Raw genomic sequence first — 61,686 nt, 5'->3', positions numbered from 1 at the left:
TGCTGGTGTCAACACCCGGATTTTTAAGTCCGAATGCCTATTATGTCATTCATCGCAATCCCAGGATAATGTTGTTGCGAGGCATAATAGTCGAATATCATAGTCATCATTTATTACAAACCATATTGTCTTACAACTTGAATCACATGATCCATATTACACAAATAGTTGATCTATTGATCAACGAACAAACACAAGTTCATAGCGGAAGCGTAAAGATAAAGGGACTCTCTAGTCCACAGGCCAACGCTTGACGTCGGAAGACTCCTAGTTGTCGTAGGCGTCCTGCTGGTCATCTCCTTGGTAGTTATGTTCATGTTCATACTCTGGCCATTTGAATAGCCAGGGACAAAGCCGTAAGTACTTTAAGTACTTGCAAACTAACACTAATGTAAGTGATACAATTTTTGTAAGGGGTGCTAAGCTCTAGTTTAATTTGCATAAAGCAAATTTTAGTTCACAAGTATTTGAGCAAAGACTTATTCATGAGCTAACTAACTCAAGTGGGAACATTAGTGTCATTCCCTCAACATTGGTTGTATTTCAACAAGTCACAAAGTCATCCTTCACTTCAACCATGTTTTCAAAAATCCGACACCGGAAACTGTATGGCCTTTCCAACCGTCCGTAACCGTGGACACGGCTATTCGAATAGATTCACACTCTGCAGAGGTTGCACACTTGTGCCACAACATTTGATTTCATCCGTCGGGATAACCCCGAATCATCGTAACACAAGTACGCGGATCATCAACCATAACCTTTCACTTACAAACCCTAGTATGAGCACCTCTCCCCATGAGCTTGGCCTCCCAGATGAAGACCAACTCGTCAACCCGGGAACCGCACATGGCTTGGCCTTACAATTCACCTCAATTCACATCTTTTCTCAACAACGGAGGCAGCCTCGGCATAACCCCTATGATGTGTGTTCAGAGGGAACCCATACTAAGATGCATAAACTTCCAGTTAAGCCCTACCCATAATCAGGTATTGTGGGGGTACTCAATATTGGAAAGGTATCGCATTCAAACCAATATCAGTTTTGTATCAAAAATCACCATCTTCTCTTGGTCATTTTCACCTTCAAATATCATTCAATGGAATGACTTATCATTCCAAGGTTTCAAATTCCTTTCGAAGTCACAAGTTCCCATCTAGAGTAGTCAAGTTTTAGTATTTTAGCACTAGCACTAATCATGAGGGGTGCTATCTTGCTTGGCTAGCTTGAGACTAACTTTGCTACACTAGTAATCTTAATCACTTAGACCAAGTTAACTTATCCAGGTAAAACTTTGGAATCAACAAGTAAAACTTGTATAGTAAAAACTTGGGGTAGGCTTGTGTTAAGAAAGATAAGAATCATGGTGACTTGCTCCAAAGGAGCTTTGCACTTTGCAAGAGTATTAGCTTGCCTTGGTAGTTCTCAAGGTTCTCTTCTTCCTCCTCTTGGTAGTATCCTTCCTCTTCCTGGTATTCTCCGGTGCTAGCATCTAAATTTGAATACGAGTATATATACTCACTAATTCAATGGCTATTCCAAACATCATATACATTCACACAAACTATTCTAAGCACACAATTAATTCAATTAAGGTGCATTGGTTGGGTGACTTGAGGAAAATAATTTATTCTCATTCATATGTGAAAGATAAATTCCATAGGGTTCTTGAGGAATAATTTCCTCTCATTGAAATCTTCTTAAGATTTAATTTCTCAAGCAACAATACAAGAACTTATGTTGACCTAAGTCAATCATTCATTATCATTATTTGAGAAAATGATTTAAATGAGGTAGACCACCTCATACTATTTCATAAATCTATAAATGATTTAAATCTCCAAGTATTTCATATAAGAGTGTTTGACCAGGGGTTCAAACATCACATGAATTCACTTGAGACAAGATTTAAATGAAGTAAAATACTTCATATGAGTTCTATAATAGTTTTGGACAATATCTCCTAAGTAACATAGCCATATTGTCCTTTATTTAAACTAGGGCATGATCATTGATACGTCTCCGACGTATCGATAATTTCTTATGTTCTATGCCATATTATTGATGATACCTACATGTTTTATGCACACTTTATGTCATATTCGTGCATTTTCTGGAACTAACCTATTAACAAGATGCCGAAGTGCCAGTTCTCGTTTTCTGCTGTTTTTGGTTTCGAAATCCTAGTAACGAAATATTCTCGGAATTGGACGAAACGAAGACCCAGGGGCCTATTTTGCCACGAACCTTCCGGAAGACCGAAGAGCATACGAAGTGGGGCCACGAGGTGGCGACACCACATGGCGGCGCGGCCAAGGGGAGCCCGCGCCGCCCTATGGTGTGGGCCCCTCGTCGGGCCCCCGACTCGCCCTTCCGCCTACTTAAAGCCTCCGTCGCGAAACCCCTGAGGCGAAAAACCACGATACGGAAACCTTACTGAGACGCCGCCGCCGCCGATCCCATCTCGGGGGATTCTGGAGATCTCCTCCGGCACCCTGCCGGAGAGGGGATTCATCTCCCCGAGGACTCTACACCGCCATGGTCGCCTCCGGAGTGATGAGTGAGTAGTTCACCCCCGGACTATGGGTCCATAGCAGTAGCTAGATGGTTGTCTTCTCCTCATTGTGCTTCATTGTTGGATCTTGTGAGCTGCCTAACATGATCAAGATCATCTATCCGTAATACTCTATGTTGTGTTTGTCGGGATCCGATGGATAGAGAATACCATGTTATGTTAATTATCAAGTTATTTCATATGTGTTGTTTATGATCTTGCATGCTCTCCGTTATTAGTAGAGGCTCTGCCAAGTTGATGCTAGTAACTCCAAGAGGGAGTATTTATGCTCGATAGTGGGTTCATGCCCGCATTGACACCTGGGGAGTGACGAAACCCCTAAGGTTGTGTTGTGCTCGTTGCCACTAGGGATAAAACATTGATGCTATGTCCGAGGATGTAGTTATTGATTACATTACGCACCATACTTAATGCAATTGTATGTTGCTTTGCAACTTAATACCGGAAGGGGTTCGGACGATAACCTCGAAGGTGGACTTTTTAGGCATAGATGCAGTTGGATGGCGGTCTATGTACTTTGTCGTAATGCCCAATTAAATCTCACTATACTTATCATGACATGTATGTGCATTGTTATGCCCTCTCTATTTGCCAATTGCCCGACTGTAATTTGTTCACCCAACATGCTTTTATCTTATGGGAGAGACACCTCTAGTGAACCGTGGACCCCGGTCCATTCTTTTAATACTGAAATACAAATCTGCTGCAATACTTGTTTTACTGTTTTCTCTGCAAACAATCATCTTCCACGCAATACGGTTAATCCTTTGTTACAGCAAGCCGGTGAGATTGACAACCTCACTGTTTCGTTGGGGCAAAGTACTTTGGTTGTGTTGTGCAGGTTCCACGTTGGCGCCGGAATCTCTCGGTGTTGCGCCGCACTACATCCCGCCGCCATCAACCTTCAACGTGCTTCTTGACTCCTACTGGTTCGATTAAACCTTGGTTTCTTACTGAGGGAAACTTGCCGCTGTGCGCATCACACCTTCCTCTTGGGGTTCCCAACGGACGTGTCAACTACACGCATCAATCATGCAAAGTGACCACACCATTTTCTTGCAGAAACAATTAGTGTAAGTCAAACGTGAGCTATTGGAGTTGGAATTAACTTAATATCTATTTTGGTTGATTTTTAAGATTTAACTGAATGTGCAAAAGTCTCTGGCTTGTTCTTTTTGTCACATTATTTGTACAACAGATCTCAAGGTGAGACCAGTGGCAAGTTGTAGAACTTTTCAATAGCTTTCTAACAATATGAAATTTGTCAAATTTGGCCAAGCCAAACAGGTTCTATGAATTTCCAAAGTTGGGTCCAGTATTGAATTTGAACTAAATTATTTAAACTCGATTTGAATTAAAAATGCCGGCGGGAAACACAAGCTTGGGCCTAATTGGATTAAAACGGCCCAAGGCCAGCCCACTACGCGTCCACGCACGCGCGGGCTGCCCGACAGGGGCTCCACCCGTCGGCCGACTCGTAACGACCGAAGCGGTATGGATTAAAGGGGAGCGTTGGATTAGAACGAGATCTAACGGTTCATGCGCGTCGTCGTCGACGGCGAGAGAGGGGCTCGCCGGCGGCTCAGGTAGGGGGTTGGAGGGCTTACGGTGGCTCCAGCTAGGGTTGGCAGTGTGCTCGGTGAAGTTGTGGACGACGGCGAAGCTCCTGGTACCGGCGGCAGCTCCAGGGGCGGCTTCCTTCTCCGGCGATCGTCGGCTACTGTGGGCGGCGGCGATCTAGCAATTGGGAGCTTCTGGTGGCTAATCGAGCATGGCGAAGTGGCGAGGAAGTCAAGGAAGGGGAGGGGAGTGTTGCGGTGTGAAGGAATCGTCGAGGCGATGCCTCCTTTTATAGGCTCGAGGTTGGCCGTGGGTGCTGCGGCAAGGTCGACAAGGGCGCGGCTTCTCCGGCGGCCTAGAGGGCTAGGCGAGGGCGCGGTCGTGTTCACGACGTCATGGCGGTGCTGAGAGCGTGAACGGCGCGGCAAGGGGGTGCGTGTGATGGTCGGGTCCTTGCATGTACTGGCGCGACCGTGGCGGGTGCGCTCGTCCTCTACGGCGACCTTGGGCACTAAGGCATGACGCCAGCTTGTCCGGCGAACTCCGCGTGGCGAGAGAGGTACCAGGGCGCGCGGATATGGTCGGGGTACGGCGAGATTCGGCGAACGCCGCGTGGCCGTGTCGCGCGCGTCCGTGCACGGTGACGTCGCCCATGCCGCTCGCGTCGTACCTGGAGTGTACTGGGCGCGTCCATGGCGGGTCGTGGCGGCGTCCTCTCGGTCAATGGCGAGTACGGGCGATCTTCTGGGATCCAGGGCTACGTGTTTGGCAAGGTGGTGAGGCCTGTCGTGGAGAGAAGAGAGGGGAGGGTGTCGAGGTGGAACGTGGCCGGCATGGCCATGGCCACGCCATGTCTGGCCCTCTCCTGGTGTTTCCTTTGCATGGGCTAGGTGTGGTGGTGTCCAGGGGTCAGTGCTAGGGCAGGTGGTGGTCAAGACTTGGCATGGTTTGATCACATTTTGAAAATTGGGAATCTTGCATTTGATTCAAAGTCTCCTCTCTGCTTGCTTCTAACTTTTGATCCAAGAAGAATTTGGTGTGATGGTCTTTACAGAAGTTGTTCACCTTGTTGAGTACTTGGATGACATGCAAAGAATAAGATTTGTTTGGTTTAGAAAACTTGAAAACTAGAGGCTCAAAGTGGTGACCAGACTATAAAAGTCAAAAATGACCATTATTCTATGTGAGCCAAATTTGAATTTGAAATTGGTTCAAAACGTAATTCTTTGATTCCCCAAAGTTCTAATAACCATCTAATAGCATATTACAAGTAATGGTGAAGTCAAATGGGTCTAGGGTCAAAATTTGCAAAAATGGCATAAGCCATATGTTAGGGTTTTTAGGGTTTTCCTCTTATTTGATTTCTTTCTCTTTTTGATTTATTTGGTTGGTGATCTTCACTTGACCACTTTAGGGTTTTAGAGTTCATCACATAAGCAATAAAACAATCATCATGGCATATCACTCAAAATGCACAAGTCCTATGCAGGGTACTATATGCAATTAAAAAGTTTTTGTTTGTTCTGAATTTTGGATCTCTGAAACTTTGCTTCTCTCTTTTATTGAAATTTGGGATGTTACAGCTGGACTATGATGTTTCTATACACATTGTTGTAGAGCTCGTTGTTGTGATTTCAACGAGCCCAAGATCATCGAAATCGGAGTCCGGATGCAAAAGTTATTAAGGTTTTCGTATCGGGTGTTTGGGCAAAAATTGGGGGCCGGAACCTTGGTTTCTTTCTGAGCGAAAACTTGCTACTGTACGCATCACACCTTCCTCTTGGGGTTCCCAACGGACGTGTCAACTGCATGCATCAGAACCCTAGACGGATTCTAGACCTTTGTGGTGATTTGTTGGGAGCCTCCAATTAAGTTGTGGATGTGTGCCCCAACCTTTGTGTAAGGCCCGGTTTCCGCCTCGAAGGAAATCCCTTAGTGGAACCGTGACCTAGGCCTTTGTGGCGAGGGTCACCGGAGATTTAGGTGAGGCGCCTTCGTGGCGTTCGGTGTGTGGTGTGAGTACCGCATCTTGGGGTGAGGCCTTGTGGCGTTGGTGTGCATCGAGCAACCACACCTCAAGGTGAGCCTCTTGTGGCGTTCGGGAGCACTAAGGAACCGCACCTCTCCACCGGAGATTAGCACTCGCAAGAGTGTGAACTCCGGGATAAATCATCGTCTCCCGCGTGCCTCGATTATCTCTATACCCGAGCTCTTTACTTATGCACTTTACCTTGTGATAGCCATCGTGCTTGAAGTTATATATATCTTGATATCACATACTTGCTTGTATTGCTTAGCATAAGTTGTTGGTGCACATAGGTGAACCATTGCTTAGAATAAGTTGTTGGTGCACATAGGTGAACAAAAGTATATAGGCTTTGGGCTTGACAAAGTAAACGCTAGTTTTATTCCGCATTTGTTAAGCCCATCTCGTAAAAGTTTTAAATTGCCTATTCACCCCCCCCCCCCCTCTAGGCGACATCCGTGTCCTTTCAGAGGGGATGCCTTGGGAATCCCCAAGCTTTGACGCTTGTACCTCTTGAATATGTCTTGGGGTGCAGGGGCATCCCCAAGCTTGAGTTTTTGTCCATTTTTCATCACATCACATCATTCTTCTTTTCCTACACTTGAAAACTTCCTTCATACAAAAACTTCGCACAATTCCTCATTAGCAGCATTAATACAATCAAAATAAACAAATCTACTTGCGTTCAGTACTAACATATATCAAACATCTATTAAAGCATAAGCTACTGTAGCAACATTTCAAATAGTTCTCTGATCAAAAGAACTCAAAAAGAAAGATTTAAGAGGCGAATGCAAATAGTGCAGAAATTTATCAAAACATAACAACAGGTAAAGATCGAAATTTCCGAATATATGTTGCTTATTTCAGAAAGTGGTCAACTAACGAAAGCTATATAATAACCTGGGGCATATGCATAAAAAATGACAGATCAAAATTCCGCTCTGGCTATTTTTACGAATTTTTATGGTAACAGGGCAAAATCTGTTTTCAGGGCAGCAACTTCCCCAAACATTACTTTCTTCCTATTAGAGGCTATTTTTGGCACAAAACGAAATAAAAATAATAAGGAGTGGTTATTACAGTAGTAATAACTTCCAAGACTTAAAAAAAGAAAAATTACTTTAAATAAAACATGTGTTGTCTCCCATAAGCGCTTTTCTTTAACGCCTTTCAGCTAGGCGCGGTAAAAATGCGAGCATCAAGTATTATCAAGTGAAGAAGCATCAACATCATAATTTGTTCCAATTATAGAGTCATAAGATGACTTATTTCTCTTTCTAGGGAAGTGTTCCATACCTTTCTTGAGTGGGAATTGATATTTAATAATCCCATCTCTCATATAAATAGCAGCACCAATTGTTGAAAAAAACGGTCTTCCCAATATAATCGGAAAATAAGAAGCATTGCATTCAATATCCAAAACAAAAAAATCAACGGGGATCAGGTTATTGTTAACCATAATAAACGCATTATCAACTTTCCCCAAAGGTTTCTTTGCAGCAATATCAACAAGATGAACATCCAAATAACATTTTTCCAACGGTGGCAATTCAAACGCATCATAGATTTTTTTATGCATAACAGAAATACTTGCACCAAGATCACATAAAGCATTGCAATTAAAAACATCTATTTTCCTCTTAATGATGGGCTCCCAACTATCTTCTAACTTTTTAGAAATAGAGGCTTCACGTTTTAATTTGTCCTCTCTCATTTGCATAAGAGCATTTGTAATGTGCTTTGTAAAAACCATATTTGTAGCACTGGCATTAGGACTTCTAGCAAGATTTTGTAAGAACTTAATTACTTCAGAGATATTGCAATCATCAAAATCTAAATATTTTTTATCAAAGGTAAAAGGAAACTTGTCTCCCATACTCCAAAAAATTTCAGCACACTTATCAGGGGCGGTTCCAGTGGTTCTAGGCAATTTTGTAGAGGGAGCGGGGACTTTTCCTACACCATTTGCTTTATTATTAATAGTAGGAGAGTGGCTAGCATTTAAAACTTCATTACTACTGGTGGTGGTGATGGTATAAACTTTAGTCAAATTATTGTTTCTAGCAATTTCATCTTCTCTTTCCCACCTAGCATGCAATTCCGCCGACATCCTAACATTTTCATCAATTCTAATTTGAATGGCATTCAAAGTTTTAATTTGTTTAACATCTTGAGGCAACACTTTTAGTTTAAGAAAATCAACATCATGAGCAAGGCTATCAACTTTAGAAGCAAGAATATCAATTTTGTCAAGCTTTTCCTCAACAGTTTTATTGAAAGCAGTTTGTTTACTAATAAAATCCTTAAGCAAGACTTCAAGATCAGAGGGTGCACTTTCATTGTTGCTATAGGAATTACCATAAGAATTTCCATAAGCATTACCATTATTAGAAAGATATGGCCTATAACTGTTGCTACCAAAATTATTCTTATAAGCATTGTTGTTGAAATTATTATTTTTAATGAAATTCACATCAACATGCTCTTCTTGAGCAACCAAATAAGCTAACGGAATATTATTTGAATCAACATGTGCTTTACCATTAACAAGCATAGACATAATAGTATCAATCTTATCACTCAAGGAGGAGGATTCTTTGACACAATTTACCTTCTTACCTTGTGGAGCTCTCTCGGTGTGCCATTCAAAATAATTTATCATCATATCATCAAGTAATTTAGTTGCAGCCCCCAAAGTAATGGACATAAAGGTACCTCCATCAGCTGAATCTAGGAGATTTCTTGAAGAAAAATTTAGTCCTGCATAAAATATTTGGATGATCATCCAAGTAGTCAGTCCATGAGTGGGACAATTCTTTACCAAAGATTTCATTCTCTCCCAAGCTTGAGCAATATGTTCATTAAAAAAAATTCTAAATTTCATTATGTCACTTCTCAAAGATATAATCTTAGCAGGAGGATAATATTTTCCAATAAAAACATATTTGCATTTAACCTAAGAATCAACACTATTTCTAGGAAAAGATAGGAACCAATCCTTAGCTCTTCCTCTCAAAGAGAAATGAAATAATTTCAGTTTAATAATGTCACCATCTATATCCTTATATTTTTGCATCTCACAAAGTTCAACACAATTATTAAGATGAGAAGCGGCATCTTCAGTACTAACACCAGAAAATTGCTCTTTCATGACAAGATTTAATAAAGCAGGTTTAATTTCATAGAAGGCTGGTTCGGGAGCAGGTGGAGCAATAGGTGTACAAATAAAATCATTATTGTTGCTGCTAGTAAAATCACATAATTTAGTATTTTTAGCGGAACTCATTTTAGCAAAATTAAAACTAAGCAACAGAAATAACAGCTATAATGGAAACTAATTTTTTTGTGTTTTTGATATAAAGACAACTATAAAAGTAAACTAATTTTTTTTGTGTTTTTGATATAATGAAAGCAACAAAACAAAGTAAAGTAAACTAAGCAAACTATAACAAATTAAAGAGATTGGAGATGATACACTCCCCTTTCAAAAATCCTCTTTCTCCCCGGCAATGGCGCAAGAAAAAGTCTTGCTGGCGTGCACTCGTAGTATGCAGACACGCTGTTGGGGAACCCGAAGAGGAAGGTGTGAAGAGCACATCAGCAAGTTTTCCCTCAGTACGAAACCAAAGTTTAATCGACCAATAGGAGAAAGGCGTGACTTCTCATGGTGTTGCTGGCTGACTAGTGGCAGGGCGCACTACCGGTGTCAGCAACAATGTGGAACCTGCACACAACACAACCCAAATACTTTGCCCCAACTTACAGTGAGGTTGTCAATCTCACTGGTTTGCTGAACACAAAGGATTAGACGTATCGAATGGAAGGAGATATTTGTAGAAAGTAAACAGAACAGGATTGCAGTTGAATTTATCAGTAAAGGAAATATGACCGGGGTCCACAGTTCACTAGAGGTGTCTCTCCATAAAGAAATAGCATGTTGGGTAAATAAATTACAGCTGGGCAATTGACAGAATATCGATCGATACATGACAAGATGATTACTATGATAATTTGGTATTGGGTATTACAACATAATACATAGACCGTAATCCAACTGCGTCTATGACTAATAATCCACCTTCAGGTAAGCGTCCGCACCCCTTCTAGTATAAAGTTGCAAGCAATAGACTATCGTATTAAGCAATGTGTGTAAAGTAAACAATAGAGTTACCCTCGGATAAAACATTGTTGGGTTATCCCTAGTAGCAACAGTACATCTATAACCTTAGAAGTTATAAAGTCACTCTCCCGGAAACTAGAGGCATGAACCTACTATCGAGCATAAATACCTCCTCTTGGAGTCACAAATATCCACTTGGCCAGAGTTTCTACTAGCAACGAAGAGCATGCAAGATCTCAAATAACATATGACATGAATATATAATCAATCTTAACGTAGTATTCAACATTCATCAGATCCCAACAAACCAAACATAGAGGATTACATAAAGATGACCTTGATCATGTAGGGCAGCTCACAGGATCGATACATGAAGCACAAAGTGGAGAAGACAACCATCTAGCTACTGCTATGGACCCATAGTCTAGGGATGAACTACTCACGCATCACTTCGGAGGCGGGCATCGCGATATAGATGCCTCCGGCGATGATTTACCCCTCCGGGTGGGTGCCTGGAAGAGCTTCAGATTCCTCCCCCCCCCCCCCAAGATGGGTTCAGCGATGGCGGCCACGACGGAACTTTTAGTGGATGGAGGCTCGGGTATCCGGTTTTCCTGAGAAGATGTATAAATAGGCGGAAGATTGAGGTCGGTTGGGCGCCTGGTGGCACCACACCTGCCCTAGGCGCGGGCCAGGCCTAGGCCGCGCCTAGGGGTGGTGTGGGCGCCCTGGTGCGCCTCTCCGTCCCTCCTCCGGACTTCGTCTTCGTTTCGGTAAAATATTGACTTCGGCTTTTGTTTCTTCCAATTCCGAGAATATTTCTTGTACCAACTTTTCTGAAATACAAAAACAGCAGCAAACAAGGAACTCGCACTGTGGCATCTTGTTAATAGGTTAGTGCCATAAATCATGTCAACGAAGTGTAAACAAAACACATATGAATTAGTGTAAAACAAGCATGTAGCATCAAAAATTATTGATACGTTTGAGACATATCATCGTGACCTCCATGGTATTGCCCTCAGGTGACCTGACCGCGAGGTGGACTTGGCTGGTTGGTACTTGTACATAAGTTAGTTGTCTCGATGATACCGTCCCGTAGCGCTTCGTTGGGTTGGGGATGCTTCCTTGAAAACTGATGTTAGCGATGTAGGGTGACACCCGCACCGCATGGTAGAACCTAGGAAGCTCTTTTTTTAACTGAAACATTGGAAGTCCTGGTTGCGCTCTCTAGGGAGGGACAACCCTATTTTGCATGGAGCCCTTGGTTAGGGGGCATCACCGAGCTCCTCCCTTATCCGATCAGTTGTTGTTTCTATCCATTATAGATGCAAGTAGGGCAACATTAGGGTACCCTTTACCCTCTTTTGTGCAAAAGTTGAAGTAAAGTGATGATGTCATCCAAAATTATTAGTTCATTTTTTAACCAAATAGGGGAGAGGGTACGCTAATCTTGGCCCACTTGCATCTCTACTATCCATAGGTTATTCACCGCATAGGTCGTTGGGAAGGACAATTGAAGGGTGGAAGACCTAGTCACTAGACTTCTGATATGGTTCCTCTTTCACGAGACTTCAGGATCCTTGGACCTCATTGAGTGATAGGTATGGGGAGCCTTGGGCGGCGTATGTGCGTTCGATATGCAACACCAGGGATGCAAGACACCCCCTTTTGAGGTTCGGTGGTGGGCTCGAAAACGGCCCAAAATCTTCATCAAAGATACAATGATTTTACCCAGGTTTAGACTTCTCGGAAGCGTAATACCCTACATGCTGGTAGATTGTATATATGATAGGGTGTATCTAGCATTACAAGGATGAACTCTCCTTGCCCAAGTTGCGCCTCGCCCAAATGAAGCCACTTTGGCTGAAGATAAGGAGCGTACGACCACATCAGTTCCGCTCCAGATACATATGTAGTAGCACCCTGGACTGAACTGCGGAAATCTCCGAGTGGATGAACGGAACTCGTCGGTGGCCATATCGAGGAGGCCGGCATGAAGCAGGTCGACGCCTTGGTGCTCAAAGAACAAAGGGCGAGACAATCTGTATTCTTCGATGCACACAAGCAGCCCCCCATGCCGCCATCTGCCACCCAATGGGCCCGACCGCCCCGGCGAAGGAGGAGGCCACCAGCACCATGGACTGGAATGATGTCCTAGACGTCCTCGTGTCGCGGCACTAGCCCAGGAGTTCCTCCACAATGGTCATGGGCCATCCATGCCCTCGCCCAAATCGAGACCCTGCCCACCACCAACCACTACCGAAGATGCTCGTTGAAATCTGCCGGTCCCGCTCCATCATCAAAGCCTAGACCGATGCGGGCGTTGTCGTTGCGAGATCTGTGACACCGGGCCAAGAAGGCCCGCCGCGGCCGCGAGATCCACGCCACCGCGCCAAGACGCTGATTGAGGAAGGAGGGGCGAGAATGGGGGAGGCTAGACGGAGGGGCGGCCCGGCGCGGCCGCAGGGGAGCGGTCTCATAAATTGATACACCGGGTGGGGGTTATCCACTATATCAAAAGAAAAACTTGTGCAAGTTATCACAAAACCATTTAGTGTCATATCAATCGCTTAGTTATTATGCGTAAGATATCTCACAAAATTGTAACTATTTTGTGCGATGTTTTTGTGTGATCCTATAGGAATCCAAGTTTCTCTCCTTCTCAAGAAGCAAAAAAATAAATCATGCATCATCACAAAATAATGGTGTGCACTGAAAAACAAGCATGTGTATGCTGAGCACCACTTGGCAAGCAACATGCAATGGCATACTAGTGCATTTAACTCATCTATGTAACAAAATAGTAGGGGATTTGGATCTGATCTATTATCCATCAATTTGATCCCAGATCTAAGAGGTTGGCATGTTCTTGCTGGCAGCTGAGACACAACAGGGGACAAGAAACATTTTTTTTTTCGAAATGGGGGACAAGAAACATGTTTTTTTTTACTGCGAGCATCCAAGGTCGTCTTTTTGAACTTCAGACCTAGTTCCTTTTCCTTAGAAAAAAAAAGAAGACTAAGCATGTTCTTGTGAATTAGGTTTCCATCTTTCTCCCATTTCCTCGAACAAAATTATAAAGTATGACCACTCTTCCTAAATATAAGACATTTTAACTGAACTTCCAAAACATATTACTATTTAGAAATGAAGAGAGTAGTTACTATACTCTTCCGTATTATATTTTTAAAGAAAAATATTCTCCTTCTTGTTACGTAAGGATTTTTTTTTCAACTCTTCTTGGAAATAAACAAGAGGAAATAATCAAAAGTGACTTTCGAAACCTGAGGATGAAGGATGCACCTAAAGTTGCATGCTCACAAGGTATGCATGAGAACCTGAAAATGAACAAAAAGAGAAGCAGAAAGGTACTGCCTAAACTCAACTCCCAAACACCTGAACATGTTCCCCTCAAAAACGGAAACAAAAATGAGAACACTTGAACCTGGTGGAAAAGTAAGCTGGTTGCAGTTTCTCCCAGCTGCACACACAACCTTTACAGATAACTGACAGCAGGAGATGCAGTGGCACTATGTGAAGGAACTGCATAGATGATTTTAGCAAAGCATGTGTATGAAAGTCATGCCAGGAATCTTCTCTCTATCATACTTCATGCATATCCAGGAAGAGAAGTGGAAAAGTTACACAATGATGGAAAAGACAGGGAGGTTTCATTTGTTATACTTCAACCTGAACAAACATGTGATAAGCAATGCGTAGAGTATCTCCACCGGCGCACTCCATAGCGCCCCCATAGCCCTATTGGAGCCGACGCGTGCTTTTGGCTCACAACAGCGCATCCAAAAATAGCGGACGAGTTTTTGAGCCCAATAAAATTGTCGGTAACTTGTTGCCGGTCCCTATGGATTGGGTGTGAAACAGGCGCACCGGCGCCTCGCGTCACATCGGATTTCAGGGGCAGAGCCAGCATGGCAGTGACTCCACTCACGACTTCTTCTTTAATGTGGCGCCTCGGATGCTTGGAGGTGGGTTGCCGTCTTTAATGAACGTATTGATTCCCCACGCGGAGACGCCTCGGATACCGCCGCTATAATTAAATGCTCACACCGACCATGTGTCCTCCTATTTAGCCCCCTCTCCGCTTATCTCTGCCGCACTTGCCTCCCCACCACTACCGCACTCCCCTCCACACTATAAACAATGTCGCGCCGGCTCACCACCACCTACTCGATGCTGGGCCAGAACGATGGCACACCGCTGGCGGCGCCGCAGCCACCGCCGCAGCCCGAGCCCATGGCCTCGCCGCAACCCGTGGCCCCGTTGCAGCCCGATGACGAGTTTGAGCTGTCGGACTTCAACTTGAACGAGTTTTCCGACGACTTCGAGTTCAACGAGTGTGGAATGGCACGTTCATAACAGGCGGGGATGCTGAGCTTGCGGAGGAGAAGGCAGAGTGGGGCGTTGAGGAGCAGTTCGGGGGCGACCCGGAGCAGGAGGCGATACTGGCCTCCTTCAACGTGCAGCGTGGGGATCCGGGAGCAAGTCCGTGAGGAAACCAACGCCGCCATCTTCAAGCGCATCGTCGAGATCTTGTGTGAGATGGTCGCCTCCTCATGCCGGTTGAGCGGCAGAGGCTGCTTGAGCTCAACGCTCAACGCCAGGCTAGGTGGCCGCCTACGAGGAAGCGAGGCTCGCCTAGAGCGAGGAATATCTCCAGTGGCGGGCAGCACTAAACACCCAGTGTGACCGACAAGCTCTGGCGATGCCTGCGGTAATGCTGCACCGCCAGCTGCATGAAGCAAGGGTGGAGAGGCGAACGCGGGAGTAAGCGGCGGCAAAGGGGAAGAACGATGACGAGGGTTTATTTTAAATTTCATTCAATCTTTTGTAAATAAACCTAAATTTGTGTAATTTTTTTTAATTTCACTAAATTTATTTCTTTAAAATAATTTAAGGATTTTCTTATTTGATCGCCGTTGTGGAGCCCCTCTCTAAATGGAGCAGGTGATGGTGTGGCAGTCCCTCTCCAAATAAAGGGAGCAGGTGCCCACACCATGGGCCGACGCAGAGGGTGGACCTTGGTGGGCCGTGGCCCACCCTAAATTCTGGGAAGCAGGAGCATACTGAAGGTATGCTTCTCAGTGTTAAGCAAAAACTGAGCCTTTTCCTATTTGTTTGTGTCCATTATTTTTGTTATAGTCCGGTATCAATTGCTCTAAAAACTAGAAATTTAACAAAGCAAAACATAAGGTACTGGCATGCACACAGTAGCATGAGACAGGGCAAATATTTTGATTAACGGCAGAGATCACTAGTTCATATGAGCTAATGGCCAAATGGTTTATTTTTAACACACGAATTTGGTATGATAGAATTGATAATACTAATCTGAAAATACCGAAGATTAGCTACATACAGCGGGGCGTTTGTGCGGCGGTGGCGGCGACCTCTGGTCCGGTTGAAACAACAGCCGCCGGTCGAGGGGGTAGCGGCAGTGTCCATGGACGGCGTTTCCTGGACATGCGGCCGTGTCTATTACAAGCAGGGGGCCCGACGGTGACGCTTGCGATGGCGATCTAGAGGGGTGGGAGTTGGCTCGGGTGTGAGTGGGAGGTGAGGAAAGTGGTGCGTCTGGCTGCCAGGCGGAGCCCACGCACGGTTTCTGACATGTCGCGAGGCGCCGACGCGCCTGATCCGCGCCCTTCGCGAAGGGATTGGCACGGGGTTGCTGGGCTTCTATTGGGCTAGAAAACGCGCCGATACTTTTTGAGACGCGCCGTGTGAGTTCATTTTAACCGCCGACCCCTAAAAAACAATCGGGATCGCTATGGGACACCTCGGTGGAAATGCTGTAAGAGCATCTCCACTGGCCACCTCGCCGGCAGGCAGTGTCCTGGACGCAGGAAAATGCTGAAGGACGGGCGCATCAAATTTCTTTTGCACTAATCCTTATGCAATCAAAATTTGCTAAAGGTGACGTTTTTCGAGGTATCTCTCTGAACATTATCTTGATCATTTCGTCGTGTTAAAATAGGAATCCTTTCCGATGACGCGACTCATGCACCGAAGTAATTTCGGCGCCGGTTTAGGATGAATAAGGATCTGTTCATGAAGATTATCTTCGGCGTTAGGGAGTACGACGACTATTTCATGATCAAACAAGATTCTACAAGTTTGTGGGGCTTCACCTCAATCCAGAAGTGCACTGCTGCAATGCGATGTCTTGCATACGGAGCTCCTCCAGCAGCCAATGACTACCTGCGGATGGCGGACTCAACATGTTTACAGACTCTCTACAGGTTTTGCCGAGTCATCATAGAGGTGTTTGGTAAAGACTATTTGAGAGCAGCAAGGTCAGATGATATAGGTTGGATCCTGGAACAAATGCAGCACGAGGGTTTCCTATGATGCTCGGAATCATTAATTGTATGCATTGGAGATGAAAAAATTGCCCTTTTTTTAGCAAGGGATCTACAAGGGGCATACTGGTGAGTGCAGTGTCATTCTCGAGGTGGTGGCAGGCCATAACCTCTGGATTTGGTATGCTTTTTTTGGCATGGCAGGAACAAACAGTGATATCAACATGCTGCAGCGCTCTCCGGTGTTTTCCAGGCTAGCTGAGGGACAAGCTCCTGCCGTGAACTTTGAGGTAAACGGTTACACATACAACAAAGGGTACTATCTAGCTGATGGTATCTACCCGAGGTATGCTACATTTGTGAAGACTATCACGGTTTGATGGACGCTTATTTTGCAACATGCCAGGAAGAAGTTCTCGTAAGGATTTTGAGCCTGCTTTTGGGGTACTTCAGCAACGTTTGCTCTCACTTGGTCTGAGTCTCAGATGTGTGATCATGCATAACATGATCATTTGAGAGCGAGCAAGACGAACATGTGCATGATGATCAACCATTTGATTGTCTAGGGCTTCTTGGTGTGAGGTAAAGCATGTACCCAACAATTTATCACTTTCCTTCACATGCATCTGGAAATCCAAGATGCAAGTGTTCATGCTCAACTTTAGACCTGGCTGCGCATTTGTGGGCGAGGAGAGGAGCTGGCAACAAAGCATGATTTAATTTAAGTTATTGTATAAATAATTTAATTTCTAGTTGTGTTAAACTATATCAAAATATTGTACGTATGAATAATTTCATTTCTATTTTGTTGTAAACTGTATCAAAATATTGTATGAATAATTTATGTAATTGATATGGTGTTTTAAAATATTGTAAAAAAGAAAAGAAAAGTTTTTGGGGCCACCGTATGAGAGGCACCGATGTGGGAAGAAATAGAGGATGCAGTGCTGACGCTTCCATACGGCTACGTCGGCGACTGACTATTTGGGACGCTTCCATACGGCTACGTCGGCGACTGACTATTTGGGACGCTTCCATACGGCTACGTCGGCGACTGACTATTTGGGACGCTTCCATACGGCTATGTCGGCGACTGACTATTTGGGGGCGCCGTTTTATATGCAGTATGTTAGCATTAGTCAGTGTTAGCCATGGGGCTCCTTCAGCGTCACTTGACCCCGCTTTTTTTTTAAAAAAATACACATCCTGCTCTATAGATAGTCAGAAATTTTTCTTTCTTGAGACTGCTGCAGAATTGCTCTTCTGATATTTTTTTATTTTTTTTTGCATCAGTGCATCATAGCGATATGTACAGAGCGGGAAACTCTCATTTGCAACTAGTTGCGCCTGCACCCCATTTTTTGTTGTGACACTTCTAAGTTTCCAAAAAATGCAAACTAAAATTCTAGACATATATTGTGTTGTGTCTTGTGCATCTGTGAAGTTTCATCCAAAAATATGTCAAAATGTGACCTGTGTAAAAAAGAGAAGACGTACGTAAATAGTGTCACAACACAAATGGGGTGCTGTTGTGGGTATACTTCATGGGTGTACCATCGACAGTGCCTAGATCCGGCAAGCCCGGGTGGCCCACAGATGGTGATGAGGCATGTGGCCCATCGGGCGGCCCAGTTGCTGTTGATCATGAAGGAAGAAGTCCAGCCCAGGATCAGTAAGCCGGATCCGTACCGACATTAGGAGTAACCCGGATCCATGGAGGCCCATGAGTAACCCGGATCCAAGTACGACGTATATGGAAGGCGGATCCGTGACGTGCACGGCAAGATATTGTACCGTAGTTAGGCTATCCGTAATCCGGCTAGGACTCTCCATGTAAACCCTAGATCCGTGCGCCTTTATAAGCCGGATCCTCGGGAGCCCTAGAGGCACAACCACAACTCATTGTAACAACGCGAAAGCGCCCGGATAATTCCGGACAAGCAGCGAGTAGGCCCCGTCATCGTGCGGGTGTTCCGAAGCTGGGTAACTCGCGTACCACCGTCCCGTGTGCACTCCGCCCTATGGCCCCTACTTCTTCTCCCCTCGTGAGGATCCCTCCTCCGAGGTACCGTCGATTAGGCAACGACGGTTGGCGCCCACCGTGGGGCCTGCGGCGTCCGGAGGCCGGAACCGGGAGGGTTCCGCCATGGGAAGCTACGACGACACCATCGCTGTGGGGCGTGTCCTTTACGCCGGAAATCTGCCGATCGTCCCTCCGGATGAGTGTTGGATTCCGGCTAAAACCGACCCCGTCAAGCTCTCCATCGTCCCGGGTTGGCGGCATACACATCTTCATCGGGGAAACCGTCGATTCCGACGGAAACCCGCTGGTAAGTAGCGCTGACGCGACCGCCGCTGAGCAGGACGCAGTCGCGAAGATCCGATCTGAGACGCAGGAACTTCCTAGCGAAGATTCCGCCTTAGATCTGAAAAAATCAAAACCCACCCAATCCGCCCCTGAGCAGGAAATAACGGTGGAAGACCAATGCGGATCCGCCCGGGTCTCCCGGGTGTTAGAGAAGCAAAGGTGTCACTTCGTACACTTCTTGGCCCATACCGCCGGAACCGCCCCTCATGAAGTCGGAGCCTGGTCCCGAGCAGGTCGAGGCCCCGGAAAACAACGCTGCTCCGGATCGGCAAGAGGCTGTCGGAGAAAGCGAAACTCCGGCCGAAGAGTCGATTTTGGGAAATCTAAGCCCAATCTCCGGAGACACCCAGTCCATGGACACCGAAGAGTTCGATCGTAAGGTGAAGGAATATGGATACGGCGGCCAGCCTCGAAGTTGATTCCGCCCAGCCAAAGCAGGGTACTTGCAACTGTAGCGGCGCTCGGAGAAAACGGATCGGAAGAGGCAGGCACCCAATCCGACCCCCAGCCATCTCACCACGGATCTCCGATGTCGCGGGAGCGGCCCCGTAGGGATTCTTCCTCGGAGAGCCTCCTGTCGCCTGAAGAGATGGTCGCACAAGCAGGCATGGATGCGGTTTATCGCTCGGATATTCTTAATAAACCCATCACTCCCGAAGACATGGAAGCTTTAGAAGCTAAAAGAGTGGAACTGCTGGCCACCGCCAAGAAGTTTAAGGACACCGCAGCCGCCATGCTGGAGGAGAGGAAGCATGCCGCAGTTTTTGTGGAAGACTTCATCCAGCGTGAGCAGGAGGTGGACGAAGGACTGGCGAAGGTCAAGGAACTCCGAAAGCACTCGGGAGGACAAGATCGTTGAAGCTGATCGGGAGGTAGAAAAGGTCCGTCGGGAGTTGATAGCTCCCCGCAGGATCACCTTCGCAACTCCAACGGAGCAGCAGCCGTGCGCAACCCCAAAGGACAATATGACGAAAGCTGCAGAAATCCTGAAGAAAAGTGACGAGGAGATTGACATCAACTACTTACGCACGCTCGTCGCTTCAGCGGTTAAACAGCAGAGCAAGGCAGACACTTCGCGCAAACTGGATCTAACCCGGAGCATTGCGTCTCCACTGCGCAGAAGGACGCCCACGACAATCGCCATCGAGATGATGAATCGCGAACCGGATCCTCGAACGCGGAAGGAAAGCCAGGGAACACCCAAATCCGATCCCCGTACCATCAAAGACGCCACCGTCAGATCCGAGAAAGGGAAAGGACGCAATGTACTCTGGACGAGACAAGTACCGCAACGCCTCTCCTCCGCCTAATGGTTACCCGCGTCCCCCTCGCCGCCGTAGTCCAGCCGGAAACACCAGGCCTCAGGGGCATGGTGGAATTGTTATCCGCGACAACGTGCTGCCCTCAAGAAACAGGAGCAGGGAGCGCACGCCGGAACCTCGCCGGCATCAAAACAACGATCGTGAGCCCGAGCCTAGGAGGAGCCGGAATGAGGAGCGCGACCCGGAACCCCGCCGGAGCCGGAACGACCAGGGCAGCCAGCGCCACGGCGAAGGCAGCCACAGGAGCCGGAGCCGCACCGGGAGGGCCGGGGAGAATCTGGAGGCGGAAGCAAGAGGTCGGATCGGCCCCCTCGCAGGTCTCCCTCACCACCACCTAGCGGTGGCGGCGGAGGTGGAGGCGGAGGCGGTGGCCGGAGATCTCGCTCTCGCTCACAATCCCCCCGTCACGGTTCGCGCGACGCGCGGGAACGCCTCAACGAATACAGAACCGACTACATCGGACCAAAGTGCTTTGGCAGGATGATTCGAGAGGAACCAAAGCCAAGGAGCTCCCTCAAGCTACCCGGAAACCCGAAGCATTATGATGGCACCGAAAGGCCGGATACCCGGATTGAAGATTACTACAATGCAGGTAACCTTTGCCGGAGGAACCCCTAATATCGCCTGCCGCATGCTCCAGCTTGTACCTTGTAGGTCCAGCCCGGATCCGGCTCGGTGACCTCGAGAAAAACTCCATCTTTTGCTGGTTTGACCTCGAAGACCGCTTTCGAGAAACACTTCAGGGGCACCTACAAAAGACCTGCCATGGCAAGCGACTTGCAAGCTTGTATCCAGAAGAAGGGAGAATCCTCAAGAAACTTCCTCACACGATGGTTGGCATGCGAGAACGAGTGCAAAAACGTCGACCACACCATCGCCATGTACGCCTTCATTGGTGGACTACAGAGAGGCGGATTGCTGAGGCATAAGCTCACATGTTTGGCTAACGCCAATAAACTGACTTTGGATGAGATGATCTCCATTGCCAGCGACCACACTGCCGCCGATGATGATGCAGGCGGTGATATCGCAGCTACAGCAATCCCCCTGCACCAACAAAAGAAGAACCGTGATAACGGCAACAATAGCGGCCATAAACGCAAAAACCCTGATGACCAGAAGAGCGGCGGATCCGACATGGTCGCCATGGCGTTCCAACACGGAGGTTCAGGAGGCGGAAGAGGACGCGGCCGTGGAGGCGGAGCCGGCAGGGGTCAGCAGCATGGCACTGAAGTCACCGCTGGCGGATCCCACGCCCCGCAAACCTACGAGGAATACAGAGACATGCCCTGCCTGGCCCACTTGGATCCGGCTACAGGGAAGTCCACTCACACCAACCGCAGCCGCAAGTGGGTCAACGACCTAAAGAACGACCCGGAGGCAGGATACAAGCGAGCCCGGAAACACCGCCCACGCGGCAAAGGGGGCAAGGGCAAGAACAAGGACAAGGAGGAGGACAGTTCCGAGGCGATGGACGGGGATGATAACTCGCCGGATCCCAAAGCCGGATCCGCAGGTAAATCCAACCCCTTCGAGAAAAAGAGCGTGGGGGCTTACCACACCTTCCTCGGAACCCCAACAGTCCGCGCTACAAACTCAGCTACCCGGATCCCGAACGCCACGGTTCCGGCTGTGCCGCAATATGTCGGGTGGTCGGAAGTTCCGTGCACATTTGACGAGGAGGATCATCCCGCCATTGTGCCAAAAGAATACTACGCCTTGGTTGTAAGTCCCCGCATAGACGGGTATGACTTCTCCAAGTGCCTCATGGATGGCGGAGCCAGCTTGAACATCATGTATCTGGAGACTCTGGAACGAATGAACCTCACCAAGGAACAGCTCAAACACAGCAACACTGAGTTTCACGGCGTGGTTCCGGGTAAGAAGGCGAATTCCCTCGGCAGCATCACACTTCCCGTGGCTTTCGGCGATGTTCACAATTTCCGCGAAGAAAAGATCACGTTTGAAGTTGTGCCCTTCAAGAGCTCCTACCACGTCATCTTCGGCAGGCCCACCTACCACAAGTTCCACGCAAGAGCGTGCTATATCTACAACAAGCTCAAGATTCCGGGTCCTAATGGTATGATCACCATAACCGGAGACTACAAAAAGGCTCACGAGTGCGAGTTGGGCGAAGCCGCCTTCGCAGAGTCTGTCATATCCGGAGAAGAGCCGAAAGGCTACGGGGCCGCGGTGGATCCGGCCGAGATGCAAACCACCAAGAAGCAGATCTCCGAACAGAAAAACTCCTTCAGGGCCGCGATAGAGACCAAGAAAGTCAACTTCAAAGAAGATGACCCTAGCAAGCAAGTCTCGATCGGAGCCAACATGGACCCCAAATAGGAAGACGCGCTCGTCGAGTTCCTCCGCGCTAACATGGATATCTTCGCATGGCAACCTTCTGACATGTCCGGAGTACCAAGGGAACTCGCCGAGCACTACCTCAACATAAATCCGGGGGATAAACCGGTGAAGCAAGCTATGCGACGCTTTGGAGACAAGAAGCTCCGCGCCATAGGAATGGAATTATCAAAGTTACTAGAGGCAGGTTTTGTAATAGAAGTTATCCACACTGATTGGGTCGCAAATCCCGTCCTTGTACCCAAAAAGAACACTGAAATACTAAGAATGTGCATCGATTACTCTGGCTTGAACAAACATTGCCCGAAAGATCCGTTTCCCCTGCCGCGCATTGACCAAGTCATCGATTCGACGGCAGGGCGGAACTTTTGTGTTTTCTTGATGCGTATTCCGGGTATCATCAGATCCGGATGAAGGAGTCTGACCAAAAGGCGACCTCATTCATCACCCCATTTGGCACTTACTGCTATGTTACTATGCCCTTCGGCTTGAAAAATGCAGGTGCCACCTACCAACGTACGATGCAGCGGTGCTTGAAGGACCAGATTGGCCGGAATGTACACGCCTACGTCGACGATATCGCGGTCATGACTCGGAAAGGATCCGACTTGATCAGCGACCTCACAGAAACCTTTGAGAATCTCCGACGGTACAAGATGATGTTGAATCCGCTGAAGTGCGTCTTTGGCGTACCAGCCGGAAAACTCCTTGGCTTCATTGTTTCCAACGAGGGGCATTGAAGTAAACCCGGAAAAAATCAAGGCAATTTTGTGCATAAAAAGGCCAACTTGTCTCAAAGATGTGCAACGGCTCACTCGGTTGTGTCGCAGCAATCGGCAGGTTTGTTAGCCGTCTTGGCGAGAAGGCACTTCCCCTATACAAGCTATTGAAGAAAACGAGACAAGTTTGTGCCGGGACGAGGCGGCAGATGCGGCACTACAAGGGTTGAAGGAAATACTTACCTCCCCACCTATCTTAGCGGCTCCAGGAGAATCGAGCCTATGCTCCTTTACTCGGCAGCCACAAACAGGGTCATCAGCCTCGTCATCGTGGTGGAACGTCGGGGAAGAAGGTCACGAATATGGAGTCCAAAGGCCGGTTTACTATATCGAGCGAGGTCCTTACGGAATCCAAACGGCGCTACCCTCACTTTCAAAAGCTCGCCTACGGAGTATTCCCGGGCAGCGGGAAGCCGAGACATTACTTCCAAGAACATCCGAGTAACGGTCGTGAGCAAAGCTCCGCTGTCGACGATTCTCAACAACGCCGACGCAACGGGACGCACGGCAAAATGGGGCATTGAATTATCCGCCTTCGATATCAGCTACAAAGCCGGAACCGCGGTTAAATCACGGGTCTTGGCGGATTTCGTTGCGGATTGGACAGAAGCTCCGGATGCTAATTTGGAGCCGGAACCAGAAACATGGGTAATGCACTTCGATGGATCCAAGCGGCATCAAGGCTCGGGAGCCGAGTCACCCCGAAGTCCCCTACCGGAGAAGAAATGCGATGACGTTCGCGGATCCACTTCGAAGCTACTAACAACATGGCGGAATACGAGGCTCTACTACACGGACTGCGCATCGCTAAGGAAATAGGGATCAAGCACATCATCTGTTGCGGAGATTCCGACCTGGTGGCACAGCAAGTAGCCGGAACCTAGAACGCCAGAAATTCCGTCATGGCGGCTTACAGAGACGAAGTTGACGAGATCGCCAAGTGCTTTCTAGGATACGAAGTCAAGTATGTCCGGAGAGATGACAATACAGCGGCAGATATGCTATCCAAGCTCGGATCCGGCGAGAAAACCAATTCCGCACGGAATCTTCCTGGAGCATCTTCGGATACCCTCGGTGAAGGGCGCTAACCCGGAAAACCCGAGAGGTGGCGGTGTCTCCGGCCGGAGAGGTGCTTGGCTACCATTCCGGCTTGGACACGGCCTTTCCTGGACTACCTCATCGATCGGAAGTTGCCGGAGGACGAGGTCCTCGCGCGCCGGATCATCGGACGAGCAAGATCCTACACAATTGTTGATGGACAGCTCTACAAACGAAGCGCAACGGGGGTGTTTCTCAAATGCGTCTCCAATCAAGATGGCATTGAAATCCTCGAGAGAGATCCACGCGAGGGATTGCGGGCACCATGCCGCCCCAGGTCACTCGTTGCAAAATCTTTTCGGCTAGGCTTTTATTGGCTTACGGCTAAAGAAGATGCTGACAAGATAGTCAAGACCTGCCGAGGTTGTCAGTACTACGCTACTCAACCAAACGCTCCAGCCCAAGAGCTGAAGACCATACCTATCACCCGGCCATTTGCGGTCTGGGGGCTCGATATGGTTGGTAAGTTAAAAAGATCATCTCCTGGCGGTTTTGAATACCTCCTGGTCGCTGTTGACAAGTTCAGCAAATGGATCGAGGCTAAGCCAGTGAGAAAAGCCGATGGTGCTACGGCACTAAAATTTGTCTGCACGACCTCGTGATGAGATTCGGCATCCCACACGAGCATAATCACGGATAATGGCACAAACTTCGCTCGGGGGAATTGAAGGATTATTGTGAGACAATGGGGATTCGATTGGACCTCGCATACGTGGCTCACCCACAATCCAATGGTCAAGTTGAAAGAGCAAACGGTCTAATATTATCGGGAATCAAGCCACGCCTCGAGGAACCGCTGCGACGAGCGGCAGGAGCTCGGGCTGATGAGTTGGACGCTTGTCTTGTGGAGTTTACGAACTACCCCTAACAGAGTCAACGGGGTTTACCCCATTCTTCCTGGTATACGGATCCGAAGCCGTAATTCCCTCCGACATCATCCACGATTCGCCGCGAGTTTCCTCCTATAATGAAGAAACAGCTGACGAGGCCAGACAGCTATCTGTGGACCTGATCGAGGAAGCTCGGAACCTAGCTGGTCAGCGCTCCGCCATCTACCAGCAGAAGCTCCGACGCTATCACAGTCGTCGAGTTCGGAAACGCTCCTTCATGGCAGGAGACTCCGGTCCTCCGCCTTCGGCGAGTGAAAGACCATAAGCTGCAATCTCCATGGGAAGGACCCTTCGTCGTTAGCAAAGTGCTTCATAACGGGTCGTACTACCTTGTTGATTTCCGCGAGCTGAGGGATAGACCTGCTAACTGGTGCCGGAAACGCAAGCGTGAGGATCCGGATGACATCTACGATGAAACAGATCGCCCTTGGAATATCGCACAGCTACGTCCTTTCTACACTTAGCATATTTTTTCGAGTTACAAACTCTGTAATAGTTATACATGATCAATGAAATAAAGCTTATGGTTTACTCTTTGAGTCTTTTACCTCCTTTACTTGTTCATTTTTAGATCGTGTATGTTTTCCGACTAAAACCGCAGAGCTGGATTTTTTCCGCCTAGGCGTGTATAAAAGTTGTGATTTTCAAAAATCGTCCTTTAGGACGTAAGCTTAAGTTTTCTGATTAAGTTGTTGTCTGTTGCGAACTCGTGGATTCCTAGTAGCGATTTCCAGCACCTATGCTTGGGGGCTTGTTCCCGCGGTTATTGACGGATTGCCATTGGGCTTCGTCGCCGGCTGGCGGCGTTTCCGGCTAAGGTCTTCCGGCTCGCGGAAGGTCAAGCGGGCAAGCCGGAAAACAACGAAGTCAGCACTTGCTTTCCGACATAAAACGAAACATGCACATAACATAAACGGATAGCAGGATAAGTGTTTCCACACCATGCATAATCGTTTCGTTCCTAGCTACTTCAGAATTTAAGTCTTATTACAAACCCTCTCTGGGGCCAAAATGATGCAATTTGTTTCATTGTTTAAAACAGGAACTCTATTCGGAGTCCTCCTCTTCAGATTGCTGGTAGGTGGAGCCGTCGTCGCTGTCATCAGATCCGGCTTCGGAGTCGTCACCAGAGTTTCCTCCGGAATGCTCGCCGCTTGACCCGGATCCTTCCCCGTAATACTCCGGCTCACCTGCTTCTTCCTCTGCATCGGAAAAACCTTCGGGCAGATCATGCTTGTTATACCAGAACGAGTGATCCACTCGCCTGACAAACAGCTGCTCGTAGCCTTCGGTTTCCGCGAGGAGGGCGCCCATGTCGGAATCCCTGGGGGCTCCGCGTGCAACATCCGCCAGGTTGAGAGAGGGGAAGTGAGCCTTGCAGGTGGCCAAAACTAGGGAGGCGGCTCCGCGTGCTGAAGACTTTTGCCAGTCCTTGATGAAGTCCGGCACCTGCCGCATAAGTTTGGTCATCGTATCGATGATCGTGGTTTTGGCCTTCTTCGGAGACGGAGCCGTGGCGATTCCGCGACAAGCTTCAAATAGCGCGTCAATGGAACTCCGCGCTTCATCGTATGCCTCCGTCCTCTTAAGGTTTGACTCTTTTGACCATTCAAAGCCAAGGCTTGCTGTGGAGAGGTTCAGTTCCGTTAGAGAGAAAAACATACAAGATGGACAGCGCAACGACACGGAAAAATGCTTACGGAAGATAAGTTTGTCAATGGCCTCCGCCTCCTCCTCCAGAACTCTGTTCTTGGATATCACGGAGAGCACGCGGCCTTGGCTTTTCTCCAGTTTGTCAATCAGCTCCGCCTTGTCGCGGGCATGCTTCTCGGAGAGCTCTTTCCTCGCCTCAGTCTCCTTACTAGAGGATTCTTTAATGAAGGTTTTGAGGGACTCGTTCTCCGCCTCAAGCACCTTGACTTTGGCGGAAAGCTCATCGAACGAGGAGTGCTTGGCAGTTTCTTCTGAAGGCAGATAGTTGCACATATTATGCATCCTGAACAACTATGTCGGCACAAAAAGTGAAGACCCGGATCTCGTACCTTGAAGGCGGGTCTCAAGCGAGCTGGATAGCCTTTTGGCTATTTTCCGCATTCGGCGTAGCCCCTCGATCTCCGTGATTTGCTCTAGCACGTGAATGCGCGGATCTTCGTGCAATTTCCGCGTGGTCCGCGAAGCGGCGGGAGTTAGCCGGATATTTAAAATCTTGGGGGCTAGCGAGGAATTCGAGTCTTTGAGGTATAAAAATTTTAAATTTCCGTCTAAAGTACATTTTGGGAAAGCATCGGATAATACATGTTACACGGAACTATATCACCCAATGCTTGGGGGCTAGTATTACCTGCCGCACTTCCTTGTGCTTGGCGAAAAATTCCTTCAGGCTGTCCTCCAGCTCGGCAAGATAACCCACCTCCTCGTCCGGTTTTCCCCATACCTTGTTCGGCATGGCGGAAACTTCCGCGTGACGTTGTGCAAGGGTAAGCTTTTGGAGGGACGGAGTTGGTTGGAGGCTGACTCGGGTCGCGTTGGTAACTTGGAGGAGCTTAGCCTTTTGCTCTGTTCTTCTCCAGTGGGCCCCACGAAAGCGGAGCTTGGCTGATCTGGCGGAGGAATGGGTGAGGAGGTCCCCTTGGCGGAGTCGCCATGATGAGCGGGATCTTCAGGAAGGTCATCAATGTCGATGATATCCTTTGGATCCGGCTTGGAGGCGGAGGAAGCCTTGGGCGGAACTTCAACCTCAGGAGTAATAGGAAAAGAAGCCGGAGATGGCCTGGCTCTCTTCTTGAGGACCCTTGGGGCCTTGGGGGCTGGCTTCCGGAGCTTCAGGAAAAACATAGAAGTATAAGAGCGAGCGTTAAACCAGAACTTGGGTCTCGGAAGTAGATGCTTACCCGGAAGGCTTGAAGAAATGCTGGATAGCAGGCTGCCCCTTGTTGCTGGTATTAATCAGCGAGAGGCGCTTCTTTTCCGCCTCCAATTTCCGGGTAGCCGCAATGCTGAGCACTTCGCGGGCGCGTTTCGCATGGGGGCTGGAAGGAGCTGGCTTCTTCCTCTTAGCGGGGCGGGAAGCCTCGGGAGCTTCCGCCTCCGATGCGGCTTCCGGATCCGCGTTACCGGTGGATGGGACTCGGAGGAGAGTTCCGAGTTCATTTTCCTCAAGCGCCTCGAGCTAATGCAAAATTAAACACCTAGATAAAAAAGTTTGAAGAAAAACAATAAACCAAAGTCAAGACGACGTACCGCGGTTCCGGATCCATCCGTGTGGATGTCTTTATTGCATACGTGAACATGGAGTTCACGCGGGACCTTGATGAGGACCCGGATCCTCTTGTCGATGGCGTCGGCGGAGAGATTGTCTTTGGTGGCGCGCATTGGATCATCGCGCCTGTGTATTCAAACATCAGGCGGTCCCTTTGTTGGAGCGGCTGGATCCGCTTAGTAAACCAGGAAAGGGTTAAGTCCTTCCCCGTCAGCCCCTCCCCCGTGAGCTTGCAGATCCGCCTGACAGCGCGGGTCAGTTGAGGCGAGTCGGAGAAGTGGGGGCAGTGCGTCCATGACGGAAGCTCGGTGGCGGGGCAGTTCTTAAAAGGCGGAAGTTTCTTTTCGCTCGCGGGGTCGGAGACGTCCTTCGGATAGAAGAAACCCCCGGACCAGTATCTCGCGGATTCGTGGCGGTCGGTGGGGGGGTAGACGCGGCCCGGGCGGATCATAAAGGTGATGGATCCGCATGTAGCGAGTTCGGCGGATTGCCGGATCCTCTCCTTCTTGACAGAGAAAAAGTATTGGAACGGAGAGATCTCGGGGGTTACCCGGAGATGGCCTTCGCGAGAGGGTGACGTGGTTGCCGATGGCAAGCACGCTGTTTGGAGATATGTTGTGGGGTTGGAGTCCATACGTCTTCGGAATCTCCGGGAAGAAGTCCGAAGGCGGAAATGAAAATCCGCGCTCCACCGGCGCCTTCGTCGGCACCATCTCGTCGTCCCTCGGAGCCGGAGCTAGTTCATTTGGAACCGACCTCCGGCTTCCGGGTTGCGAAAGCCCTCCGACTCGAGGTTCTTCGGCTCCATCTCGGTGGTGGTACGGGGCCACCATTTTCCTTTAGCTTCGGAATCTCGCTTCAGAGCTTTCGACTTCTTTGTGACCTCTTCCGCACTGGTGCTCCGTTTGACCCGCCCGGAGGCTTTTTCCGGGTGAGCGAGAGGTCCCCTCGGCCTCCTTGCCGGAATCCTTTGAAGGATCCGGCTTGAGCGGAACGAAGGGAGGAGGGGCGGAGGAGATTGGGGTCGCCATGATTGGTTCCGAGGTCGGAGGCGGAGTCGTTGAAGACATCGAAGAAAAAGGGTTTGGCGGAAACTTACTTTAGTCGGATCCCACATCGTCTTCCCCAAGTTCACCCCTACCGACTACGGCGCGAAAGTGAAGCTCGAAGACTTACTGTAATGGCGTATGCGGTGGTCGGAGTCGCCGGCGACGAGTTTTCCGCGCGGTGGCTCGCCGGAGTTAAGAACACGAAGAACACTGCGGTGGTGGACTCGCTCCGGTGATGCTCCGGCGACTATTCCGGCAGGTTCCGGCACGGCGGAGGAAGAGCTCACGGGCGGCGCTCGGCAGAGAGGTGAGAAGGGGGGTGAATGAGAGTAAGGGCCTCGACGGCGGATATTTATAGGCTGAGGGGATAAGATTCGTGCTCTGCATCCTGTGGTCGGAACGCAAGCGTCGCACCGTTGGATGCGCGAAAGTGTCCCAAACCCTAACAGTAAAAATGGCTAGAGATAAGTTACCGCAGAAATCGCGCGAAAATGGCGCCAGAATTGGCGGAACCGTTTGAGTCTTTTAAGATTCCGGGTAATTGCGTGAGGATAAGTTAGTTCTCATTCGCGAGCGAGGGAGTAACCCGGAAATGTTCTTTGGAATGTCGATGGATGAAGTCCCGCGAGATGGGAGCATTTTCCGACTAAAAGTTGGGGAAAGAAGAAAATGTGAAGTTGGAGCTCTTCAAGTTTCTCCGCGTTACCAACGTTTGCCGAAGATCGTGATGAACCGGCAAGGCGGAAGCTGCGAGTGAAACTCGGAGAACTGCGGGGGCTACCTGTTGTGGGTATACTTCATGGGTGTACCATCGACGGTGCCTAGATCCCGAGCAAGCCCGGGTGGCCCATAGATGGTGATGAGGCATGTGGCCCATCGGGCGGCCCGATTCTTCGTTGATCATGAAGGAAGAAGTCCGGCCCAGGGATCGATAGCCGGATCCGTACCGACATTAGGAGTAACCCGGATCCATGGAGGCCCATGAGTAACCCGGATCCGAGTACGACGTATATGGAAGGCGGATCCGTGACGTGCACGGCAAGATATTGTACCGTAGTTAGGCTATCCGTAATCCGGCTAGGACTCTCCATGTAAACCCTAGATCCGTGCGCCTTTATAAGCCGGATCCCGGGAGCCCTAGAGGCACAACCACAACTCATTGTAACAACGCGAAAGCGCCCGGATAATTCCGGACAAGCGGCGGTAGGCCCCGTCATCGTGCGGGTGTTCCGAAGGCCGGGTAACTCGCGTACCACCGTCCCGTGTGCACTCCGCCCTATGGCCCCTACTTCTTCTCCCCCTCGTGAGGATCCCTCCTCCGAGGTACCGTCGATTAGGCAACGACAGGTGCGGACGCAACTAGTTGCGGAATATCCCCTCTCAGAGCGGGAAAGCTACACTTGGTAACTTGTGATGCAAAATGGACAGGGGTAGCTAACCGGTAAGATTTTGCAGCCAAACTTGCCCCTTCATTTCATCATTATAGCTTTGCATTTCTCGGGACGGGCCGGGCCGACCAAAGCCCGATGCAAAAAATCCCGGCCCAGGCCTGGCCCGACCGCCAGGCCGAAAAAAGTGGCCCAAGCCCGGCCCATGGAGGAGAAAGTCCGTCGGGCCTCGGGCCTCGGGCCGGGCCCGCTTCAGTAAAACGACGGCCCAAGCCCGGCCCGGCCCAAGCATCGGGCCACAAAATCAGGCCCAGGCCCGGCCCAGGCCCAGAAACATGGTCGGGTCGGGCTTGGCCCGAGAATTTCGGGCCGGGCCAGCCGGGCTGCCCATGGCCAGGTATTTTCATCCACTACGCGAAGCAGCAGGTTATGAATGAGCCTATCGTTTACAATGCGGTCAGAACAATTCAATCATCAATTATGTTTTCCATCTCGCGGTGAAAAAAATCAGAATCCATGACACGGTATCCTAGTAAACCTCCACATGCCATTGCTTGTTCTTTTTCAGCTGTGACAGCTTCTGGTCCCAACTCTCACCTCTTTGCTCAGCTACTCTCTTGAGTGTGTCCTGGATCCCAGGCATCATGCCCTTCAAACCACAGAAGTAGATGTGCGCACCACTATCCAGAAGCTTGAAGATTTCATCGCTGTACTCCTCAATCTTGTCCTGCACATACATCTTGCCGCCACTCTTGTTCTGCTGCTCCCGGCTTAGTGCTTTGTCATACCTGCAAGGTTCAGAAACTTGAGTCAGCTCAAACAAGAAGCAGTCAGCCTTTACTCAAGTCAGAGGCATAAATACAATCAGATCTTAGAGCTCTTAATTACAGAAGTAGATACCATGGTTGAATGAACAGAGAACTGGACTGTCACATTCATAACTATATCATTGGGTATATTAAAACAAGATATTGAGCAGTTAAGTCTTTAAACCTGAAATTTTCTGGATACTGTTGAAGGTAGTTTGTGAATTCTTCATCATAGAGAAGGCTGTCAGTGTTGGCAACACCAAGGAAGAGCCAAGCCAGACCACCAAACTTGAAAGCAGGGACATCTTCCATGAACATACGACGTAGGTAGCCACGGAAAGGAGCGACACCAGTGCCAGTTCCAATCATGATATGACTTGCATTTGGGTCATCCTCAGGAAGAAGCATTATTTTTCCTGCGGGGCCTGAGCATGGGGGAGAACCATCATGAGATGCTCAACAGCTTAAGTATTACAAAATCTAGTATATACCAATGAGAAATAAACTATGTTAACTTCCTATGCACTTAAAAATGTACATAATAACTGAGAACAAGTACGCAAAACAAAACAAAACAAAACAAAGAAGATGAGGCCCTAATATTGGAAGGACATATCTTTTCAGAGTGCCCACCAGCCCACAACCCCACCCTGCCAGATATTATATACTGATACACCTATATGATCTGAAACAACTTGGAAACAAAATTATTTGAGTTAGAAGCTATGACTTGTTTTTTATGCGAGCAGGAACAAAGGAGGATGATCGCCAAAGAGTTCAACTCAAATGGATTCCGCCAAGGCCGGAGGAGATGAAGCTGAATGTCGATGGAGCCTTTATGGACCACGGTGCTGGCATTGGCATGGTCCTACAGGACTCCCAAGGGGAGGTTCTCTTCTTGGCGTGTCGCTCGTTGCAGCACTGCAGAGATGCGACGGAAGCGGAACTCCTGGCCGTGGAAGAAGGACTGCGCCTAGTTCTGCATTGGACACAGCTGGGGTTTACGGTGGAGACAGATTGTGCAGAGGCTGTAGAGCTTATCAGGGAAACAACTCCAAACACCTCTGTGTTTGCCTTTAAAGTCAATGTAATTCGTGATTTATTAAGGGAGAGAGAGACTAGAATAGTCAAAGATCAGCCGTGTGATCAATACTGCCGGTCATGAGTTGGCTAAACTAGCTAGGGTTCAGGGCCATACTGATTTTTGGCTCAGAAGCTCTAGACTGTAACCTGTGTTCTAATTAATGGAAATCTCTTTCCCCCCGCAAAAAAAAGGCTTTTTACATGGATGAATGAAACTCCATACCTGTGATCTGAATTTTGTCACCCGGTTTTGAGTCACATAGGAAGTTACTGCAGATACCCTTCTTGGAAGGGTCTTCTTTTCCAGTTACAGGATCATAATAAACAGCACGGCGAACACACAGACTAGCAGTCCTTCCATCAAAAGAATCACCATATCTGGTAGATGCAATAGAATAGAGCCGGACGGTATTTGGGGCCCCAGGTTTCTTAGGGTTCTCTCCCTGGCAGTAAAATGCACAAAAGTCTAAGAGAGCAACAAAGATATGCGATGAAGGAACTTTTTTTTTGTAAGGAAATCAACTTTAGTTGCTCTTTAACTAGTCATCAGTCATCAGACATGTTTCTTCTGTCTTGACAGAACGTTTTATTAGCAAGGATCTACACCTATTTTAACAGCAACTATCTTATTATCAGCAATCCAAGAATCTTACATACCAGATTTTGTGTCTACAGATTTAAACACCATTCAACATAGTATTATGAATAATCTCTTATCTGTAGCAATGATGGTTCAAATTTATGATCCTTCTTGATATTGATTTTACTACTTTTTTTTTTTTTGAAAACAATACATCCAGAAATGCAGACAATAAGTGATCAACATTCACTAGCGACGAAGGGAACGACAGAAAGTAGTTACATCAACATTAAGAAGGTGATGCAGTAATTTTGAGCAAGCATACAGGGGGAAATACTTACTGGAGGAATGACACCGTAACTTTGTCCTTCCCAGTACGGAACATTGCCACCATGATCAATGACAACATGACATGTTTCACCAGGAGCTTTAGGACCTACAATTCTCTCCACAGAGACAATTGAGGCTGTGTAAGGTCCCTTTGGTTTGTACAAATTGAGGGGTGGCTCCTTTGCATTCTCCAATTCCAGAGGTTTTATTGCAACTTTACTTCTGCTCGCTTGTTGTACGGACATGCAAAGGATCTTCATATGTCTTGATTGCAGGGTCTTGTGTTCCCATGCTAACTTTCGGGGCCATGAACTATTGCAGGAGTTATTACCCTGAACAATAAAAATTTAATGCTATACAAAAATACCATACTCAACAACTATAAGGAAAATCTACAAGTTTGCATGTAAAGTTCAAAAGTCATTCCTAAGTCCTAGAGATGATAGATTCCCTGCCTAGGAATGTTTTGGAAAAGAAAGTAGAGTTTGTGCTGGATGAGTGCATCTTACTAATAATTTTCAAATGGCATACAAGAATGTGCATGTTGCTAGCTCATATAGCACCAATTTCCCAGGCCAAGTCTTATTTATACCTTAACATAACACCTATATCCCATCAGATAAGTGATACCTGATGACTGGCGTCAGGGATATAGTTGTGTAGTAGGCATGCACATGCCAATTTAATCAACCGAAGATAAGACGATTAAAGCAAAAAAAGACTAGAAATATGCAGCCGGTCATAGTACATCTTTTACAGGACTGATCCATACTCAGCAGATCATGAGTTATGCCCACCACCCTTCTCCCCAAAATACAGTAGTATCATGATGAAATATAATGCTTGTGTGAAAGAATCATGCAATACTAGTCAGGAATCAGCTACTTTCATCCATGTGTCGCACGCACAAACAACATATCTCTGCATAAGATCAACCCTTACACTTACAGGGATATTGGTAGTACACATTTCGCTTCAAGCCTTCAACAGTTCAAAATTAGGGGATTCTATTTCTATCTGGTGGTTTGGAAATTTTGGCTTTCTGAACTGAACTATTAATCTACAGTGACAGTGCAGATCGAACCAGGAGATTCATCAACCAAACAACCCGAAATGGGGCGAAAATTAGCACCAGGGAGAGTCATTAGATCCACAGTATGACAGTAACCACGCACCTTGAGCGAAGAACTCCTCGGGTGGCGACCGATCGGCACCGCGACAGCCACCTACAGCGCAACCACGGAAGCGGGCGAAGGTCAGTGCCATCAGCACAGCGCGAGGAGCCAGGAAGACGCGCGCGTGTAAGATGAGAGCGTGCGTACCTGGGCTCCGAGGGCGGAAGCCATGGCCGATGGATCGCGTGCAGAGGCAGGGGTTTGCTAGGGTTTCGATCCGCGGAAGCGACGGGAAGGAAGGAAAGAGACGAAGACGACGAGTGTGGCAGTTTGGTGAAGTGTCGAAGAGATTCCAGAAAGACCGGCAACTTTGTTCTGTGAACTCTGTTCTACACTGTTCCTCAAAAAACTCTGTTCTACTGAAGCATCGCCACCTTTTTTCTCAAGTATTCCTCAACTTTTTTATATCCTTTTTTTAATAGATAATTTATCTTTCAAATTGATACAAGTATTTTCTACTGAAGCATCGCCAATACGTAATAGCTGTCTTACAGAATGCAGTGTTCATGACTACGGCCAGAAAATTAGTTTCGTGGGTGTGGGAACATGTAAGATAAACAAGCGAAAGTTTTTTTTTTCTGAAACATGATATATTACGCAAGCAAGCCGCCTCATTAAAAACCTTCGAGTTTCCTTAGGTACCCTGATAAGTAAAAGAGTACGTAAGAAACTTGCTGCTCCGAGTTCAAATCACGGTTACATCGTTAAGAAGGACTTGTAACATAAAGCTAGGGGTTCATCGACCCAAATACAGAAAAAATTAGTATCAAAGCAATTCCTAGCTAATTCATGAGCAGCATCATTTGTATCCCTCCCTGTATGCATGAACTCCACCCTCCCAATAAATCCCACTTGGGACAGAATATCTGCATAGATCGCAATAGCTTCATTCCAAATCCTTTCCGCACCCGAGCATAATTGGATCACCTCCCGTGAGTCAGATTCTGCCTCCACATGATTGTATTTGTATCCTAAAGAATTTGCAAATGTTAGTCCATGTAACATAGCCATTGCCTCAGTCATGGTTGCCGATATCGCATGTGGGATTTTTTTTGTTTGGGCTGCAATAAATTATCCCCTACTATTTCTTAAAATTGCTCCACAGGCTCCTTTTTGTTCCTCCATTGAAAAAATGCATCAACATTTAACTTCACTGTATGTGCCTTTGGCTTCGACCATGTTCTTTTTGCTTGGCCCGATCTCCATTGTTTCTTCACTGAATTTGCTGCAATCGCCTTAATTGAATTTGTACAATGCATAGTTGGTGGTATTTCTTCACCATGCGATATTTTGCGCCGCATCCACCAAATGTACCATGCAGCAATTGCAGTCACATTTCCCAAAACTGTTTCTCCAGCTCCTGCCTTTTTATGTATATAAAGTATGCAGTCACACCTGCTTTGCCACCACAAGAAAATAAACGAAAGAAACCCGCGAAATCTAGTCATGATCACTGCCGGTATTTTCAGATGACACACAATATAATCCAACAAAACAACAATCTCCATGACATGGCAATTCACAATTTCTACCATAAGTACAACAGGAATACAACAAACCACTCAGGTATGGTCCAAAGGGAGTCATAAAGGAGTTGTTCAATTATAACACCGAAATGAATCAAAAGAAAAGGATCATGTATAAGGGTTCTTCCCCTATTTATTAGGGCTGTTCACAACACCGAAAGCTGAAGGGTTATTTTTCAAGCAGTCTGTCTTTTGTTTTCTGAAATGGAAACCACAGCATTGTGCAGTTCGGGGTAAGATGGCGCTGTCGTTTGTAGCGAACTGCAGCAACCAGATCGGTCTACGCCCCAGCCAGGTAGTACCGTCTGTGACCAGATCAGGACTCCCAGCTGCCAGATTTGCCACCAGATGATTCAGACAATGCTGTGTTGAAGGCTCCCCTGTGTTTTCAGCAACAAAATACAGTAAATGCATGGTTGGAACTTTCAGTCTTGGCGATATTTGCTTCAGTGGACCAACAACAAATTTGTGATGCCAGATAGATCGGGACAAGACTTACACTGAGACAGTTATCGAACGCCGTATCTCTCAGCGTGATGGGAAGGCAAGTTTTTGGCACCACACGGACCCTGCATTGGAGAGGAGAAGAAAAGAGCATCTGCGCTTTAGAAGATGTATAGACATGAAATGGTATCACAATAATGGGAATGACAGCACAAACCGGATTATCAGACAGCCTGAGGTAACAACGAATGATTGTCTTCAGCAACCTCACCGAAGGCTGATCAATCAATGAAACAATCATAACTGCTAAAGCATGGCCCGTAGCAAAGAAACGTTTAGGAGTGGCACAAATATAGAGCACGCCGACATCATCTAGCAAAACCTTTTGGACAATGTAAGTTGCCACCTGAATACACATTCACCGGCTCAGTCAAAGAAAAAGTAATGGTCATGAAAACTAGCAGAATGAGAGTCCAGCTGAAATGGGGCTTATTGCTAGGATTTACTTCATGTGAATTACTACACGCAGAAGAGATGTTACAAGGAAATAGCAATATTTATGTATATCTGCTACAGAAAGTAGCATAATAATATAGTTACTGAAACTGCAAGTTATGTATTAGCTGTTACTGGATTGGACAGGGTCTTTCTTGCATATTTTATTACACTTGTAAGGTATATATGTTTAACCTTTGGCTACAGAACAGATAAATGATTCTGGCCAAATTGTTTGTGAAGATAACTGGTGGCCTGCTAGACCAAATTCTAGAACAAACAGCGACTCTTTTTGTCAAAGTAACGTATCTCACTCAAATACACATCTTTACTATTAAATTGCAATAGGTGGCTGCCTGGTGTCACAAACGGGCCAAAGTAATTTCTAGGCCCAACTTTTTCGGCAGCCCTTGGCCCAATGTTTTTTTAATCCTGTCCTTGGTGACAGCCGTCGTTTCCGTCGTTGTTACCACCCATAGACAAATCGGAACAGAGTCGGCCCAGCTGAACGCTTTGGCTCGCACCACCAGGATTCTAGGATCATGCTCTATATAATATCACGTCATCCCCTCAAAAAATTAAAAAAATATCACGCCACGCCCCCGCAGCTGCAAGGCAACTCCACGGCTTGACCTACCTCGCCGCCTCGGCTTCTCGCAGACCCCGGCGATCCAAGTGGAAAATACGCATGGTGAACTTCCTTTGTGTTCGCCTTGAGCAGCCGCCGGTTTCCACCTCCACCCACCACCGCTGACAATGGAAAGATAAACCCATGGATTTGCTAAATTTGATCTACATAATTCGCCAGAAAAAATCGATCTACATGATTCAGATGGGGATGATGCCCTGCTGCCACCGTTGACAACGGCAGGAGACTCCCATGTAAGGATTGGCTGTGCTCGCTCTCCTCCAACGAGCGTCACCTGCGCTGATGCGCTCCACCTCCAGCCTCCAACCCCGGTCTCCGCTAAGCCAGATCAGCGGAGGTCAGCTGACGAAGGAGATTCGATGGTCACGCTCACTCGTGAAACGTGTGAAGATGCGGTTGACGTTTGGCCTTACTATTTGGATTTGGCCAAATTCGATCTACCTGATTCAGATGCAGCTCAAATCGCACAGGGCGGCTATATTAACTGACGGCGAGTCCTTCTTCCTGGCCGCGCTGCCATGGTGAGCTCCCTAGGCGCTGAGGTGGTGCTTCTGTCGACGAACGGAGCCAGGGGCGCTGGATTTGTCTTCAATCTGAGACACGGTCAGACCCACGGGAGAGAGTATTTTGTTTGGACGGGACTTGCTAGAAGGTTCAGCTGGGAGAACTGATGATAGTTGCAGTGCGAGGAAAGTACCCCGTGGGAACCAGCGTCCAGAAACAATAAACAGTGAGCTGATGTATAGATGTACTACTACGTTAGTTTTTGATAATGCACCAGAGCCCTATTTCACTTCTCATCCAGTTGGCAGGCGCAGCGACAGCTGCGATGGCTTTGACGGCGGCCGGCATGCAATTGGCAAAATCCCTAGCTATATCAGGTAGAGACATTTTCATGCAGATCCCGCTGCCCATTTGGTTGTTTAATGTAAGAGTCCATGGCTTTCCATGATAGTTTCACAAGAATTGTGATTAATTTGTTCTATCTCTATTTCTTTAGACGTGTTCTCAAATTGTATTTGTAGACTGATTATCACTCTATAGTGGCTGTTTATTTCTTTTTGCGAGAAATCCACCAATCTATTAATAATCATCAACAGTAGTACAAATTATTGCGACGACTACAAACACTAATTTTACAATGTGAATCGAGATCATGTAGTGCACCAAGAGGTAACAGTAAAGGGTGGCCAAATTATAGGTCATAGAATAATATACATCATAAATGAAAAGAGCAATTTACCCAGCCCGGTATAATTGTTTTAGGAGACTAATTTATTTTCTTCCCACCAAAATTTACTACTCAGATTCAAATTAATCGACTCAACTTTATGTAAATATGGAGTCAATTAATTTGAACCAGAGGGGTACCTAAAAAGATTAAAGGGTAGGTTGTGAGTTTGATATAACTATATTACATACATTTTGAAATATTAAATAGTAAAATTCTAGCTCCGCGACTGCACGAGTACATATGGTACGCAAGTACATATGATATGCAAAAAACATCTTCTACCATAATGACTCATATGCACCCAATTTGATTTGATTTGTGGACTGAATATGTCGTTGCATAATTCAATGGGTATGTGAGTTCTAAGTCCTATACCGTCGCCCCTTAAAATCTAAAGGACTACAAACTCCAGGGTAAAAGTTGTCATCAACATGTATTACATGTTACGACGTCTCGAAACGACATAGGGGTGACATATTAGAAGGATCAAAACTTACTATACTGATTATGTAAATCAATCTATCACAGTGTATAAGCATATTTCCGCAGCAATGCGCGGGCATGTTTTCCTAGTATAACTAATATGCCATGGTAGTATAATGTACTTAACAAAATAAGCTTCTCAGAACTCAGATATATGAACTATTGATATGTATAAGTGGATTGCCTAACCCTTTTCATCAGTTAGGATTTTTGGTTGCGCTGGCTAGTGCATGAAGCTTGACATGAACCACATGTAGCTAGTAGTAAGGAAACCCCACAAGATGCATCAAGAAGGATTAAACAGGTATAAAGCATTTCAAAATCAGGACCAAGAAAAAAATCAGGACCAAGCAAACCCTCAACTGATGATAGATGAGAACATTATTATGCTCCAGCTAAACTTCAGTTAGACAAGCATGCTAAAGACACATAATTTTTAATGTGAAACATGCAGATTCTTTTATTTGGACAGTTGGACTAAAACTTGAAGCTATATGTTATGATTTAAGTTCTGAAGGAGAAGTATATGCGCAAGTACTTGTAAACCAATTAAGTTGTTTTATAATTTCAAAAATAAATTAACCTATTTTCCGCCAAGTCTTAGGCTTGTAAATTGTAACTACATTCATTTTATCAAGGTGCGAGCTTTGTTTTTTCAAGGAGGGGAAATTCTAAATATATCATGATAGTGAATCCCACTAGCTCTTAACCCCAGGTTAGGAAAGGATGATAGCCATTTGTCTACTCGTGGACTACCCAAATGTTCGATACATCGCGGCCTCAAAGATATTTTAATGAAAATATGAGAATAATATTGAGGCACTCAAATCTCAAATACCTAGAGAAAACTTGACTGATCTGGACCCTCCCCGGAAGCTGCGACGCTCAGTCGCTCAGTCGCTCCGGAGAGGAGGAAAAGCATCAGGGGGATCAATGTGCCGAGCCTCCTCCTCCCTGCCCACTTCTCACACCATAGCCTCTCCTCATACCCGCCCGCTGCCGCTCGACGGCGCCGCAGCGAACAGAGGGAGACCTCATCAGCAGGGCAGCCGCCGCCGTGAGAGGCGGCGTCACTCGCCACACTGCCGCTCTGTAACTATGTAGATTTATTTATTTATTTTGAGGGTGCTGTAACCATGGCGATGGACAGGAGGACAGGAGATAGCACGGAGTATCATGAACTTCGAGATCATGGGCCTTAATCCTATTACATTTAGGCCCCACTAGTTCTAGTAATGGGCTTCATACTACATCGTGGCAGCCTAACTCCCACATATATTGGGCCAGCCGCACGCTTTTTTTTTTTGAAGAGTTGCCGCACGCATGTAATAGAGCAAGTGTTGTTTACGCTCTGAACCGAAAACCCAAAAATTCTGAAGAAACTGGAATCCGAAATCTTATTATTTTTCATACACGGCTATCATTTGCTCAATGCTCATGATGCTGAGTTGGACACCATTATTATTGTGCTTATTTGTTGTTCGCTTTGCTCTTTTTGTCTTTTTAGCATGCTACCTAACAATATATATACAGAAATAAAGATATTCTCAGAGCAAGTTGCAACATACTACGCAAATGCTCTTGTGGTACCATATCGTGAGCTGGCCACCTACAAAGCACACAAAAAGAAAAGAACCAATAAGCTAGCAAGGTTGCAACTACTCTTTAAAAAAATCATACTGCATAGTTCTAATCCACCGTACGAGAGTATAACAAGTCCCAGTTATAACCTTGTTAATTTGGTGGTCGCTGCAACGTCTAGCTCACATGCATGGGTCCTCCATCCAGAAAAACAATCTAATCTCTCCCTTATTCGAAGTGACTAATGATGTGCTGCGTTGATGGTCACTAGTATCCTACCACCTTCGCGGTCTCCTTTGCAATTTCTTTTATTTCTTTTTTGATGAATAGGATACGATCAAATGATTCCTCTATCTCTTTCTCTCCCTCAAACACACACCATACCCTCCCTCTCAAAGGGAAATCTTTGTATATGAGTAGACCTTTTTGACTTAAACCTCATTTCTCTTTGATTTGCCATTCCCCTTTATCTTTATGCTAGATGGGACATGTATGTATTTTCTGTAATCTTCTTGGCCGATCATCATCTATTCACCGGATTCGTGCACTTAATGATTTAATTTATTTGCATACACAAGTACTTATATATGTAATTCTTAATCATAATCATTGTTGAGTACAACACTTCTTGCATCACAAGTGGACTTGCAAAATTCAACCAGATATATATAGGTTTTGGCAAGGCAGTGCTCCTGCCACTTTTTTGGATTATTTTTTCCACCAACTTGAAGCAATAGCTAGAAGAGGCTTTTTTTATAAGCGTCGGCTGGTGTCCCGGTTGTTGGAAACTCTCTATCGTAGGTGAAAACAAGGATCGGCACAGACTTGGTGGACGAGCATCGATTTATCCATACTTAACCCTAACTAAATATACAAAGAAGCAATGGCACGCGCGAGAGAATGATACATACACAAGTACAACCTCCGTCGGAAATAAGTGGCTCAACTTGACGTAGTTCAGTGTGAACTGAGAGAGTATTTTGCAGGAATCTTGTAGGATTTTCAATAATAATGATGGTTCATTGTTCGTATACAGACCCCCAACTCTCCCAGAGATGAGTTAATGATGATTTTGCGCTTTTATACGTGACATTTTGTGCAAAAGCAATTCTAATGAATGCATACATACGAGGACAAGACATCACTGGCAATATACGAAATCCCCCCGTAAACAGATCATTTTGTTATGGAGTCGCACGATTAGCTTAAACTAGATGCTTGATGAGACGTCGTTGTGAGAAAGAAAATGAAAGACTCGTCGCAAAAAAAAATTGTAAAAAGAAACGTCATTATCGACACAAACTTATCTTACTCCAAGTCTGCAACGATCAAGCGTACGTGTACTGTGTACACCCGTGTCGGTGCACAGTTTTTTTTTCCTTTTTTGCACCACCCTATATACGTACTCTGGCTAGATATAACTGCCAACGATTATCTAACGTTTGCCTCCGTACCCGTACGTGACCCACGTGTAAGTGTCATGAGGCAAGACTCGCACAAGTGATCGGTCCATGGACCGATGCTGCTGTGAGTGTGATCGATCGGGCGGTCGACGGCACGTCGCTGGCTTGCAACCCTTGGACAGGTCACATCTACACCTACCAGCCCAATTTGTAATAAACAAACCGATCACTCGTATAAACTGCTAAATGCAAGTTGGTATCTTACAAGATGCAGCCTCTAAAAATTTCGGTTGGCACGCACTGCTAGAGCATCTCTAGAGCCGGAGGAAATTGAAAAACTCCGACGGGTTCAGGCTGAAACTAGGCTAGAACGGAGTTCGAACTCACGGCATGTCCCGTATAACGAGTTTGGGCCCCGAGAAACTGCGCGCCGCCCCATATTAAAAGGGGCCGCGGAGGGGTTTTCGGTTTCCAAACCCTACTCCCCTTCGCCGCTTCCACTCCCTCCGCCGCCGCCTCCCTCGTATTCCGGCGAGCAATCGAGCAAGCCGCAACCACCCTTCACCCTCCTAACCGGCGCGATGGCCTCCCGTGGCGGTTCAGCAGGCTGCGGCGCTGGATTGGGTGGCGGGGACTCGCCGCTGCATCCCCCTGTGTTCCGCACCGACGCGGAACGGCGAAAGTGGAACAGGTCGGAGGGCGGGCGCAAGCACAGCGCCCGCCGGTAGACGAACTGGGGGCTCACGCCCCCAGGGAAGCTGACGAGGTACGCCAACGCCGGCTAGGGGTCCTCGTCTGGCGGCTCCAGTCGCGCACCGCAGCTCCCCATCGCTGACAGCTCCGACGACGACGAGCTCGTCCCCGCGCGGTCGCCCACCTTCTCGGCGGGTGACTACATCCACGGCTCCGACGAGGAGGACGCCGTGCTCGCGAAGACGAAGGCCATCTCCACGGCGGAGGCCCGCGCTCGCTTCCGCTGGGAGGAGGCGGAGGCCCGCGCTCGCTTCCGCTGGGAGGAGGCGGACGCCGTCCGCCAAGTGCGCGAGTACGAGGTGACCCACCGGGAAGAGCGCGTCCGCCGCGTCAAGCTACGCCGAGGAGGAGTGAAGCTCCTCGACACCAGCATCGATGTCGTCTGCCGCCGAGGAGGAGTGAAGCTCCTCGACGCCAGCGTCGACGCTATCTGCCGCTGAGATGCTATGCCACCACCGGCACCGCCGCAGTCGCCATGGAATCTGAGTAGACCCTCGCAACCACCGCCCCAGACACCACCGTAGCCACCGCCACAACCCCGATGGATACTCCATCTCTGACCGGCTCAAAGCGTGCCGCCACCGGAGGACGCGCAACAAAGGCGAAGGCGTCAAAGAAGTTGTTGTCGAAGGAGGAGAAAGGCGTCGAGGCCGGGAAGCGATGGGGTAGGCGCATGAATCTGAAGGAGAGAAAAAAGTGTCGACGGTCGCATAGCAGGCGAGGCTGGCCACCAAAATGGCCTGGCAGATGCAGGTGAAAGCCAACGCCCAGGTTGGCCTACATACTGGCCTCGCGAAGGCCACGCTCTATGTCAAGCAAGAGAGGATCCTCAGCGCCGGCCCCCGAGCTCGGTAAGTTCCCAGATGCGTCCTGAAACACTTGTACCTTGTGCGCAGATCCACGCGGCATCCCAGTTCGCCTCCAGCCCGCACTGGTCGAGTTCAACGGTGCCCTAGTTCCCGACCTCAAACGGACGCCGAGAAGCGATGACTCATGCCCAGGCGCGACACAAAAGACGCGAGCGGTACCGAAGGAGAGCATGTCGGTGTCCCGAACCCTGTTTGAGGAAATGCCACCATCTGCCCCGACGATGGACGACGCGGTACGTTCGCTCTCATTGTCTTGGTTTGGGGTGTCTCATTCGTCTGACGTCTGGTGATTCGTAAGCCTATTGGGCGGGACGTAGGGAGCGCGATATTTCGGCCATGATCTTCAGTGGCGGTTTTGTCCGTGAAGGCGGCGGCGGGACAGGGACGTGGGATCCCTGCCCACGGACGCAAGATCATTGGGCACACACGTTGGATGGGGCATGCATCGATGGTGAACGGCTATTCTCCACCCAGCCAACGCAACCAACATCCATCTGCATCGATGCTGATGAGGAGGAATTGGGGCCTGACCTAACCCGGGCTGATGATGCTAAGAAGAAGGGGAGAGCCACCGGACCACCGGCTTCACCGACGACGAGGACAAATGTTTGTGCGATGCGTGGCTCACAACCAGCCACGAATACATAAACGGTGCCCAGCAAAAGGGGCAAGGTGTACTGGAGAAAGGTGGTCCAAGAGTACTCTAAGATAAAGCTCCACAAGCCCTACGAGATGCGCATGATCGCACAGAAGAGTCCATCAGAAAAAGATGGACCTACATCAAACACGAAACCTCCAAGTTTTGCGCCACCGTCGACCTTGTTGTTAACACCCCGAGAGAACGGCACGAGCATGATGGCACTGGTAAGTAACGTGCATTGTCATTCCATCTATCTATGCGGCTATTTTTTATAGCTATTTTAGGTATCAAGGGCCTTGTAGAAGTTCAAGGCAACACTTAAGAAGGAATTCCATATGGTCCATTGTTGGGAGAGGCTGGAGGAGGCCTTGAAGTGGAAGGTTGGCTATGCGGCCTACCATGAAGTTGTCAAGAATGGGACATGCACGTTGGTCATCGACGGCGAAGACGATGATCCTAGGAAGAATGCCCTTCCACCTCGTCCCTGGGGCCATAAGGCTAGTGATGCATGTAAAATGCATGCACGAACTTTGCCCTTTATCATATTGAATTCCCACATATTTGTAACATATATGATGATAATACCATGTTTTACATTGATTTATGGGGATTTACCAATGATCCCCTTTAACTGGTTTATAACCCTGCAGAACAGGAAAACTCGGTTTTGTGTATTTTTCACTTTCAGAGACCTATACGGAGTCCAATTTACCTGGGACTTTTTAGCGTTACTTTTTCATCGGGAGAACCACCCTCAGCCCTGGAACCACACCTGCAGAGGCCTAAGGCCCGAAAGAGCATAGGTGGCACGCCCAACAAGGTAGGGCGCGCCACCCAGCCTATTTCGACCGTCGATCATCGAAACCGCGTGATCTTTTCGCCCACCAACGTATTTTGACCTAAAAATCACTATATATATATGGCTCCGAAGAGTTCTCGGGAGGAGAGCGCCGCACAAAGACAGAAACACGAAAAGGAAGGCTGCTACAGAGAAGAATGGAGGGGGAAACTCCGCCGGGATCAATGTCGGAGGGATCTCCACCTTCTCCAACGTCTTCATCATCATCATCACCATGATCAAGGGAGAGTAGTCCACCTCTATACTATGGGTTTTTGGCGCTAGCTTGATCTACTTTTCTCATGTTCTCCATAGTTCTTAGTGCCATATGAGCTGCCTCACATGATTATGGCCATATGTGCAATACCTATGTGGTGGATCCTTATTATATGATATTGTGCTAGGAGATCTGATCATATTATGTGCAAGAAGTCGTTTGGAAGCCAGGTTTTCATTTTATTTGTAGCATTTTGAAATGAATACATGTATTCATTTCATTTACATTGTAATTCCAGAAATGGACGCTTGTTTGGTTGCCACATAAATTGTAAATGACAGTAGAATTCAATATTGAATTTGTTTGGTTGCCACATGAATTGTGAATGACAGGTTTCAGCTCGGAATTGGGATTACACATGGCATCATTTTGCTGGATTTCCTAAATGAAATGATGGCCCAATTCTGTGGCAACCAAACAGCCCACCTATGGAATTTTAAAATGAATTCCAGGATTCCAGACTCAAATGATGGATACCAAACGACCTCTAACATATATTGATAGATGATGCATATTATGTACCCCGTTCTTAAGTACTTGTTCTGATCAAACATCTATGCAAGAGCGTGTGTGGGGTGATTTGTGTATTAGATGGAGTAGTATTGTGGGTATACTTTATGGGTATATCGACGGCGTGGCCTAGATCCAGCAAGCCCGGGTGGCCCGTAGACGGTGATGGTGGCATGTGGCCCATCGGGCGGCCCAGTTGTTGTAGATCAGGATGGATGAAGTCCAGCCCAGGTAACAGGAGCCGGATCCCAACCGACCTATGAAGATAGTCGGATCCGTGAAGGCCCATGAAGTATCCGGATCCAGTATAGCGCATAAGGAAATGTGGATCCTTGACGTGCACGGCAATGCAATATTCCTTAGTTAGGCATCTTGTATTCCGGCTAGGACTCTTCGTGTAACCCTAGATCCGGACATCTTTATAAGCCGGAACCAGGGATCCCTAGAGGCACAACCACAACTCATTGTAACAACGCGAAAGCGCCCAGATAATTCCAGACAAGCAGCAGTAGGCCCTGTCATTGTGCAGGTGTTCCGAAGCTGGGTAAATCGCGTACCACCGTCCCGAGGACTCTCTGCCCTATGGCCCCTACTTCTTCTTCCCTCCATGAGGATCCCTCCTCTAGAGTACCGTCGAATAGGCAACGACAGTTGGCGCCCACCGTGGGGCCAGCGGCGTCTGGAGGCCGAAACCGGGAGGGTTCCGCCCTGGGAAGCTACGACGAATCCATCGCTGTGGGGCGTGTACTTTACGCCGGAAACTTTTCGATCGTCCCTCAGGATGAGTGCTGGATTCCGGCTAAAACCGACCCCATCAAGCTCTCCATCATCCCAATCAGCGGCATTCACATCTTCATCGGCGAAACCGTCGATTCTGACGGAAACGCCCTGGTAAGTCACGCTGACGTGACCGCCGCTGAGCAGGACGCAGTCGCGAAGATCCGATCTGAGACGCCGCAGGAACTTCCTAAGGAAGATTCCGCCTTAGATCTGGAAAAATCAAAACCCACCCAATCCGCCCCTGAGCAGGAAATTACGGTGGAAGACCAATGCAGATCCGCCTGGGTCTCCCAGGTGTTAGAGAAGCAAACGTGTCACTTCGTGCAATTCCTGGCACATACCGCAGGAACCGCCCCTCCTCAGGATGGAGTTGGACCCATGCAGGTTGAGGCTACCGGAGACGGCGACGCTCCGGAACGACAAGAGGTTGTCGGAGACAGCGATGCCCCGGGCCAGCAGGAGGAAGCCGGAGACAAAGAAGAATCAATCTTAGGCAACCTAAGCCCAACCTCTGACGATGCTACCACTATGGACACGGAAGAGTACAATCGTCTCACAAAGGAGCTAGAAGAGTCGGAGGAAGCCGAAGCCGAATCCGCCCCGCCTAAGCAGGTCCTCGCGACCATGACCGGGCTAGAGTAGGAAGCTGAAGAAGAAGCAACTCCGACCGACCTTGGACTCCCAGGCCCCTCTAAGTCGGAGACTCCGCCTTTGCGGCCTCATCGTCGCGCTACGCCGGATCCCGAAGAAGAACATAACCTTGAGCAGGGGGAAAACCTGTCCCCAGAAGAGCTCGTCGAGTAAGCAGGCGCGGGTGCCATCGCCCACTCAGAAATCCTCAACAAGCCAATAACTCTGCACGCTGCCGCAGGTCCACAAGCTCTAGAAGCCACAAGGATGGAGATGTTGGGTACTGCCAGGAGAATTGCTAACACTGCAATGGTAATGTTGGATGAAAGACGAGAGGTAGAGGAAGTGATGCGGAACTTCCTCAAAAGAGAGCGCGAAGCTACAGAATGCTTACAAGAAGCCAAAGCACTCTGTGGACAGTGGCAAGGCATCATCGGCGATGCCGAAGCGGAAGCAGACAGGATCCGCCGGGAGGCCATTGGCCCCTGGAAGATTAACTTTGCGACTCCCACCGATCAACAGCCGCTCAAAACTCCAAAGGATAACATGAAGAAGGTTGCAGAACTTTTGGCTAAGAAAGATGAAGAAATCGACATCAACCACCTCCGTACACACGTCGCTTCAGCAGTGAAGCAGCAGAGTTAGGCAGACACTTCGTGCAGGTTGGAATCCAACCCGGAATTGTGTATATCTACCGCGCAGAAGGACGCCTCCGGAAGGCAGCATCGTGATGACGAATCGCGCACCGGATCTTCGGAGCGCAGAAGGAGAACCATAGAACATCCAAATCCGATCCCCATACCCTCGAAGACACCTCCGTCAGATCCGAAGAACGGAAAGGATACGATGTATACTGGCAGAGATAAGTATCGCAACCCATCACCTCCGCCCCGGATCCCGCGTCCTACGCCACCTCGCCGCCGAAGTCCAGCCGGAAACACTAGAGCCCATGGGTCTGGTGGAATCAACATCCGCGACAACGTGGTACCTCAGAGGAACCGGAACACGGAGCGCACGACGTAACCTCGTCGGAGCCGGAATGAAGGACGTGAGGAGGAGCCCCGCATAAGCCGGAACGATGGAGGCGACCGCCATCAAGGAGAACGTAGCCACCGAAGCCGGAGTCAGCATCAAGAAGGGCGTGGTGAATCGGAAGGTGGAAGCAAAAGGTCCCACATGCCCCCTCGCAGATCGCCACCTAGTGGAGGAGGTGGAGGCGGAGGCCAGAGATCTCGCTCTCGTTCAAAATCCCCCCGCAGCGGCCCACGTGACGCAAGGGAATGTCTCTACGAATACAGATCTGAATACATTGGCCCAAAATGCTTTGGCAGGATGATCCGGGAGGAACCAATGCCAAGAGGCTTGAATCTTAAGCTACCCGAAAATCTGAAGCACTACGATGACAACGAAAGGCCCGATACCCGGATCGAGGACTACTTCAATGCAATCGGCTTCGCCGGAGGAAACCAGAAAATAGCCTGCCGCATGTCCAAGTTGTACATTATTGGTCCAGCCCGTACGTGGCTTAGTGACCTCCGGAGAATTCCATCTTTTGCTGGTTTGACCTGAAGATCTCCTTCGAGAAGCACTTCAGAGGCACCTACAAGAGACCTTCCACAACAAGCGACCTACATGCGTGTATCCAGAAGAAAGGCGAAACCTCAAAAAACTTTCTCACCCGATGGTTAGAAACCAGAAACGAGTGCGAGAACGTCGACAACCGCACAGCTATGCACGCTTTCTTAGGTGGTTTGCAGAGGGGGGGATTGCTCCGGCATAAGCTCACTTGCCTGATCAACGAGAATAATCTGACTTTGGATGACATGATTGGCATAGCAAGTACTCACACCGCCGCTGACGATGACGCAGGTGGAGAACTTGCAGCCACAGCCTTACCCTGCACCAACAAAAGAAGAACCATGATAACGGCGGCACTAGCAACAACAATAAGCGGAAAAATCCCCTAGACGACCACAAGGGTGGCGGATCCGACATGGTAGCCATGATGTTGCAACGCGGAGGTCAAGGAGGCGGAAGAGGTCGTGGCCGTGGTGGCGGAGCCGGCAGGGGCTAGCAGCATGCTGACGAAGTCACCGTTGCCGGAACCCGCGCTCCCCAAACCTACGAGGAATACAGGGATATGCCATGTTTAGCCCATATTGATCCGGCAACTGGCAAGTCCTCCCACACCAATCGCAACTGCAAGTGGGTCAATGACCTCAAAACTGACCCGGAAGAAGGATACAAGCGCGCCCGAAAGCACCGCCCTCGCGGCAAAGGAGGCAAGGGCAAGAACAAGGAAAAGGACGAGGACAGTTCCGAGGCGATGGAAGAAGATGACGCTTCGCCGGATCCCAAAGAGGCTTCCGCAGCTAACAAGTCCAACCCCTTCGTAAAAAAGAGTGCTGATGCTTACCACACCTTCCTCGGAACCCCAACGGTCTGGGCCAAGAAATCGGCCCTCCGGATCCTAAACGCCACAATTTTGGCTGTTCCACAGTATGTCAAGTGGTCGGAGAAACCCTGCACTTTTGACAGGGCGGATCACCCGACCATCATTCCAAAAGAGTGCTACGCCCTGGTTGTGAGTCCCCGCATAGATGGGTATGACTTCTCCAAGTGCCTTATGGATGGCGGAGCTAGCCTGAACATCATGTACCAGGAAACTCTAGAGAGGATGAACCTTACCAAGGAACAGCTCAGGCATAGCACCACTGAGTTTCATGGTGTGGTTCCGGGTAAAAGGGCGAACTCCCTAGGTAGCATCAAACTTCTCGTGGCCTTCGGCGATGTTAACAATTTCCGCGAAGAGATGATCACGTTTGAAGTTGTGCCTTTCAAGAGCTCTTACCACGTAATCTTCGGTAGGCCCACCTACCACAAGTTCCACACAAGGGCATGCTACATCTACAATAAGCTCAAGATTCCGGGTCCTAACGGTATGATCACCGTATCCGGAGACTACAAGAAAGCTAGAGACTGCGAGGAGGGCGAAGCCGCCTTCGCAGAATCTTTCATATCTGGAGAGGAGCTGCAAGGCTACAGGGCCGCGGTGGATCCGAATGAGATGCATACCACCAAGAAGCAGACCTCCGAACAGAAGACCTCGTTCAAGGCCGCGATAGACACCAAGAAGGTCGACCTCAAGGTAGGCGATAGCTCCAAGCAGGTGTATGTCGGAGCTGACATGGACCCCAAATAGGAAAGCACGCTCGTCGAGTTCCTCCAAGCTAACATGGATATCTTCGCATGGCAGCCTTCTGACATGTCCGGAGTACCAAGGGAACTCGCCGAGCACTACCTCAACATAAATCTGGGTGCATAACCGGTGAAGCAAGCTATGCGACACTTTGGAGACAAGAAGCGCCACGCCATAGGGATAAAACTAGCAAAGTTACTAGAGGCAGGTTTTGTAGTAGAAGTTATCCATACTGATTGGGTCGCAAACCCCGTCCTTGTACCCAAAAATAATTCTGAATTACTAAGAATGTGCATCGATTACTCCGGCTTGAATAAGCATTGTCCGAAGGATCCGTTCCCCTTGCCGCGCATTGACCAAGTCATTGATTCGACGGCGGGGGCAGAACTTCTGTGTTTTCTTGACGCATATTCCGGGTATCACCAGATCCGGATGAAGAAGTCTGACCAAAAGGCGGCCTCATTCATCACTCCCTTTGGCACTTACTGCTATGTCACCATGCCTTTTGTTTTGAAAAATGCAGGTGCCACCTACCAACGTACGATGTAGCGGTGCGTGAAGGACCAAATTGGTCGGAATGTGCACGCCTACATCGACGATACCGCGGTCATGACCCGGAAAGGATCCAACTTGATCAGAGACCTCACGGAAACCTTTGAAAATCTCTGACGATACAAGACGATGTTGAATCCGCTGAAATGTGTCTTTGGCGTACCAGCCGGAAAACTCCTTGACTTCATTGTATCTCACAGAGGCATTGAAGTAAACCCGGAAAAAATCAAGGCTATTATGTGTATCAAGAGGCCAACTTGTCTCAAAGATGTGCAACGATTAACTGGTTGCGTTCCTGCAATCAGTAGATTTATTAGCCATCTTGGCGAGAAGGCACTACCTTTATACAAGCTGCTGAAGAAAACAGATAAATTTGTCTAGGATGATGCAACAGATGCAACACTTCAGGGGTTAAAAGATATACTCTCTTCCCCACCCATCCTGGCAGCTACGGTCAAGTAAGAGCCTATGATCCTCTACCTGGCAGCCTCCAACAAAGTAATTAGTCTCGTTGTCGTGGTGGAATGAAAGGAAGAAGGCTTCGAGTACGGAGTCCAAATACCGGTTTACTACATAAGCGAGGTCCTGACGGAATCCAAACAAAGATACCCTCACTTTCAGAAGCTAGTCTATGGTGTATTCCTAGGTAGCCGGAAGCTGAGACACTACTTCCAGGAGCATCCTATGACAGTTGTGAGCAAAGCTCCGTTGTCAACCATCATCAACAATTCCGACGCAACAGGGCGTGTAGCAAAGTGGGACATTGAACTTTCTGCCTTCGACATCAACTACCAAGCCAGAACCGCGATCAAATCCCAAGCATTGGCGGACTTTTTCGCTGATTGGACTGAAGCGTCGGAGGGCACAACTGTGCCGGAACCTGAACCTTGGGTCACGCACTTTGACGGATCCAAACAGCATCAAGGCTCGGGGGATGGAGTTACCCTAAAGTCACCAACCGGAGAAGAACTGCAGTATGTTTTGCATATTCGCTTCGAAGCTACAAACAACATGGCGGAATATGAGGCTCTACTACACGGATTGCACATCGCTAAGGAGATCGGGATCAAGCATATCATATGCTGTGGAGACTCCGACTTGGTCGCACAACAAGTAGCCGGAACCTGGAACGCCAGAAACTCCGTAATGGCGATTGACAGAGATGAAGTTGACGAGATCGCCAAGTGCTTCCTCGGATATGAAGTTAGGGACGTCAAGAGAGATGATAACACAGCGGCGGATATGTTGTCCAAGCTCGGATCCGGCCGGAAGCCCATTCCGCCTGGAATTTTCCTTGAGCATCTACGGACACCCTCCATGAAGGGCGCTAACCCGGAAAACCCAGATTTTGCGGTATCTCCGGCTAAGGAGGTGATGGTTATCACTCTGGCCTGGACCCGACCTTTCCTGGACTACCTCATTGACCAGAAAAAGTTGCCAGAGGACGAAGTCCTCGCACGACAGGTCATTAGGCGAGCAAGATCCTACACAATAGTGGATGGACAGCTCTACAAACGAAGCGCAAACAGGTATTTCTGAAATGCGTCTCAAATCAAGACGGCATTGAAATCCTTAGAGAGATCCATGCAGGTGATTGCGGGCATCACGCCACTCCCAGGTCCCTCGTTGCGAAAGCTTTCCGGCAAGGTTTCTATTGGTTAACAGCTAAAGAAGATGATGATAAAATTGTGAAAACTTGCCGAGGTTGCCAGTACTATGCTAGTCAACCAAATGCTCCGGCTCAGGAGCTGAAGACCATCCCTATCACTTGGCCGTTCGCGGTCTGGGGGCTCGATATGGTCGGAAAATTAAAGAAATCATCTCATGGTGGTTTTGAGTACCTCTTGGTCGCTATTGACAAGTTCAGTAAGTGAATCGAGGCAAAGCCAGTGAGGAAGGCCGATGGTGGTACGGTACTAAAATTCATCTATAGCCTCGTAGTGAGATACGGCATCCCACACATCATAATAACAGATAATGGCACAAACTTCGCTCAAGCAGAACTAAAGGATTATTGCAATGACGTAGGGATCCGGCTTGACCTTGCATCTGTGGCGCATCCACAATCCAATGGGCAGGTCGAGCGAGCCAATGGCCTCATACTAGCTGGAGCCAAACCTCGCCTTGAAGAACCGCTGCGTCGTGCAGCCGGAACTTGGGCCGAGGAGTTAGATTTTGTTCTGTGGAGTTTACGAACTACCCCTAACAGATCAACTGGATTTACCCCCTTCTTCCTAGTATACGGATCTGAAGGTGTGCTTCCCTCCGACATCATCCATGACTTCCCACGAGTTTCCACCTACAATGAAGATACCGCTGACGAGGCTAGACAGCTATCTGTGGACCTGATCGAAGAAGCTCGGAATCTAGTTGACCAACGTTCCGCCATTTACCAGCGGAATCTCTAACGCTATCACAACCGTAGAGTTCGAAATCGCTCGTTTAAGGAAGGTGACTTGGTCCTCCGCCTTTGGCAGGTGAAGGAACATAAGCTACAATCTCCCTGGGAAGGACCCTTTGTCATCAGCAAAGTTCTCCATAACGGATCCTACTACCTCGTTGATTTCCGTGAGCTAAAGGACAGACTTGATAATTGGTACCGGAAACAAAAGAGGGAAGATCCGGGTGATATATATGATGAAACAGATCGTCCCTGGAATATAGCACAGCTACGCCCTTTCCACACTTAGCAATTTTTGCATTACATACTCTATAATAGTTATGATACATGATCAATGAAATAAAGCATATGATTCACTCTTTGAGTCTTTTACCTCATTTACTTGTTCATTTTTGGATCGTGTATGTTTTTCCGACTAAAACCGCAGAGCTGGATGTTTCCGCCTAGGCGTGTATAAAAGTTGTGATTTTCAAAATCGTCCTTTAGGACGTAAGCTTAAGTTTTCTGGTGGAAGAGTTTTTTGTTGCGAACTTATGGATTCCTGGCAGCGATTTCCGGCACCTTGGCTGGGGGCTTGTTTCCGCGGTTATTGACGGATCGTCATTGGGCTTCGTTGTCGTCGGTGAGTTTTTTCGGGCTAAAGGTCTTCCGGCTCGTGGAAGGTCAAATAAGCAAGCCGGTAAACTTGGAAACTAGTGCTTCCTTTCAAATAAACGAAACATGCATATAATGACAAACGGATAGCAGGATAAGTTTTTTCCGCCCATGCATTTGTTTCGTCCTAGCTACTTAAGAATATTTAAGTTATATTACAAACCCTCGATGGGACCAAAATGACGCATTGTTTTTCCGCAGGAACAAGTTTTTTACTTCCCCTTGGCCGGAGAAGAACGGGCTTCATCATCGTTTCGTGGTTTGTCTATTTTTGCTTCCTTAGCCGGAGAAGATACCACCTCATCATCACCATCTTAAGTTTGTTTTGTCGAAGAAGAGTGAAATATCGAGATGTGATACGTCTCCGACGTATCGATAATTTCTTATGTTCCATGCCACATTATTGATGATATCTACATGTTTTATACACATTATATGTCGTATTTATGCATTTTCCGGCACTAACCTATTAACGAGATGCCGAAGAGCCGATTCTTGTTTTCTGCTGTTTTTGGTTTCGTAAATCCTACAAAGGAAATATTCTCGGAATTGCACGAAATCAACGCCCAGGGTCCTATTTTTGCACGAAGCTTCCAGAAGACCGAGGGGGAAAGGAAGTGGGGCCACGAGGCGCCGCCACAACAGGGCGGCGCGGCCCAGCCCTTGGCCGCGCGGCCCTAGCGTGTGGGGCCCTCGTGTGGCCCCCCGCGTTGCCCTTCCGCCTACTTAAAGCCTTCGTCGTGAAACCCCCAGTACCGGGAGCCACGATACGGAAAACCTTATCGAGACGCCGCCGCCGCCAATCCCATCTCGGGGGATTCTCGAGATCACCTCCGGCACCTCGCCGGAGAGGGGAATCATCTCCCGGAGGACTCTTCACCGCCATGGTCGCCTCCGGAGTGATGAGTGAGTAGTTCACCCCTGGACTATGAGTCCATAGCAGTAGCTAGATGGTTGTCTTCTCCTCATGTGCATCATTGTCGGATCTTGTGAGCTGCCTAACATGATCAAGATCATCTATCTCGTAATTCTATATGTTGTGTTTGTCGGGATCCGATGGATAGAGAATACTATGTTATGTTGATTATCAATCTATTACCTATGTGTTGTTTATGATCTTGCATGCTCTCCGTTATTAGTAGAGGCTCGGCCAAGTTTTTGCTCTTAACTCCAAGAGGGAGTATTTATGCTCGATAGTGGGTTCATGCCTCCATTAAATCCGGGACGAGTGACGGAAAGTTCTAAGGTTGTGGATGTGTTGTTGCCACTAGGGATAAAACATTGATGCTATGTCCGAGGATGTAGTTATTGATTACATTACGCACCATACTTAATGCAATTGTTTGTTGTTTTGCAACTTAATACCTGGAAGGGGTTCGGATGATAACCTTGAAGGTGGACTTTTTAGGCATAGATGCATGCTGGATAGCGGTCTATGTACTTTGTCATAATGCCCAATTAAATCTCACAATATTCATCATATCATGTATGTGCATTGTCATGCCCTCTCTATTTGTCAATTGCCCGACTGTAATTTGTTCACCCAACATGCTATTTATCTTATGGGAGAGACACCTCTAGTGAACTGTGGACCCCGGTCCATTCTTTACATCTGAAATACAATCTACTGCAATACTTGTTCTTTACTATTTTCTGCAAACAATCATCATCCACACTATACATCTAATCCTTTGTTACAGCAAGTCGGTGAGATTGACAACCTCGTTGTTTCTTTGGGGCAAAGTACTTTGGTTGTGTTGTGCAGGTTCCACGTTGGCGCCGGAATCTCTGGTGTTGCGCCGCACTACATCCCGCCGCCATCAACCTTCAACGTGCTTCTTGGCTCCTCCTGGTTCGATAAACCTTGGTTTCTTTACGAGGGAAAACTTGCTGATGTGCGCATCATACCTTCCTCTTGGGGTTCCCAACGAACGTGTGAGTTACACGCCATCAAGCATATTTTCTGGCGCCGTTGCCGGGGAGATCAAGACACGCTGCAAGGGGAGTCTCCACAATCCAATCTCTTTACTTTGTTTTTTTCTTGCTTTATTTTATTTACTTACTTGTTTGCTGCACTTATATCAAAACACAAAAAAATTAGTTGCTAGCTTTACTTTATTTACTGTCTTGCACTCTATATCAAAAACACAAAAAAATTAGTTACTTGCATTTACTTTATCTAGTTTGCTTTATTTACTACTGCTAAAATGGCCACTCCTGAAAATACTAAGTTGTGTGACTTCACAACCACAAATAATAATGATTTCTTATGCACACCTATTTCTCCACCTGCTACTACAGCAGAATTCTTTGAAATTAAACCCGCTTTACTCGAATCTTGTTATGAGAGAGCAATTTTCCGAGTGTTAGTTCTGATGATGTTGCTGCCTATCTCAATAACTTTGTTGAATTGTGTGAAATGCAAAAGTATAAAGATGTAGATGGTGACATTATAAAATTAAAATTGTTTCCTTTCTCATTAAGATGAAGAGCTAAAGATTGGTTGCTATCTCTGCCTAAGAATAGTATTGATTCATGGACTAAATGCAGAGATGCTTTTATTGGTAGATATTATCCCCCTGCTAAAATTATATCTTTGAGAAGTAGCATAATGAATTTCAAGCAATTAGATAATGAACATGTTGCTCAAGCTTGGGAAAGAATGAAATCTTTGGTTAAAAATTTCCCAACCCATGGACTGACTACTTGGATGATCATCCAAACCTTTTATGCAGGATTGAATTTTTCTTCGCGGAACCTATTGGATTCAGCTGCTGGAGGTACCTTTATGTCCATTGATATGTCCAATTTGCATCACTATTTTATATCATAATTTGCTGTTATTCATTGATATATTTCATATTGGGACACAATACTTATGTTATTTCATCTATTTTGCATGTTTCATGATTATTTGGATATCGAGCACCGGAGCCAGGATTCTGCTGGAAAAAGCACCGTCAGGATGCAATATTTTGGAAGATCAACTGTGGAAGGAAGTTTTACCAAAAATCCTATTTTTCCAGATGACGAAGGAAGCCAGAAGGGGGAGTCAGGTGGACCCAAGGTGGGCCCACTCCATAGGGCGGCGCGGCCCATGGCCTGGCCGCGCCACCATGTGGTGTGGGGCCCCCTCAGCCTCTTTCGCCTCCTTTTCTTCGCGAAACCCTTCGTCCCGAAGACCTAAGCCACAGAGGAATCCTCACGAAGGGTTACAGCCGCCTCTGCGGGGCGAAGAACACCAGAGAGAAAAGAGCTCTCCGGCGGGCAGGAATCCGCCGGGGAAATTCCCTCCCGGAGGGGGAAATCGACGCCATCGTCACCGTCATCGAGTTGGACATCATCTCCATCACCATCATCATCATCTCCACCATCATCACCGCCATCTCCACCGCTGGACATCGTCACCGCTGTAGCAATTTGGGTTTGATCTTGATTGTTTGATAGGGGAAACTCTCCCGGTATCGATTTCTACTTGTTATTGATGCTATTGAGTGAAACCATTGAACCAAGGTTTATGTTCAGATTGTTATTCATCATCATATCACCTCTGATCATGTTCCATATGATGTCTCGTGAGTAGTTCGTTTAGTTCTTGAGGACATGGGTGAAGTCTAAATGTTAGTAGTGAATTATGGTTGAGTAATATTCAATGTTATGATATTTAAGTTGTGGTGTTATTCTTCTAGTGGTGTCGTGTGAACGTCGACTACACGACACTTCACCATTTATGGGCCTAGGGGAATGCATCTTGTACTCGTTTGCCAATTGCGGGGTTGCCGGAGTGACGTAAACCTAAACCCCCATTGGTATATCGATGCGGGAGGGATCGCAGGATCTCGGAGTTTAAGGTCTGTGGTTAGATTTATCTTAATTACTTTCTTGTAGTTGCGGATGCTTGCAAGGGGTATAATCACAAGTATGTATTAGTCCTAGGAAGGGCGGTACATTAGCATAGGTTCACCCACACAACACTTATCAAAACAATGAAGATTAATCAATCGTATGTAGCGAAAGCACTAGCCTAAAATCCCGTGTGTCCTCGAGAACGTTTGGTCATTATAAGTAAACAAACCGGCTTGTCCTTTGTGCTAAAAAGGATTGGGCCACTCGCTGCAATTATTTCTCTCGCATTTTACTTACTTGTACTTTATTCATCTGTTACATCAAAACCCCCCGAATACTTGTCTGTGAGCATTTACAGTGAATCCTTCATCAAAACTGCTTGTCAACACCTTCTGCTCCTCGTTGGGATCGACATTCTTACTTATCGAAGATACTACGATACACCCCCTATACTTCTGCCCCACTATTTCTGGGATAGAGTTTCCCCTATCAAACAATCAAGATCAAACCCAAATTGCTACAGCGGTGACGATGTCCAGCGGTGGAGATGGCGGTGATGATGGTGGAGATGATGATGATGGTGATGGAGATGATGTCCAGCTCGATGACGGTGACGATGGCGTCGATTTCCCCCTCCGGGAGGGAATTTCCCGGCGGATTCCTGCCCGCCGGAGAGCTCTTTCTCTCCGGTGTTCTCCGCCCCGCGAGGCGGCCGTAACCCTTCGTGAGGATTCCTCTCGTGGCTTAGGTCTTCGGGACGAAGGGTTTCGCGAAGAAAAGGAGGCGAAAGAGGCTGAGGGGGCCCCACACCACATGGTGGCGCGGCCAGGCCATGGGCCGCGCCGCCCTATGGTGTGGGCCCACCTTGGGTCCACCTGACTCCCCCTTCTGGCTTCCTTCGTCATCTGGAAAAATAGGATTTTTGGTAAAACTTCCTTCCACAGTTGATCTTCCGAAATATTGCATCCTGACGGTGCTTTTTCCAGCAGAATCCTGGCTCCGGTGCTCGATCTCCAAATAATCATGAAACATGCAAAATAGATGAAATAACATAAGTATTGTGTCCCAATATGAAATATATCAATGAATAACAACAAATTATGATATAAAATAGTGATGCAAATTGGACGTATCAACTCCCCCAAGCTTAGACTTCGCTTGTCCCCAAGCGAAACTGAACTCAGTAAACAGGACCACATGTTTATGGAGTGAAGAGTCGATAAATAAAATACGGACAAGAAGCATCATATTCATTCATACAAGACATTATAGTAAAGAATTTCCTCATATAACTCAGCTTGAAACAAGTATAAGGTAGTCACAAATAAAGGTGCATAAGAAATCATAATTGGTGATGGCAAACTTTGTTCTTGGTCAGAGAACAAGCTAATGATTATACTTATCTGTTGAGCAGCGCTCTCATATTAAAGCTTATGGTAAACTTGCATGCTCAATCATATTAATCATTGATGACTTTCAAAGCTATAATCATTCAGGTAAAACTTGTACTAAACAAGAAAGAGTAAAAACATGATGAAGCAAATCACAATATAATAGTTTGATCACAACAACTCAAATGCTTGCTTGAGATGGAGGGAAATAGGTTTACGGACTCAAAGATAAAGTAAAAGACAGGCCCTTCGCAGAGGGAAGCGTAGATTAAATCATGTGCTAGAGCTTTTTCAGCTTTTGAAATCATATAAAGAGAATAAAAGTAAAGTTTTGAGAGGTGTTTGTTGTTGTCAACGACCGGTAGCGGGTACTCTAACCCCTTGCCAAACAGTACCTCCAAAGAGCGGCTCCCATGAAGGACGTTATCTCTACCAAGCAAGGTAGATCATCCCTCTTCTCTTTGTTTACACATGTACTTTAGTTTGTTTAAGGATGACACTCCCCCAACCTTTGCTTACACAAGCCATGGCTAACCGAATCCTCGGGTGCCTTCCAACAATCTCATACCATGGAGGAGTGTCTATTGCAAAATTAAGTTGCTTACTGATGAATCAGGGCAAAACATGTGAAGAGAATTATTAATGAAAGTTGATTAATTTGGGGCTGGGAACCCCGTTGCCAGCTCTTATTGCAAAATTATAGGATAAGTGGATGAAGCCACTAGTCCATTAGTGGAGGCTGCCTAACAATACTGAAAGATAAAACACCACATACTTCCTCATGAGCTATAAAACATTGACACAAATAAGAAGTAATAAGTTTTGAATTGTTTAAAGGTAGCACATGAAGTATTTACTTGGAATGGCAGAAAATACCATGCAGTAGGTAGATATGGTGGACACAAATGGCATAGGTTTGGGTTCAGGTTTGGATGCACGAGAAGTATTCCCTCTCGGTACAGGTCTTTGGCTAGCAAAGTTAAGTAGCAAGCATGGGAGTTGAGCGAAACAAACAAATATACATGTGATAGAAACAATCATGCATCTTACTTGTAAGCACAAACAGTTTTAACTTTAGAATACTAATGCTAAGGACTGATAAGAAAGATAATAATATCTTCTACATGTGTTTCCTCTATTCTTCTTAAACTCAAAGTGTTGTTGCTATTGACCATTGCTAAGTTTGCCAAAACCAAATAGATTTACTCAATGCTCCCAAAGTGGTACCAATACTGAAATCAAGATCAATATAGTAGAAATTGCAAACTAAAATAAGGTGTGCAATATGTAAATGATAAGACTTCTCATTAATATTCCATAACGATAACTCACACCAAGGGATACATAGACAAACTAAAGGAGAGATACTTCCACATTGCAACCCATCTCATACGATAACTTCCCTACTCATGATATGACACTACTTGATAGT

At 47.5% G+C, this 61,686-nt stretch overlaps 1 protein-coding gene across 1 annotated transcript; it reads right to left on the bottom strand.

Moving 5' to 3' along the window:
- Positions 1–31,567: 31,567 nt before the first annotated feature.
- On the bottom strand, positions 31,568–35,390 carry LOC124674447 (ferredoxin--NADP reductase, embryo isozyme, chloroplastic). Its single transcript, XM_047210494.1, has 6 exons — positions 35,247–35,390; positions 35,100–35,150; positions 33,936–34,256; positions 33,238–33,457; positions 32,116–32,356; positions 31,568–31,910 (listed from the first exon to the last, which is right to left on the bottom strand). Exons 1-6 carry the CDS (start codon positions 35,268–35,270, stop codon positions 31,652–31,654), a joined length of 1,116 nt encoding a protein of 371 aa, XP_047066450.1. The 5' UTR covers positions 35,271–35,390; the 3' UTR covers positions 31,568–31,651.
- Between the last annotated feature and the right edge of the window lie 26,296 nt (positions 35,391–61,686).

Source organism: Lolium rigidum, chromosome 7, assembly GCF_022539505.1.
Source record: "Lolium rigidum isolate FL_2022 chromosome 7, APGP_CSIRO_Lrig_0.1, whole genome shotgun sequence".
Taxonomy (NCBI): domain Eukaryota; kingdom Viridiplantae; phylum Streptophyta; class Magnoliopsida; order Poales; family Poaceae; genus Lolium; species Lolium rigidum.
The sequence above is the reverse complement of the archived record's forward strand: the minus strand, read 5'-3'. Positions and strand labels throughout refer to the sequence as shown.

Bases quoted from the DNA above. Each gene is read 5' to 3' on its own strand.
- LOC124674447 (XM_047210494.1), bottom strand. From the start codon at position 35,270: ATGGCTTCCGCCCTCGGAGCCCAG. The intron at 35,151-35,246 runs GTACGCACGCTC...GTTGCGCTGTAG, and splicing joins CTTCCGCCCTCGGAGCCCAG to GTGGCTGTCGCGGTGCCGAT. The intron at 32,357-33,237 runs GTATGGAGTTTC...CCCCATGCTCAG, and splicing joins TGACAAAATTCAGATCACAG to GCCCCGCAGGAAAAATAATG.